This window comes from Conger conger, chromosome 4 (assembly GCF_963514075.1).
Source record: "Conger conger chromosome 4, fConCon1.1, whole genome shotgun sequence".
NCBI lineage: Eukaryota > Metazoa > Chordata > Actinopteri > Anguilliformes > Congridae > Conger > Conger conger.
In genome coordinates this window covers 29,395,007-29,467,095 of record NC_083763.1, presented here as the reverse complement: position 1 = coordinate 29,467,095, position 72,089 = coordinate 29,395,007, and the positions used below count along the sequence as shown (strand labels likewise).

General features: G+C 40.9%; 3 protein-coding genes across 3 annotated transcripts in view; 1 reads left to right on the top strand and 2 right to left on the bottom strand.

The window, feature by feature from the left end:
* Window positions 1–6,002, top strand: part of nell3 (NELL (neural EGFL like) family member 3) — a 10,130-nt gene extending 4,128 nt beyond the window's left edge. The window contains exons 3-5 of the mRNA XM_061237501.1: window positions 608–1,137; window positions 1,835–1,901; window positions 2,890–6,002. Coding sequence (XP_061093485.1) covers window positions 608–1,137; window positions 1,835–1,901; window positions 2,890–4,412 — 2,120 coding nt within the window. The 3' untranslated portion in view covers window positions 4,413–6,002. The remainder of the gene's footprint in view (window positions 1–607; window positions 1,138–1,834; window positions 1,902–2,889) is intronic.
* Window positions 6,003–34,870: 28,868 nt separating this feature from the next.
* On the bottom strand, window positions 34,871–62,757 carry gad2 (glutamate decarboxylase 2). The gene is made up of 16 exons (XM_061237727.1): window positions 61,883–62,757; window positions 61,397–61,459; window positions 61,067–61,210; window positions 60,342–60,575; window positions 58,942–59,032; window positions 57,405–57,517; window positions 56,873–56,988; window positions 51,959–52,038; window positions 51,799–51,853; window positions 49,904–50,020; window positions 47,903–47,967; window positions 47,113–47,191; window positions 46,400–46,549; window positions 43,710–43,817; window positions 41,552–41,641; window positions 34,871–38,267 (listed from the first exon to the last, which is right to left on the bottom strand). Exons 1-16 carry the CDS (start codon window positions 61,953–61,955, stop codon window positions 38,094–38,096), a joined length of 1,752 nt encoding a protein of 583 aa, XP_061093711.1. The 5' UTR covers window positions 61,956–62,757; the 3' UTR covers window positions 34,871–38,093.
* Window positions 62,758–67,082: 4,325 nt separating this feature from the next.
* Window positions 67,083–72,089, bottom strand: part of myo3a (myosin IIIA) — a 98,342-nt gene continuing 93,335 nt past the window's right edge. The window contains exons 33-34 of the mRNA XM_061237726.1: window positions 67,689–67,871; window positions 67,083–67,477 (exon numbers count right to left, since the gene is read on the bottom strand). Coding sequence (XP_061093710.1) covers window positions 67,369–67,477; window positions 67,689–67,871 — 292 coding nt within the window. The 3' untranslated portion in view covers window positions 67,083–67,368. The remainder of the gene's footprint in view (window positions 67,478–67,688; window positions 67,872–72,089) is intronic.

The window sequence follows — 72,089 nt, the reverse complement described above, 5'->3', positions numbered from 1 at the left end:
AAATTTATGACTCAGTCAAGAACCGGGGCTGCTTCTCAGAAAAAAATAACATTTGTGAAGAATTGAGAGAGTGAGTTTGCGAGTGCAAAAACATTTGTGAACAAATTATCTTGTTTGGATGATACAAAATATTTGTGAATCAAATGTTTTGTGTAAGGTACAAGACACATTGCTGACTTAATGATTTGTGAGACAATAATAAATCCGTAGTTAAGCCAGAATGACAGTTAAAATACACAACTTTTGAATAAATGCACAGCATGGTTTAATACAGCACACCATACTGTATTATATATGTCTGAAAAAAAAACGATATTGCTACCATGCTCTCAAAGGGGAGACTTTCTTGACAGTCATCCCAAAAACTATTTTAGACAAGCACATCTGTTGGGTTACACGTAGACAGCTGCAGAGCAGCTGAACAAAATAAAAAGAAGAAAAAATTATAGTCTGGCAGCAAACTGTCTGCAAATCATAGAAAGATTTTGATACCTATCTCTATGCATAGGGAACATCCACCCTCCCCCAAGCATAAGTCAGTTTGAGATGGGGTGGGTGACATAACCGGATGCATGGGTATTACGTGATCCTCTGGGTCCTCTCACAGGTGAGAATGAGGTTCCTTCCGAGGATGCCCTCATCCTGCAGCTGCAGCTGGCCAAGGGGCAGGAGAAATTTGTGGAGACGCTGAGGGCCCAGCAAGTGGTGATCCGGGACCTCCAGCAGAGCCTGACGGAGCAGCAGGACACCCTGATCAGCCAGCAGCGCCAGATCCTGGACCAGCAGCGGAAGATGTACGAGCAGATGGACCTGATCAAGGTGCAGTACGGCATGCTCTCCGAGACCATCAAGCAGATGTCCTTCCAGAGCTTGCAGGGAGACATTCAGAGCTACTTCGAGAGCCACCTGCAAGGGTTGCAGGACCAGGTGAGGAGCCACCTGCAGAAGTCCTACAAGGTGGACGTGGATGCCAAGGTGATGGACGTGGGACACCCCCTGCTGGACTGCGGCTCCTGCGGGCCGGAGGAGTACTGCGACTTCCAGAGGGACACACCCAGGTGTGAGAGGTGCACCATGTGCCCCTCTGGGTTCTTCCTGGTCTCCCAGTGCTCACCCACTTCGGATCGTATATGTCAGGTAAATTGCCATATGTGTTGCAATCAAGCAAGATCCAGAGATCCCACATTTCAATCCCAGATTTATAGTAACCAGATGGTCAGACCCAAGCATTCTTTCCATTCTCTACTTCTAGGTTCCTGTTGGTGGCAGATAATATGCAGTGTTAGGCTTTTATAATATATGTAGTTCAATACTAAAAGGGCAAATTCAATACCATTGGCAATGGTATTGTCCCAGGTCTCGCTAAACAGATATTCAGTGAAATATTCAGCTTTAAATATTAGGAAAACAGAACTGGTTGTCAGAACTGGTTGTCTTTAAACTAAGTTAAGCTTTGAAATCAAGCTGTCTGAGACTGCTTTGGGCATTTTTGGGAAGCAACTGAGTTTTCCCATAAATGAAACATCATGTAGGTTGGGGTCCAAAAAAACAAAAGGCACTTTATGAGTAAAAGGTAGCATGCCAAAAACACAAATAAGAAAATACTTATTTAAGGAATGTAGAAGGACAGCAAATGAAAACAAGAGTACATTCACTATTGTCTGACTGTAGGTTTCATATGCAGTGTCTTTCTGTACTGTTCTAAAATAAAAATATACATACTGTATGATATTCATGACAAGAAAGCAAGAAATAATTCATTTAACTTTCTAAAAATGCAAATGTTAGTTCCCCACAGCTAATTAGGGTGATTAATTTAGTTGTTTTTCTACAGGACAGAGATGAATGTCTTGAAATACCAAACCTCTGTGGGGAGAGGGTCAAATGCCTCAACACTCCAGGTAAGGTCGGAAGAACATACGCAATGCAGTGCAAATCTACCTTAAAAAGGTTCATTTCAGTATTGATATCTTTGAGAAATAATGTTTTTAGAGGAATTGTTTGAAAAGTTTTTTTTCTCTAATCAAACATCACTACTTTTAAAACTTTTCCTTATTGTTTCCAAAAAAATAACCAGGAAAAGTATATATAATCAGACAGAAGAATGTCACCCTGACTTTGTTATTATTCTTTGCATCTTCTTCTCATGACTTTAAGAAGACATTGGAATTCTGAAATGTGCTGTGTGTTGTTGGTGATGTTTCAGCCATAGCTAGCCGTGTTTTGTTGTCATTAGGAAGAGTTTGTTGTAAACTAAATTATGACTAAATTATAAGCTAATTATCTGTAACCTTCCCTCATGTACTGTATATAAGTGTATTTGTTAGCATATATGGATACTCTCCTTCTTTAACCAATTAGTCAGAACCATGTTATCCTAGAGGGGGGAATTTGGTGCACAGACAAGATTACACCCATGTGATATCTTGAGCATTCAAAGATACACGGACACAATCCATTTTGGTCAACACAGAACTTCAGTGGAAGTCTCTTTTTCAGTAATACCTGGGAGTCTGGGAGCACAACCCACAACAAGAGCTAACCCATTATGAAAATGTATTGCTATGTATACTATGTTTTTATGTGTACTATGTTGTATATTATGTTGCTATGAGGGCCCCCAGTGACCTTTCTACTTCATGGAAGAATAACCATCCATACATTACAACCCAGCAACATGCACAAGAGATACAAATGCAGAGTGACAGTAATTTTCGGACCTCCTTACCATGCCTCAGAAAAAACATCATTCATAAAACATTATCAGTTGTTATCTGGTAAGAGTCAATAAATAAGGCTGTGTACAGAACATGTATAAAAGAAGGATTTGAACGGTGTTTTGTGCATGACATGAAAACGATGCGGTGCTGATAGGTTGTTGTTGTGCAGGTGGGTTCAGGTGCTTGGGTGTTTCTGAGAGGGAAGCAGCCGCCAGCGTATGTGGACATGACTACTTCTACAACCAAGCGCTGCAGGAGTGCCAGGCCTGCTCTGATTGTGATGGAGAGCCTGTGGCCTTTGCCTGTTCAGCTACCAGTGACACGGTATGCGGCTCCCCCTCCGACGTCAAGATGTCCCAGTGCTGGGCCGCCATGGTTTCTCTGCCCCCTGCCAAGGACCCCTCTAGCCAAATATATCCTGGGATGCAGCTGAATATCCATGGAAAAGAGCCCAGCACCCTCCTCTCTAACCAGGAGGGGGCACTGGCTTTCCAGGTGCACGGCTTAATATGGGCCGACCACAACTTCGCCCTGAAGCACAACTGCAGAAACTTCCTCCAGCTGTCAATCAGGATGAATAGTAGTGAGGACGACGGGCACGACTTGAGCGGGGTTCGGGTGGAGCAGCCGGACAGCAAGTTCTACCAGAGCGTCAGTGTGAGCGGTGCTGCCGAGGTGGAACCTAACCACTCCCTGTCCCTCTTCCTGAAGAGCCCAAACCACCACTGCAACCAGAGCAAAGACTTGCACGTCTACGACCTCCAAATGCCCTTCAGCCTGCTCTGGCTCTCCCATGACACGGGCGCGGTAGCCATGACAGCCCACACCTCAGTGTCCGTGCACTACCAGACCACCTACCGCCCTACTTTCAAAGTCATCTCTGTCTCAGACCCCTACATGCTGAGCCTCTCGCACGACAGCCGGGCGGTGCGCTTCACGGAGAGTGGGGTGGTGAAGTTTGTGATCCAGCAGGCTATCTACTCCATGGGTCACACGTGTATCCGGGAGGGCTACTCCCTCGTCTCCTACCTCAACAGGAACGCCACCAATACAGAGCTCATGGAGGTCTTCAAGTCTGGTGTGAACTACAGGGACACGTCCATCTCCCTCTCCGGTGTGGCAAACGTGGAAGCGGGAGACATGCTCAGTTTTGAGATCCACACGCCTGTGCACTGCAACGTACGCTACTTCGGCGATGGCACCGGCATCAGCACACTCAGCCTGATCTGGATCCCCTCGGCCGCCAGCTCTGCCCTTTCTGCCACCATCTCCAAGATGGGCCTTCCATCCGGCGCCGTTCGTCACAAGGCCCTCAGCTTCCAACAGGTGAGTGGCAGCGTGCCTCAGGTCCAGCTGGTAGCCACCGGGCAGTATGCCCGCAAGAACTTTGTCTTCCGTGAGAGCGGGGTGGCCAACGTGGCCTTCAACCTGAAGCTGATCCACTCCTGCAATTTGGTGAAGTTGGTCCTCCACCGGCAAGAGGGAGACCAGGCCCAGTCAGCACTGGTGGCTCAGCAGGTGGGCGGGCACATGCCAGAGGGTGCCGAGTGGACCAGCGTGGGACTGCGAGCCACCTTTGAGGTCCACAATGGCACCATGGTCTTCATCACCCTGGACTGTGTGCGCGGTCGCATCAACCAGATCACCCACGAAGGAGGCACCAACATCTCAATCCTGTGGGTGACATCGTGATTCTGTAAGGATGCTTCTTTTCTTTTTTTTTGTTTCTTGGTTGCACGAAAGAATGGCAATTGTTTTGCACAAAACAAGTGTGATGAAAGGAGAGTAACACTTCTGTAACCACAGAGTTGGTGGAGCTATCAAGTATTTACGGTGACTTTCTGATTTTGAACGTATCATTGTAATTATTGTGGAGAGCTATAGAAGTATTGGCACGAAGGAGTTAAGAAGCCTCACTCTCCCATCACTAAACAGAGAGAAAAAATAGCATCAGCACAATCACCACAACAACAAACAGTGATTACAGTAACAACAGGAACAAATACTCATTACAGTAAAAACAGGAACAAACATTGATTTCAGTTACAACAGGAACAAATACTAATTACAGTAACAACAGCAACAAACAGTGATTACAGTAACAACAGGAAAAAACAGTGCTTACAGTAACAACAGGAAAAAACAGTGCTTATAGTAAGAACAGCAACAAACATTGATTGCAGTAACAACAACAAACAGTGATTGCAGTAACCACAGGAACAAACAGTTAATACAGCAACAGCAAGAATTATAGCTATAACAAAACAAAAAATAATGACAACAAGAAACACAGGTGACTGTTGACTTATTAAGCACATGCTGCTGAACTGCACAGTTACTAAAATAGCATTTATGAAATAATCATATGTGTATTCTATAAATATATATATTTTTGGCATAATACACATTATTTTTTATTTTCCATTAACTCTATTGTGTTCATATTAATTAGCTCTTGGGTGTAATGTATTTACAAGGAATTATACTGTAGTAAAACATTTTTTGCAGAAGTAATGGAGTTTTAAATTAAACCCCTAATCGTAAGTACTGCTTTCCATGTAAGTACTTAGGCTGGTTGAACAGTGACCAATCTTGACTATTTTGTGCTTTGCTTTATATCAGAATTTCAGTTAACTTTGTCTTGTATGTAGTCAAGCTGTTTTTTGTTCCATGTATTTCTGTATATGTTTTCATTTTAATTTGAAATGTAATTCATTTTACCGGTGTGCCTTTTTCTTAAATGATAAAAAACATATGTACAAAAACATTTTAGTGGACATGCATAAAAAAAAAAAAACATTTTTCTGAGTATAGCCTAATAAGCCTACGTATTTAAAACATATCTCACTATAAATGAAGATCTTTTTAAATATACAATCTTCATATTCTCTACGACATATATCTATTTCATTTAGTCAAATTACAGTTTGGTCTCAAATGACAAATGTGAAGATTTGTAAATGAATCATCTTGACATTTTGTATCAATCAAAAACATTATAATCACAGATATGTAGTATGTTATTTTATGAATTTGCATCAATAATGATTGCACCTGCATGAAGTTTGAGATAAATATAGTGAAGGCACGAAGCATTATATTGCATTTGTATATGTTATACATTTTTTGTATTCTGGATTTAATATGGCTTTACTGTCTGTTCTTGTTGTGGCATGCAGTTTATGTTTATGAGTATATAGTACCTCCTGTTTCAGTGTTCATTTTCATACCATATTTAATTGCTTCTGTAAATATTCTGTAAAAACACAGATTATGAAAACAGGTCATGTTAGTCACAGAAATAATTTGTGCTTTATTCTCACTTTGACAAGTCATGGTTTATCCCACACAGATGAACAGCAAGTAGAATTTGCATATATTATGCCAGAGATTATGCAAACTGCTTTTAAATGCTTCGCATGATGACAATACAATCTCTACCATATATGCCTTAAGATGCAGAAGTATTTGGAGAGTGGTATAATTTTTGTTATTTTGCCTCTATAGTCTAGCACATTTCAGTTTAAATGAAACAATGAAGATGCGGTTAAAATGCAGATTAAAATGCATCCCTTTTTATACATAGTACAAAAAAGCTAAGGGAACCAAAAGTCATTGGACCGTTGGCTTCTCAGCTGTTTCTTATTAAACATTATGTCCTTAGTGCAGGCATAAGAAAGCTTTCAATATTGAGTCTTGATTCTAGGATATTAATTGCTTTTGGAGTGGTTTTTGTTATTGCCGTTTGTCAACATGTTGTTTGTCAACTTTGTCCCAATGACAGTCAGGGATGCCATTTTTAGGCTGATAAATAAGAAAAAAACAGTACCAAAATACACTATTTGGAACATCATTAAGATGAAAGAGAGCACTGACCGAAGAATTATGACTGAAGAATTATCCCCAAAGGCCTGTCTCACAGATCAGAAACACTCTTCAGCAAGCCGGTGTGGATGTGTCAGTAACTACTGTTTACAGAAGACAGAGGTTACATTGCAAGATGCAAATCACTAGCTGCAAAAACAGGATTGCCCGGTTACAATTTGCAAAGACTTAGCAAAAACAGCCAGCATTGTTCTGAAAAAAGGTGTTCTGGACAGATATTGTGCATTAGAGTAATTTCAAGAGGAAAACGTGTTGGCCAAAGGGAATTATCCAATAATCAAAAGCACCCCCTTCATTAGTGAAACGTGGTGGGGGTGTTATAATTTGGGAATATATGGCTGCCACAGGTGCTGATTCACTGGCCTTCATGTACTGTAACTGCTGACAGCAGCAGCAGCCGAATGAATGCTACAGAAGCATCGTATCTACTCATGTTCAATCAAATGCCTCCCAATTCATTGGGTGGTGCTTCATCTCACAGCAAGGCAATGAACCCAAACATGCACTAGTGCTCTCTTTCTGCATAATGATGTTCCAAACCGTTTGTTTTGGTAAGCCTATTGTTTGACCTATGTCTCTGACAGTTTTTTTTCTTCAAATTTCTCAGCGTCATAATGGTTTCCATGTCTTTCATTGGCACAACTGGTCCTCATGTTGACAAATTCCAGTAACAGACTCCAATGCTAATGAAAAGCCTGGAAGCAGGAATAGATACTGAAAGCTTGCTTATGAATGTACTAAGGAAGCGATTGAATACACCTGTCTAATCAGAAACAGCTGAGAAGCCAACGGTCCAATTACTTTTGTTCCTCTAATAAGAACGTCTAAAAAGAGATTTAATTCCGACACAGATAACCCAATATGGATGTTCATACCAAATTAACAAATAAGCTACAAATTAAAAGTGACAAAGTAAATATGACAGTCTGCACTTTAGCCTCATTCATTGTTTAATTACAAATCCAATGTGCTGGAGTACAGAGCCAAAATAACAGTAATTGTACCATTATCTAAATACTTACGGACCTCACTGTTGGCTTTAACCCTTTCCTCTTTACCCCCCTAGAGGGCAATTTCCACTTATTTTGTACTAGCCTATAAAATTGTCAATATCTCAAAAGCTATTTACTGCACACACATGGTCGAAGACTTAAATTAAACAGGAGACTTGTACCATTCTGGAATTTGAGACAGAACACATTTATGTCAGTGCATGCACATACATTGTACACAAAAGATACACTAAAACACAAAACATCACGAAATGTAATACGTTAAAGGTTTATCGTTTCAAACTGAATATCTCAATTTCTAAGTCAAGGACCAACCAAGAACTACTTTATATTTGTGCACAAACTTGATGTCAACTTGTGTACAAAATTTGGTAAAGATATCAACAGACATTCAAATTCCACATGAGTGTTCTCAAAACTGCACCCATATCTTCTTAAGTGTCCCCAAATCTCTCCAAATACAAAATATCTGCATATCTTTTTGTCCAGTCACATGAATGATCAGAAAAGCTTATTTCTCTATTAAAACAGATTTTTTTAAAAATACCAAATATAAAGAAAATTAACCTTTGCGTGTCTTTTATTCACATATATGAGAGCTTGCCCAAAGGGTCCAAAATGTTATCCAAAAAGGATTTCTCATCCGAAATGCATTCTAGCCAAGCTGCATCACATTCACAATGGAACCGTTTTTCAGAATTTGGCTAACCATAGTCCCGGTAGCTCCGTTAGCCAGTACAATTAACATTACAGGTTTATCTATAGCAAGTTGCATGTTTACACAAGTCTGCTTATTCATTCTGCTATGCAAATGCAGTCATATTCCTAAACTGTCCATCACCTGAATATGACACGTTATACCTTATTGGTCAGTCATAGTCATACCTTCATAAGCAGGTAGGATGTTTGGTTCCATAAATATGTCTGTATCAAATAATTCGCAAAACAAACTTATAGTTCTACCAAACTGGACGTGTAATAAAAGTGAAAAAAAAAACCTATGTGTTTATTCATGAAACTTCTGGATTGTATATATTTTTTCTTATATTGATACATGATTTTTTTACATAGAGCAATGGAATAAAGGATTGTTAGAATATGACTTTTATCATCTCAGTCTATGGCAAGTTCAGGGTTGTAAACCATGATAGTGACGAGGGGGAGGATTGGGTTTTATTTCCCTGCTTTTAAAATAAGAGGCTGATAAGCATCTAAGCTGCTGTTCTCACTAGCGGAGAGTCTTTTTCACAATCTGGCATCACCATTTTGCAGTTTTATTTAGTCACAGTTTTTTGTATGATATAAATATGAACGCAACAATAATTTCAGACATCGACAGATTGGTTGTTGCCATTGACCAACTTTGGTGTAATAGTCTGCATTGTTGTAATACAGTTGACCCAATCACCCTGGGGCAGGGTGGGCTTAAGCCAGTCCACTAATGTTACATAAGACAGTCCTAGTCATCAGAAGGCCATAATGCTAAAAAACATTGGAAACCCAAATGAAGTACAAAATAAATCACTTTATTTGTGCTCTGCTAAGCAGTGAGAGGAACCTTTACAGTCATTGCTGATACTGAAATATTGGATTTGGTTGTAACACCCCTTCCCACACAAAAACCTCTGCCATCGTTCTATTTTGCCCTCAAGCACTATTTAGAGCCTGACACCATGTTGGAGATAAAAATGTGTTGTAAAGAAATACCAAGGGGTCTGAGGTCAAACAATGGGCATAACTCCCGAGGGGAGATCAAAACCCTCTATAGAATTGCTTGCAGTGGGGTTAAGAATGATCAGTATCAGCAGTCAGGATGAGTAATTGGAGCCAGTTTAAAGACATCATACGTATTTGAGATTGAGGCCACATTTAACAGCATACCATAATAATGCAGAATGATGTGACTGATGGGTGCATGGAATTGTTAAGTTTACACATGAGAATACTGAAATAGTTTGCACACAGTAGACAATGCAAAACTACATTTTGAGATGTTACATCAATAGAGTTATTATTGAACCTGTGCTGTGTGAATAGTGGAGATACCAATTGCCAACTGCTTGTGTATAACTGACGATTTTTCATATTTATCTTGATTATGGAAACATTAATGTCATATTTTGTGCATTGGTTGAATATCAAACGTCATCATAATATGACTAATAGTACTTGAATTAAGCTTAGAAAAAACACTGATTGTGAGAAATAGCGACTGTCTGTCTGCTCTCTAGATTAAAAACAGGTGTCATGGCCCAGTTGTTTATGCTGTGTAGATCAAATAAGATCCTATCATTAGTCATTTTTGCAAGGGAAAATATCAGAGAGAGAGAAGAGAGAGTGAGAGAGAAATATGGAGCGTGTATAAGAGATATCATTTCGATTAAGCAGGAGATTGTATTTTTCCTTCCCTGAAAATAATCTTTAAAAATATATTTCAGCAAAATTAATATTTCCATTTTATGAAGGGGTTGCCCTACTATAAATTGTATGGAACCTGGAGATAAGGATGAATAAATAGATGAATAATTAAATAAGCTGCAATTCACTTTGCCTGGCTTGCACACCATTAAAAAGAAAAGAAAAGAAAAAAAGTAAATACTGGCACTGATACATGGCAACCTAGTGTCTGCTACTGTAACTAATGTGATAATATTTCTGCATCCAGCTGGTCAACGCAGTAATTAGTAAGCACATAGCAAGTCTGCAACACTACTCAATCATGGATAAACACTTATATCAATAATATTAAAGTAAATAAAGAAATAGCTGCCAGATGACTGTAAAACACTTGAGACTTGTGTTCACTGCCTTTATAGTTTTATGTAAATAGCAGAGCCATTTCAAGGAGAATAAGCAAAAAGGTAAATAATAATAAATAAAGCAAAGAAAGCAGATGATTTGCCAAAGGTAGATTAGTCTTTCTGAGACAATGGGGACAGAGCTGTTGTTTTAGCAAACATTTTGTTCAAGGTAATGTGTCCTACATTCCCCTCCAAAAGTATTGGAATAGGAAGGCAATACACTGAATACATTTGGGGTTGAGATAAAAAGATGAACATGAGACAGAATTTCAGATTTTATTTCCTGGTATTTACACCTAGATGTGTTAAACTACTTAGAACATAGCACCTTTGGTAACAGACCACCCCGTTTTTAGGTGACCAAAATAATTGGAACAGAGAGTATAAGTAAAGGAAAGTAAATAAAACATAATATTTGGTAGCATACCCTTGCTTGCAATAACTGCATCAAGCCTGCGGCCCACTGAAATTACCAAACAGTTGCTTTCTTCTTTTGTGATGCGTTTCCAGGCTGCTGATTGGTGAATGACTTGGCCAGTCTAAAACTTTCCACTTTTTCTCCGTAAAGAAGTCCTTTGTTGTGTTGGCAGTGTGTTTTGGGTAATTTTATTGCCGCATGATGAGGTTAGACAAAATGCTTTTGTCGACTTAGGAATTCATCCTGCTGCTACCATCATGAGTTATATCATCAGTAAAGACTCCAAAAGCAGCCATGCAACCCCAAACCATGACACTTCCTCCACCATGCTTCGCAGATCATAAGCAGATCCCTTCTTTCTCCACACTTTGACCTTTCCATCACTTTGGTAGAGGTTAATCTTGGTCTCATCAGTCCATAAAACTTGGTTCCATAACTTTTGTAGCTTTTCTTCACAGCTCTTACAATGTTTTTCTCATCAACTGCTGTTATTTTCCTTGTTTGACCTGTTCAATGTTTGTTGCTCAGTATGCTTTTCTTTCTTTTTTAGGACATTCCAAGTTGTGGTACAAGCTATCCCCAATGCTTGCGCAATGGCTCTGTTCGATTTCCCCTCTTTTCTCAACTTCAAAATGGCTTGCTTTTCTCCTAAAGACAGCTCTCTGGTCTTCATGTTGGTTTATTTCTTCTAACACAAATGCAGTGTTCACTGGCAAAACAGAAGGCTAAAACCAAGAGTAGACATTCAGAACTATTTATTTTTCAACCAATCAATCTAACAATCTAACTGCAAATCATGCTAACATGACTTACACATGTTTTGTGCATATTTATCAAGGGTGCTAATAATTCTGCAGCCCTCTATTTAATGAAAAAAGGACAGTTATTTCAGAAGCAAACAAAGAAATATGTCAGTAGTTGGTGTTATTTTCAACAAACATTGGTTTAGATCCCGCATGCCAGTTGACTGAAAACTTTGGGTGAGCGAAATGGTGGGTGTAAATAGAGACTAAAACAAAATGGCAACATCTGACTTCATGCTGTTACAGGAAAACAACAGCGTAGCGTAGTTATGATAAATAAATCTGCAGTTAATTACAACATGTTGAAAAATCGCCGAACATGGGAAACGACAGAGAAATTAGATTTCAGAGAAAACACATTATAATGAGTAAAGGCATTTGGTTCAAGAACACTACAGATGACCGGTCATTGTCTTCCACTTTGACTGAATTTGTGGAAGTGTTATTGGGGGTGACATCCATCACTGCCCCAGAGCACACATGCACATATGGATAGTTTATTTGTCCTTCATGTCTTCAGTTTACCATGTTTGCTTTCACTTTTAAAATCTTGAACTGGGGTCACCACGGATAAACATCCCCTTTGTCCCATCCCAGTTACCGCATCCATCAGTGTCCCAGATGCTCCTCTTAAACTTTAAGTTGAATAATTCATAATCGTAAATCATTGAAACTGTATTTAAACTCCAGTGAAGCATAAATGGAGCTCCACATGGTGGAATCTAGAATATAAGTCATATACAATAAGTCATAACTGGCGACCTGCCATTTTGTTGCCACTGCGAATTTAGTCAACATTTCTCATTACCTTTTATATGTAAATCTCAGTGTTACATTATTTCCTCAGAAAAACAATTTTGTAAGTTCAGCATTCTCCAAACACGTGTTTATTTGTAATCTTCAGTCACAAACCAATTTTGATTGAGCTCAGGCCAGTGTCCACGCACATTATTTTGTTTGGGTTGCACTTTTTTTCTCCTTAATGAAACATTATTTTTCATTGACTGGATAGTATGTCAGAAACTTGATGGTATGGGAATACATACATGGAAATTATTATATTTTGGACTGAGCCAAATACAGGGATAACAGAATTTTTTTTTTTTAGTTAATAGTCAGAAAGCCCAACATTCTGAGAAGGACATGCAGTACTATGTGCCAAATGTTTTAAGACAGTTCTTAAAGCAAAGGTTTATTTAATGGCTTCTAGGTTTTGAATTAATTGTAACCATATAGTCCATATCAGCCTGACCCAACCTCCCCCCAACATTTGATTTTAGAGGACATTTCCAGAATTCCAGACGACAGCCTCATTTAATCAAACACAGATGTACAGATTGCCTCAGAAAATGTCTGACCTATATACTGTACACACAAGCTGCATGATAGCATAAGCAGCCAGTAGAAGCGCAAGCAGTAGAAGTTTTAATCTCAGGATATGTACTGCTAATGGGACTCCAAAAATACTTCTAACATTTCAGTAATTATTATTCAAGAGGAACTGTGGTTGATGCGCATATATTGCGGTCTGGTCTGTGTGTTCTGGTTTTTCACTAACAAATAGACTGATTGAATGATTTTGATCATTCCACTGAAGTTGACCATTGATCTGGTTCATGACCATTCCTGATGTGTAACAACTGGCAGTAGTCACAAAATAAATATATCTGCATGAAAAAAAAAAAAAACATACTCAAGCGGCTTTCTGTTCAACAGTATCTCTCCCAAGCGTCTGAACGTTTTGCATCAGACTGTCCCGTCCAGTCACATGTTGTCTGGCTTCAGCTTCTTACAGTTTAAAGATAAGCTATTACTCAACAAAACAGGAAGAGTCGATGTACTGCTGAATTTAACATCCCGTTACCTCCCCACCCACCCCCCTCCCATATCTAATGACTGCTGCGCAGATTGACCAGGACCAGGGACGACTAGCCAGGGGAGGGGTTACGAGAGGTGACCCAGGAGAGCAGCAGGGGTCGAGGCTTTGTTTGATGCATGCACTCAGCACTCTGTGAGGGGTTGGCCTGTGCCTCTCGCCTCATTAACGAGTGAAGTGAGGCATGTCCATATACAACAGTGGGTCACTCCCTTCAAAATCTTTGCCATTACAGAGCTACCAAATACCTCCCCGTCCAGGGAACTGCCATAATCCCTCCGACCCCACCTCCCCCTCCTCCTCTTCCTCCTGCATTCTGGGACAGAGCAGGTCACAGAGCTGGCCTCTAAGAGCTGTGGGGAATAATGAAATAATGAAACATGGGGGCAGCTGGAAAACAAGACAATTAAAAAAGATATTTTAAATGGCTTTCCGGATGCATCGTTTGTGCCAAGCACTACATAGAATAAAAATATATAAATAAAAAGTCAAACTGTAGCTTATTTTACAAAAGTGTGCTTGTGCTTGATGTTACAAGTCCGATTTTGGGTACTGGCCACAGTTCTGGATTTCCTAACTTTTTTTTTACATCCGACAAAAGCTCAAGCTAGGTTTTTAAACAGCTGGTTGACCACTTCAGACCAGCTCCTAGGTCGACAAGGTTTAGTTGGTTGACCAGTTCAGATCAGCTAGCGGCTTGATATGGTTTGACCAGCTGAAGCTATTTTTGGAAAAGCTGGTAGCACTAGCTGGTTGACTAGCTCAATTTTCAAGATGGTCAAGCAGGCATAGCTGGATGTTTGCAGCAGGACGTTTCCCTCTACGCTGAGAGCAGGCCTCCCCTACCCCCACCCCCCTTTTTTTCTTGGCCTTTGTCATGTTTGTCAAAAGAAATAGGTACAGCTTGCTCTGATTCTGTCTGGGTGAAGGAAATAAGGAGTACTGCTGAAGGAATCATGTCAGTAGGAGTGTGTTTATCTTGAGATCAGATCACAGGAACTGCCGACAGTGAGAAATGTTCACTTTCCAGTGTCGAGAGGGAGCAGGTCCCTGGTGTATTTTTATCTGTGGAGGAGGGGTGCCTCACTTCCAGGAGCCCCCGTATGCACCCCGAGGTTAATTACTTCCTCTGCCGGGAGCACGGAGATTAAACATTTAAAAATACATCCACACAAACACTTTGGATGCACAGCAGCTGGGTGAATATGCCCCATCACCAGTTGTACAAACACATATAGGCAATTACTGGACTCTCAGATATTGGAATTGGATGTTTTCAAATGTGCATGAGTTTTAGCACAAAGCTCGAGTTATTAATAATGCTGTATTGAGTGGTATTGACTGTGATTTATTTTTACTTTCCACATACAGTACAGAATTATATAACAGAGATTTGTGCGCATGGATGACTCACTCATAAGCTAGCAGGGATGGATGCAGAACAATTGAATGCCAGAAATGCTCATGCTGTTGTTCAGAAAGGCTGCAACCAGTACATATGGAAAGAAACAAAAGTTTCAAATACCAGGTGTTTCAAGCTAGGGCTGGTGGCTGATTTAAAGGGGAATTCCACTGCTGAGCTATTCGTGTTTTTGAGGTTGGTTTGATGTGGATTAACGGTTTTCAATTAAAAAATTAAATTAAATATTCAATATTTATTATATATATATATGTACACACTCAGTGAACACTTTATTAGGTATTTATTAGACATATTTTTTAGATTTATTAATCCTTCTGCTGATGTTGCCTATCCACTTAGAGTTATGATGCGATGTGTTCAGAGATGCTCTTCTGCATACCACTGTTGTAATGTGTGGTTATTTGCATTACTGTCACCTTCCTGTTAGCTGTGACCAGTCTGGTCATTCTCCTCTGATGTCATCAACAAGGTGTTTTTGTCTGCAGAACTGCTGCTCACTGGATTTTTTTTGTTTTTGAACCATTCTTTGCAAACTCTAGAGAGTAGTGTGCGTGAAAATCCCAGGAGATCAACAGTTTCTCTGATACTCAATCCACCCTGTCTGCCACCATCATTTCATGGTCAAAGTCACTCCCCATTCTGATGGTTGATGTGAACATTAACTGAAGCTCCTGACTGACACAATTGGCTGATTAGATAATCACATCCTCTCCAAGGAATCGCCACCTTAACGTGGTGGAGGGGTTTGTGTGTCCCGCTGATCCTGGGAGCAATGTTGTTGGGGGCACTAGCCTTAGCCCCCAGTAGGGTCTCCCAAGGCAAATTGGTCCCATTCAAAGACTCCATGACACGGCCTCACAAGCACCAAGATACCTCGCCCGGAAAAGGGAAACCGGGGCCCCCTTCTGGAGCCAGACCCGGGAGGGGAGCTCGTCAGCGCGCGTCTGGTGGCCGGGCCTTATCCCATGGGGCCTGGCCGGGCAGAGCCCGAATTGGTCACGTGGGGTCGCTGCCCTGTGGGCTCACCACCTGCAGGGGTCGGCATCGGAGTCGGGTGCTTTGCCCAACGGGCAGTAGGCAAAGGAGGGGATCCGGGCGTGCTGATCCTCGCCGTCGCAGACTAGTTCTGGGGACATGGAACGTCACCTCTCTGGTGGGGAAGGAACCGGAGCTAGTGCGGGAGGCAGAGCAGTACCAACTAGATATAGTTGTGCTCACCTCCACGCACAGCACTGGTTATGAAACCAAACTCCTGGAGAGGGGCTGGACTCCCGGGGAACAAGAGGGTCGCCTCTCTGCGACTACGTGTTGCTGGGGGGAAAGCTCTGACTGTTGTTTGTGCTTATGCACCAAACAGCAGTTCAGAGTATATTGGACTTGGTATATTGTTATTTGTCTTCTGTGCTGGTCATGGATTGTCGATAACAAACACCATGTTCGAGCATAGGGTTGCTCATAAGTGCACTTGGTACCAGAGCACCTTAGGCCAAAGATCATTGATCGACTTTGTGGTCGTATCATCACACCTGCGGCCGTATGTCTTGGACACTCGGGTGAAGAGAGGAGCAGACCTGTCAACTGATCACCACCTGGTGGTGAGTTGAATCAAGTGGCCGGGGAGGCTGCCGGACAGACCCGGTAAACCCAAACGTGTAGTGAGGGTGAACTGGGAATGTCTAGCAGAGGCCCCCGTCTGCGAGGTCTTCAACTCCCACCTCCGGAGGAACTTCTCACGCATCCCGGGGGAGGCTGGGCACATGGAGTCCGAGTGGGCCATGTTCAATGCCTCCATTGCAGAGGCGGCAAGCAGGAGCGGCGGCCAGAAGGTCATCGGTGCCTGTCGGGGGGGCCCGCTGGTGGACACCAGCGGTGAGGGAGGCCGTTAAACTGAAGAAGGAGGCCTTTTGGGTTCGGCTGGCCCGGGGGTCCCCTGAAGCAGCAGATGGGTGGCCAGAAGGGCTGCGGCTTCGGCAGTCGCTGAAGCTAAAACCTGGGTATGGGAGGAGTTTGGGGAGGCTATGGAGAAGGACTTTCGGTTGGCCTTGAGGAAGTTCTGCCAAACCATCCGACGACTCAGAAAGGGAAAGCAGGGCTTGTCTCAGGCTGTTTTCAGCAGGGGAGGAGAACTGCTCACCCGGACTGGGGATGTTGTCGGGCAGTGGAAAGAGCACTTTGAGGAGCTCCTGAACCCAAACAACACGTCCTCTGTGGAAGAGGCAGAGCCCGGAGACTCGGGGGAATCTGCACCTGTATCCCTGGCAGAAGTTGCTGAGGTAGTCAAAAAGCTCCTCAGCGGCAAGTCGCCGGGTGTGGATGAGATTTGCCCTGAGATGCTGAAGGCTCTGGACATTGTTGGGCTGTCTTGGCTGACACACCTCTTCAGTGTTGCGTGGAGGTCGGGGACAGTACCTGCAGAGTGGCAGACCGGGGTGGTGGTCCCCACTTTCAAGAAGGGGGACCAGAGGGTGTGTTCCAATTATCGGGGTATCACACTCCTCAGCCTCCCCGGGAAAGCTTACTCTAGGGTGCTGGAAAGGAGGCTCTGATCGAAGGTTGAACCTCGGATTCAGGAGGAGCAATGTGGCTTCCGTCCTGGTCATGGAACAGTGGACCAGCTCTTTACATTAGCGGGGTTCCTGGCGGGATCATGGGAGTTTGCCTGTCCAGTCCACATGTGCTTTGTGGACTTGGAGAAGGCTTTCGACCGTGTCCTCCGTAGGGTGGCTGGGCTCAGCCTTAGAGATAGAGTGGGGAGCTTGGACATCCGGAGAGAGCTCGGAGTAGAGAGTACAGCTTTGCGTCGAAAGGAGCCAATTGATGTGGTTTGAGCATCTGATCAGGATGCCTCCCGGGCGCCTCCCTTTGGAGGTTTTTCAACTGGGCGGAGACCCCGAGGTGGACCCAGAACCAGCTGGAGAGATTATATATCTCTCCTGGCCTGGGAACGCCTCAGGATCCCCCAGGAGGAGCTGGAATGCATTGCTGTGGAGAGGGACGCCTGGAATACCCAGCTTAGCCTACTACCACCGCGACCTGACTCCGGATAAGCGGGTGAAAATGGATGGATGGATGGATAATCACATGAATAAGTAGGTGTAATCAAGTAAAAATGTTCTTGATAAAGTGCTTGGTGAGTGTGTATATGAGCACTTTATTAGGTATTTATTACACTTATTTTATTTATTAGACTTATTTTTTGACTCATTAAGTCTTCTGCTGCTGTAGCCTCTCCACTGAGGGGTTTGACATGGTGTGTGTTCAGAGATGCTCTTCTGCATACCACTTAGGGTTGACACTCGTTCTGGTTTTTCCGGGATTGTTCTCTTTTTTGAGCGACTGCCCCGGAAAATTACTATTCTTTCCCAGGACAGGAATTGTCCCAGTTTTTTGTACTTCTAAATGTCCAAATTATGTTCCAAATAATGTTCCAAATAAAACCGGATTATTCTCCTGCTATTCTATTCTTTCCTTTTTACGTTTAGACATCCAATGTCTGTAAACAGGTAAAAATGAGTAAAACACAGCAACAATTGGCTATATGCCTATACTTCTTTTTAATTAGTAGCAGAAATACAAATGTTTACCTTATCACCTAGCAACTGCTGCATGGGCTGTCAGTCGGGCGAGTGCATTCACTTCAACGACCCGTGGGAAGGTTCAGCTAACTACTAGCCTAGAGGTAATTGCCTCATACTTCTGATATATTTTTGATTTTGTTTTTATGAAATGGAGGGAGTGATGGACGAGGACGACGGGAGAACAAAGTCAGACAAGAAACCAGCAGCAAAAAAAAAAACAAAAAAAAAAACAATACACAACGTACAACTCAGACTGGGCAAAAAGAGAGCACTTTTCTGAATGGTTTATGCCAACCCAAAGAGACCTTTCTCCGCCACATGTATTTTGTGTCCAGCCAAGGATCTCAGTTAAATATGATTATATGCACATCTCCCTGACTCCCCATCTGGTTGCCCCAGAGTGCATCTACGTCAGGACAAATAGAGGTAAGAGAGGCAATAAGGAGTCCTACAACTGTTAACATAGTATATTTGCAAATATGGTTTAACCCCCCGCATTGCCGTTCCGCAGGGTACTCCGGTTTCCACCCACAGTCCAAAGACATGCAGGTTAGGCTGATTGGAGAGTCCAAATTGCCCGTGCATGAGTGTGTGAGTGAATGGTGTGTGTGCCCTGTGCTTGCGCTTGTTCAGGATAAGTGGGTTAAGATAATGGATGGATGTATTTTCTAAGGTTCTAATTTTTGTGACTGCATATTTCAGCAAATCACAATGAATTTGTTCATCAAAATATATATGAATTTTAGGTGTGTATATTTCATTTTTTTATTTGTTTATTTTATCATTTATCTGCCCTATAATATAGGCTACTATTGGCTATTGAAGTAAAAAGTTTTTCTCTTTGGCAGTCATCCAGCCAGCCAGCCATCACTATCGAATGCTACCAACCTACTGTTTTCAGTGTTCCTGAAGACATGTTAGCAAGTTAACTAGCAACGTTGACAAAATCATTCGACCATTTTCTTGCCTAAAAACGAAAATTTTTTCAGTCAGTAAGCAACCAAGGAGAAGACGGTAACGTTAATGTAGGCCTAGATGTGAACAATAACGATTGCGATGATGATGAGCATCCGTTCACCATGGGAGGAAAGAATGAGATCACCAGTGGACGCAGCGACACCAACACCACCGGAGCAGCAGAGGCCAGTCAGGTCCAACCAGGCACACAAGATGGAGGAGAAGACGGCGGTAGCGCCGAGCCCGAAGGCGATGCTCACATAGCTTGCCCACACTCAGGTTCACGGCATAGACTGCGCTTAAGAAGCAATGCAAAGAGGAGCATGATTATTGGCAAAAGGTTTTAAAATGTGTCGTCAGTGTTATACAGTTTATTTCATAGTGCGGCCTTGCACTGCGAGGACGAAAATTCCTGGCTCCCCTCACAACAAGAATTATCTCAGTATCTTGGAATTGCTTAGCCAATTTGGTCCCTTTCTTGCAGAGCATATTAAAACATATGGAAATAAGAGCAGTGGAACGACCTCTTATTTATCCTCGACTATTTGCAAGGAATTTGTTGCTATGATGGGGTAAAGAGTGCAGGCTGAAATAATACTTCAGGTGCAGAAGGCAAAATACTACTCCTGACCTAACTCGCATTGACCAGCTGTCATTTGTTGTTCGCTATGTTTCACAGCAGGGACAAATTTCTGAACGTTTTTGAAAATTCCTTCCTAAATACAGCCATACTGTCTCTCAGTGTAACAGTGGTGCTACATAACTTGAATATTGACATGAATGACTGCAGGGGCCAGTGTTTCGATAATGTCTGTAATATGGCCGGAGCATATAAGGGCTTGCGAGCTTGTGTACAGGGACTGAATCCTCTTGCTGATTGGATACCTTGCGCTGCTCATTCACTAAATCTCATCGGTGTGTGTAGCGTGGACTGCTATGCAGAGGCCAATAATTTTTTTAGATTGATCCAGTCGCTATTTAACTTTTGCTCCGCTTCACCTCGCCCCTCGAAAGTGGTCATGAATGGACATGAAATAAATGAGAACAAACGTATATAGAGACAGTGAAAGGCCTATCAGACACATGGTGGTCCACTCATGCAGTGGCAGTTAAAGTTCTTCAGCAGAATTACGCAAATATCCAGGATGCTCAAGATAAGATAACAGTGGACGAATCTCAGAATGCCACCACATGTGATGAAGCACGCTCCCTGATCAATAAAATGAATGAACTGGAATCAGCATTCCTATGTATATTTTGGAACACAATACACTTAAACGTTTTCAGTCAACCAGCATAGCCCTGAAGAAAGTGATTTTGGACTTGGTGACAGCAGTGGGATTGATTCGCTCACTGCCAGATTTTGTTGGGGGTTTACGCAGTCAATTTCATGAATTTGAAAATAAAGCAAAATAAACAGGAATACAGGTCTTCCACAACCTGTCAGGGTAAACGAAAACCAAGATCCGATGACTCAAATGTACCAGACCACATTCTTACCGGAAGAGAGAAGATTCATGTGGAGGAATTTTTGGTAATGATAGATAAATTGACAAACACTTTGCAGCAGCGACACAAAGCCTACAAGGAGACCTGTGGATACTTTGGTTTTCTAACCCAGCTCCGATCGTTGTCGAATGATCAAATATGAGGAATGAGGAATGCCAGAAATTGCACACTAAGTACAACAATTGTCTTGCAGAAGATTTTTCAGATGAATTTATTCAATTTCTGCATTTCTCTGCAAGCACTGGCAACGATCTTTCATCACCAAGAGACCTACTTCTCCGGTTAAAAGGAAAAGCGCTCCAGATGCTCTTCCCTAATGTGGACATTGCACTCAGAACATATCTCACTTTGCCAATCACTAATGCTTGTGGTGAGAGATCTTTCTCTAAGTTGGGACTGATTAAACACAGACCGAGGACTTCAATGGGTGAACAGCGACTGAACAATTTGTCTCTGATGTCGATTGAACATGATGTTCTGCGTCAGTTAGACTTCACGGATCTAATTGATGAATTTGCTTCAAAGAAAAGCAGACGAAAGCCATTATAACACATCATTGGTGAGTCAAATATTTTTGTTCATGCTTTGCACAGCAGGCAATAACATTATAAAGCAATCCACTTCTCCCTTGTATATACTTCCACTGCCTTAGGTTTAGACAGTGTAGACCTTTCATGGCCATTGGGCTTTCTCTTCCTATCCCAAAACTTTCTCAACTAACTAATTGTAGGGTCATTGACTTGAAAGGTACCCAGTTCATCTTTTGAGTTACCAGAGAGAGTAGTTATGTTTCCTTAAAGTTTGCCCGCTGTACTAGCTACTCCAGTTTCCATGGCCCAAATCTGTCTCACTTTACAGCGACTGACACCAGCTGTGATTAATTCTGGGCCCAGAGCAGTCCCCTTGTTCACGACATTGCAAATGGCCACACAGTTGTCAGATTCTATATCCTCAGGGTTGTTAGCAGGCTCCCCTGTTAAGGCTGTCTAGAGAGGGCGTCAGCCACTGCGTTCCATTACCCTGGGCGATACTTTACCTCAAAGTCAAAGACAGCTAACTGGGCAGTCCATCTTTGTTGAACTGCACTGAGTTTAACTGTTTTCTGGTGGCACAACGGATTATTGTCTGTGAAGGCAATGAGCTTTGACCCCAAGAGGTAACCTAGAAATTTACCAGCAACAGCCCATTTGAGCGCGAGTAGTTCTAACGTCATGCTGTTGTAATTCCTATAATTTATTTCAGCATTACACAACCTCCTGCTGGCATTTGCAATTACCCTCTTATTTTCACCTTGCTGTTGATAAAGGACAGCTCCTAGTCGTAAGATACTCGCATCTATCTCCGAGATGAAAAGAAAATTGAAATCTGCATAGCCTAAAATCGGGGCAGAGGTAAGTTTATCTTAAAGTGACTCTACAGACACTTGACATTCAGCTGACCACCATAACTCAAATTCCTGGTTTTTCCTACCTCATGAAGGCAATGATTTACAAGGTCATGCAGGAGACCGGTAATCTTTGAGAACCCCTCAATTAATCGTCTGTAGTAACTACAGAAACCCAAGAAAGACATAAATTCTTTCACTGTGCTTGGAACTTCCTATTTCTCTACCGCTTCAATCTTACCTGGATCAGTACCAACTCCCTGCGCTGATATCTGATTACCAATGAAACATACTTCATCCTGCAGGAAATTACCCTTTTCCAGCTTCACGTTGAGACCTGTCTCTTTTAACCTTTGCAGGACAATATCAAGTCTCTTGGATATTCGGTGAGTACACCATAATGTCATCCAGATATACTCGCATGATCTGAAACACCAAGTTAGTACTTTCTTGAAGCACACACTGTCACCCCCTATGTCCAATTTGTCAAGGATCTGCTGTGTTCTGAGTTGACGGAACATCTTTCGTGTCAAACATGATTTGCTCAACACTAGCGGAAATCCGCTGAAACTTGACCTCACAAGACCCCTTGGTAAGCACACACTCAAACAGGGTACCTAACCTGGTTCCAGACTGTAACCAGATATCTTCTGATGGGAAAATTGCAACTTGGACTGGGAATGCCTGGCTTTGAGATGACACAAGAATAGGGACTATCACTCCACTAGGTAAAGGTGAGTTCATGGGCTCTAGCAGCATACTACTGGCACCATTTTCTGACTTAAGTGTTAACCCTTTTGCGATTACAGTAACTACAGAAAAGGCGGGTATGTGTACAACATACTTTCCAGCCACTCTTGCAATGGTAATTTTGTCAATTGCATTGGAATTGTGCATTTGTTGAAAAGGATCTCTCCAGTCTAACTGTTACTCTCCACCTAATGTGGTCTTAAACTCTGCTGGTACTAATTGCCTACATCTGCTGATAATATTTATACAAATGAGACCTGGCATGGTAGGGGAGTCCTTTCACCACAAGGAAACCATATTCAGGAAGAGTCATGCCCATAGTTTCAACGTCCAACTCAAGGTAACCTAGGTACGGTATGTCTAAGCCATTGGCTGCAGTGATTTTAAGCCAACTTGACATAGAGAGCATATCCTCTTCTTCTCTACATAGATATTCTCTAAATAAACTATCTGTTAGAGTGCTAACTTGGCTTCCTGTACCCAGTAGGCATGATGCAGGTATACCTCAAATCTTTAGGTCTGCAACATTTACCGACTGCACGTTTGAGTAGTCTAGTACGGTAGTCTCAGCGGTTGAGCCTCTGGTCTAAATGATGTGTACAGCACTGGATGTTTCATGACAAAGTCAGTTTAGATAATATTCATGTTTGGTATTATTCTAATTGTTTCAGTGCGACTGGTGCAATGGTTTTATTTCTGCAACAGCAAACCCTGGACATCATAACCAACCAGGAATCAGAGAGAAACTGTGCGGAGCTCTGCCCCAGTGAAAGCCATGTGCCTCAACCCCCCTGCGTTTCCTGGGGAGGCGTGGCTCCAAATTACAGATGGGTGACCCATTTTTAGGGTTAACATCAAAGGCCCGATTTTGGATTTAAGGACAGTAAACTAAGCAATCTGGGAGAATGCAATCAGCCTCCCGTGCACACAGTGCACGTAATTTCTACTTACAGGGTGTCTGTAGCCAGACTCCCGTATGTAGCTTTTATTACCAGGTATGACTTTTAAGACTCCATAATTTGGTTTCCGTTGTAATGTTTTTTGATTTGGAACTAGTATGTAATTACGTGTATGTAACCTGCCTGGTAAAATAAATTGTTAAAACTTGATCTGTGTGGTTTCGCTTACTGACACTCAAAGTTATACAGGGAATGCTCGGTTTACCCCCTCGAACTGGTCTAGGGAGGATGAATATTTACGCTTAATGTATCACGGCGTATAGTACCCGTAGACCTATGATGGTAAATCCCTCGCCTCCGTGTGGTAGTTCATTCATGTCAAGCACAGCCGTAGCTAGGTTGGTCTGCTTGGGTCCCTAGGCTGAAAACAGATATACCCAAGAGTAGCTATTCCTGCGACCTCTGTGATGACTATAGATATCTAGTCAGTTTGTGAGACATGCACATAACGCGTGATGTGACATGCGGTGGTACCAACAGAGGACTGTTCAGAGAGTAAATCTCAGTACAGGATTCCTATAGCGATCAAGTCAAAATTATCAATAAGAAATCTACCTAATGTGGATAACTAATCTAAATTATTATTCTAAAATGGAGTCAGATAAACGAAGGTGAATATATTGGCCCTATTGTGGAGATTCTTGGTCAGCCCGGACCAGTAAAGAGCGGAAGGCAGAGTGGTACTCCCGTCTTTGTATCATGGTTTATTTATTGGCTGATCTAGACTCTCCGCATAGGGGCCACTAATTTTTAACCCTATTAGTATTCTTTCAGCAACACCACAAGGACGAGCACGCTGATACCTTCAGCCCTCGCTAAATTCCGTCGTTAGGTTAGCGTGGAGTTTTACACTGGTTTGGTAGTGATGGGAGAGGAAGATGTGAGAGAAGACATGAAGGCAATCTTCTTTGCTGTGAAAAGAACACTGATCTTATTTTGTGTAGAATTTTGTGTCCTACATAACCGTACTGGCTGCCTGTTATGTCTCGCATTAAAGCTTTGGTGCTTGCATACCAGGCAGTTAAGGGATCAGTCCAAGCATACAACCAAAAGCTCATCAGACCCTACACACCTGCCAAACCTCTCCATTCCGCTACCTCTGGACGCCTGGCGCCTACCACTTATCACACTTGCACTTCCCAGTCACGACTGCTGTCTGTTCTTAACCACTTAACCCAGGTTAGAATCCCGGTTGGCAGGGGCCTCTCTGTGTGGAGTTTGCATGTTCTCCCTGTGTTCGCGTGGGTTTCCTCCAGGTACTCCGGTTTCCTCCCACAGTCTAAAGACATGCAGGTTAGGCTGATTGGAAAGTCTAAATTGCCCATAGGTATGAGTGTGTGAGTGAATGGTGTGTGTGCCCTGCGATGGACTGACGACTTGTCCAGGGTGTATTCCTGCCTTTCGCCCAATGTATGCTGGGATAGGCTCCAGCCCCCCTGCGACCCTGTTTAGGATAAGCGGGTTAAGATAATGGATGGATGGATGGATGATTGTTTATATATGCTATATGTAACAATTGCATTTGTATTGAATTAGCTTACTATTCGGGGTGTTCTAGCTGCCAACTGTGGTATCGCCACTTGGACAGTTATGATTATTCTACAAGAGTTCAAGTTTTTAATGTGATCACTCTAGGACCGTATGTCCCTCTAGGGTTTCAGCACACTTGTCAATGGTTATGATCTGCACTTTATTGCATGTCGCTCTGGATAAGAGCATCTGCAAAATGCCTATAATGTAATTTCATGTAATGTAATATGTGTATTTTCAAAATGCAGAGAAGGCGAGGTCCCCCATACTTGTTTTGCCACCCACAAAATAAGGTACTGTTGTCGTTAAAGTAATGTCATCTTAAAAATAGGTTATATGGACAGGACCGTGAGTTTTAATACTTTCAAATGGTATATCCTGGAACCATAGTGATTGAAAATTGCACCGTGAAAATAGTAATGAATGCAAAAAAAACCCCACACCGGTTCAGCCCTGGTGAGACTTAGGGGTTAAACACCGAAAAAAACACCAACATTTTGGTTAATCACTCAACACTAATTTACATTTACTTCTGGAAGAGTAGTAGTCCTCCTGATTTCTTCTTGATGAGCTTTTAGCCAGCTTTCTAGCTGTAGAGCAGAGGTGGCCAACCCTGGTTCTGGGGAGCCGCAGGGTCTGCTGGTTTTTGTTTTCACCTGAACAACAAAAAACACTTTAGCCCCAAGAAACCAGGTGAGCCGAGTTAACTGTGCAATGGACTGCTTTAATGGATCGATTAGTGCTGGGAAACAACAAAAACCAGTAGTCCCTGTGGCTCACCAGGACCAGGTTGGCCACCCCTGCTGTAAAGAGTGCCTACCTGTAGCCCCAAACTACTGCACATGCTCCAGGTGCCTGCTTTCCCAAAGACTACAATGGCCGGATTGGCTTCCACGTGCTTCCATAAACTGGATCACATAAACTCATTGTCTGACCATGACCAGTGTGGTTGTTCCAATCTTTTCTGAAGTAGATAAACTTCAAGGTGGAGTGAGAAGCTACTGTACCTACAAATCAAATTACCCAGCCCACTGTACTTCTTCAAAAATTAGCTTTTGCTCCCGATATCTCTGTACAGAGATTGCTTTGGCCAGTCACACTGAGAGAATTAATCAGTTAGTTCATCAATTGCAGGATTTAATCATTTATCTGTTAAATGAGCTAAATGCTGCAGTGGAATTCCCTGTTAATGAGGATGCAGTACAATTGATGCATTTTTGGTTGTCTCATTTGATTGGGTTATTTATCCCACATTGGGGCTTATGTGTTAATGGGGTGATATGGTGATAGACTCACAATAATCACACCTCAATTCATAATAATAAAAATTTGCCTGCTCTGTTAAAACACCTCAGCTGGTGACAGTGGGACTTCAGAAGCGGTCACAGAATAAGGAATTTGTCTTATCATCCAAGCATGGTACGCACAGATAATCAACACAGCTGGTGGTGCTGGACCTGTGCAAAATGTAAAAACAAAGATGAACCCTCACCCAACCCGGTGACAAGAAGCTATCAACAAATTCACAGTGGTAGAGCTCTATGAGTCAAACCTGTATTAGCTGGGTGCTGACAGATTTTAATTTAAAATTTTACCTTTAACTTTAACTGAAGTGTAGGCTCTTGTATATGTCTGTACCAACTATAGTACAATCATAGTGATATACAGTATATAACTACACAAGTAGTAAATATAATTATGTAAATACAAGTCGCTAATTAGACATGCAAGCATGGTATTGTGTTATAAATCTATTTGACTGTGCATGATAAAGTCATGGTCCAGGTGCAAAGTGTATCTTGCATTGTTTTAAAATGAAAATTTGACTGTTGACCATTGGACTAAATATTGAACAGGGCCACAACATTGTGGGGGTGTGATGAATTTTAAAAAGGCTTGCTATAATGGCAGCATAAATAGTAAAGGTGCCTACTCACAAAAAAAAAAAAAAAAACTAGTCAAAGACTTGCATTTAAATCAGATGATAAGGGCTTGGAGCCCTTTACTTCAGAGGCTGACCCACTGTAACACTACTGTTGCTCATTACTCCAGATAAGTGGCCTATAGTTATATAACTGTAGCTAGAGTGCCTTAAGGCTCTGTGACTACAGCTAATGGGCCCTAAAACACATAACTCCATAACTCCCGCAAGAGTGCCCTGCAGTTGCATCTACAACATATACGGAATCTACTCTTTCCTCACCACCTGCTCAACCTGGCTATTGGTCCAGGCACCCTCCTTGCTGGTCTCCCTGCTTCCCCATCAGACCTCTGCAGCCCAGAATTATGCTGCTTAACTGATTTATCATCTGCTGAGATGTAGCCATGCCAGTCTTTTTCTCATCTTTTTCCACTGGGTACTGATATTTGGGTAGCTAATGGGACAATTCCATTATTACATATACGTACATTACATTATAGTGAATGTACGTATATGTAATAGAGTGACGTACAACAAAGTGCATAACCATAACCCTCTAGGAAGTACAGTTCCAAATGCTAGTGACTACATAGATTAAAAAAAAAAAAATGCAACCGTGTAGATGAATCTGATGTGAACAAAAATACAAACGCAAATACGATTATATCTTCAAAAGATCATCAGGTCCTACTTTCCAGCCATACCTCTCTGTTTTGCCATGTCTGAGCATTTGCCCATTCCTCTCTAGCATACCTGCAGTTCCTGGTCACACCTCCTGTCTGTTCTGAGCCCTGGTGCTGGAATTAGGTTCCTACTGTGGTCCTTCTTGGACAGTAATGCCATGGCTGTGTAGTTCTTAATATCATAACATGATTTTAACATTAGTACTGGGCAACCTAAAATAACTGATGTAAATTGTATGTGATATTAACAAGCTGTATTCATGTACATTCTTATCCTACCAATAGTATAAGAATGAATAGTTACTGTACTGTATCAATTACAGTTTGCAATTAATGAACTATTTCTTTTTTCCTGTTTCTAAATATAATTGAATATGAATAATTTATTCTGCATTATTCATGTTATATTCTCTTTATTAATGTGTTCTGGTGAATATATATTTTATTGAATACCTATTTCAGTACATTTGGTTTCTTTTTTCAAAACAAACCAAAACTAATCTATTAGCTCACATTTATATGTCATCTAAACTTCTCACATGATAAATGTTAAATATTGATGGTGCCCTGTAAAAGTTAATCAGTCCTGATGTGTTTCCTTTAAGGGTATGGGACAGGCAGTGTATGTAAGACAATTAACGTAACAAAAATGTAATAACAGGAAGGTTAACAATTGACAAAGATTGTTAGCATATGGAGAGCTTAAACTTTGATTAGTCCTTAAATAGGTATTTACCATGGCCTTATGGAAGTTTTTGTTACCCTAAAAAGGTCTCCTAAAGCCTGTAAGAGCAAGTTCATAGCATATTGTTGAATGAAATGAGAAAAATATATTCTAATTCTCTACTTAATGAGTGATGATAAAAGCTCTACTGCAAGCAGACTCATTGAAAGCTCCTTAAAGTCAGTCATAGTTAAAGACATGCAGTTGTGTTGTTTCGAAAACATAGTCGGTGGCTGACCAGCACTCGGACCCTTTAAGACTCAATTCATTACTACTTCATTTGATTTTGTTCATTCACACCAACACAAAAGGGCAGCCGCAAGTCAAATTAAGTGTAACGTGAAGTTTAGGTTCATTGTGGAGTACAAAAATAACTGCTCCGTGCTGAAAAAAAAGGCGGCTTTGTGCTGTCTTCCCAAAGGCAGGACGCCTGAACCATGTAGCGATAGTGTCCTGCATGAGGGTGAACAAGGGTCAAAAGGGAAACTAAAGGGTAGCAGATGGCCCTAGAGGATTTTGGGAGAGAGTCGGCAGTGATATGAATGCAGATATACTGCTCTGTCAAGTTATTTCTAGAGGGCCCTGCCGGAGACAAAAGCAAGCAGAAAACACATGACCATCTGGTTTCCTGGTTTGTTTCCCTTAAGGGTGTGAGTCAGGCAGTGTATGTCAGAAAATTAACTTAACAAAAAGGTAATAAAAGGAAGGTTAACACGGACAAAGAATGTTAGCATATGGACAGCTTAAACTTTGATTAGTCCTTAAATAGGTTTTTGCCATGGCCTTATGGATGTTTTTGTTACCCTAAAAGGTCTCCTCAAGCCTGTAACAGCAAGTTGATTGCATATTGTTGAATGAAATGCGAAAAATATATTCTAATTAGCTTTATAAAGCTCTGTTTAGTCTACTCTTTTCTCTAATCATGTATAATCACAGAGAAAATTACATGGAAACTATGTCCAAAGGCAGATTTATACATGCCATATGCAAATTAGTATTTTGAATATGAAACAGATGAAGATAGCGTTACTTAGATTCTTTTGTATTTATTGTATTTATTTTTTTATTTTGGCTTCAGCCTACAGTGTATTGCATGCTGGTACTAAGTCATCAGAAAGGCAAATTGAACGTTTGTTATTCAGTTTATGACTCCCCATTGGCTCAATTTATACTATATGAAATTATATTTATTTTTTGGACACAAATTACATTTACAACTTACAAGTTATGAAAGTTACTTGAGGCAAACAAATGGTATAAAAACCCCACATATTATTGTAAGCAGGTACTATTGTCTCTGTGGGAAAAAATATGTCTGCCACCTAATGTGACCTCCAAATGTGACTCCTTACTGGAACTGCTTTGGAACTGTGGTGACATATTGTTGGGCTGGCAAACTTGCATGGCATACCTGCCCTCCTGGAATATTGTAGGCATTTTATTGTTTTTGTTGAGCGTTATTCAACACAAAGCTGAACTTTGTTTTAATTAGTTACAATGAAACATAGCATCCAAATACTTGTCTGAAAATATTCCAGGTGCAGCTTTTCAACTCGATATAATCAGTAGGACAGGGAGGCACTGACAGGACTTGAATATGTAGCTAGAATTGTCTTTTCAGATAATGGCAGGAATGGATATTTTATGTATAGGCCTGCAGGGTTTCTTATACTGGAAACACTGATCCAGTGTTAAATGTACAACACTGACTCTAATTACTGCATTACTAAATTGAGAAAAAGTGGGTGAGAGAACTGAGGGGGAAGTATAGGAGGTAGAGATAGAGGAAGAGAGGTAGAGATTGAGAGAGAGAGATGGGGGTATAAAAGAGAGAAGAGAACATTTAGATAAAACAGAATATATCCTTCCTTCCCTGGAAATAACCTCTAATCTAAAAATATATTTCACCAAAAGGATGTGGCTAGAAGCATTTGCATTTTATAAATGGGTTAGCTCAGATTGAACAGAAAAGAGAATGGATAACGCAGTGGAAAGCAGGGGCACTGAGGCAGATCTCAACAGCGAAATGACAGTGGGGAGACAATGGAGAGCCGAGGAATGAAACCGCAGAAGATTTAGATAGGGGCTGAGCAGCAGAATCATGCATGTTTTTCACAGAGGCTGGAGAATTAAGAAGACAGAGCATAGACCTTTATAGCCCTTTTTTAAGCTTTATTGGTTCCTCTCCTTATAATTAACAACAGGGCCATTTATTGTTTACCAGCCTATGTTTTCAGGCCCCAGCGCTTTGGTAGTAAAACACAGCCACAGTCTGGGGCAGGTGACGTGGGTTTTTGCGGTCTACTTCCTGGGTGTCTGGGGCCGTGGAGCCGGGGCCCCGTCTAAATTAGCAAAGAGGGATTAGAGGTCTCTACTCAGAGAGGGCGCTGCCAAACCCAAGGCGAGAAAGAAACGAGAGGTTGTGAAAGATGTGGTTACCTTCGCCGGGGGAAGTCTTCCGTCTCATTTTTTCCCATTACAGAAAAACGGCCGACCAGGAACTATAGGGCTGCAAATCAAAACCATGAATTCTACCTCTTGTGCGGGACCATGACCTGCCAACACCAGAAAGCATGAACCTATTAATCGTTTGATTGATGAAGGGACAGGCCTCTTTTCTTGTAATCGCTAGGATTGTTATAGCATGCTCACTGTTTTATATAGATGTTATCTGTATGAATCTATGATTGCTGCTGTGGTTCTTCTGTTGCCATGATCTTGGAGTATCATTTCGTGCTTTAATGATATTGCTGTTCTGGAAATGTTGCTAGCCAGGTATGGTGCTGTTGTTCACATAACTCAGGCGGATGTGTTCATTTTTCTCTTACATTGTAAGTGGCTGTGGTGAAGAGCATCAGCTAAATTAATGAATACAATGTAATGATGTAATAAACAATGGGGCTGGTCAGCTTGGGTATTGCATCGACCCAGAAGAACACCAGGATGCTCAACTGGCTGTATATTATCAGTGACTCCTCTACAGTATGTTATATAGAGGTCACTAGGGAAATGGACAATGCATATTTCCAACCCAAAGCGGACAGTGATATCTCCTGAGCTTGGATTCCTGGCATGGAACAAGTTTATCATCAGCACAGTCATATGGTATGTGAAAGCGCAATCTTCACAGTGGAATGCCCAGAGACAGATATTCTGATAATCTGTTGATAATGTGGTCTCCAAATGGCTCAGATAATTGGATTCAGAGCTTAAAGGCATACAATGCAGGATTTCTAGCCTTGCTGTGGTTTGCGTCCTGTGTTTACAATCAAACAAGCTTCCTCCTCTGTCCTCAACAACACCCACTCACCTCTGTTTTTATGGTTTATACCCAATTTTATAAAATTTTCATTTTGTTATCTCCATTTTTCAATAGATCTCGGCATAATGAAAAGGAAATTTCCTTCACATGTGATGAACACGTCTTAAAAGAAGAAATACAGGCAGAGGAGCACGGATTTGGCAAACGTGCACAAAGACAAAGATAGCCAGTACATGATAGATATGACTGGGAATGGTCATTTCATAATGTTTTCAAGGTAAAAAATACAGCATACTATGCCTTTAAGAACAGACACTGACTCTGCTGAGGCTGTAAACAGTGATGGCCAAATGTATCAGGTCCAATGCCAGCAGCATCAGGCAGACAGGCGTAGGAGCTCAAAGGGACAGGTCTCTGTGATGGGAAGTGTTTTCTCTGGTCCTGCCGGGGGTTAGGGGTGGGCTCCAGGGCGGAGGTGGGGGGGAGAGTGGGTTGTTGCTAGAAGCAGAAAAGGAGGCACACCATCTGGAAATGGTTCATACTAGACCACCTAGATTTTATTAATCTAGCTGCAAGTTGAGGAAGTAGTGGCAGAAGTTTGGCACTCAGTTTTGCTTCATGAAAATGTTAGGAAACAGCACCATCTAGAGATTCAATATAAATTGCTGAGTTACTCACTGTTTGTGAGAAAAACATATTTGCTTTGTGGTGCAATAACCTTAGCATGGACCACTTCTCCATGTTAACAACTATGAAACAATGTAAACACATAGTTTTCTGCAAGGCCAAGCTCAGATCATTCTTAACCGCCTATCCTTAGATTATTAAATTAGAAATGATTTAATTGTGAACAATAATGTTCCTAGAATCAATGCTGAACCTATTCAGAACCTATTAATATACTGTAATCAGTTTATAGGCAAACATAGCTTAATGTGACTGGATATGACTGTATCATACCACGGGACTGGCTCTGTTCAGGTCACACTACCATACTTCCTTTTGTAGTCTTATGTCTCTGGCTCTATTCCAAGGGTCTCAAACTACTGTCCTGGTGGGCTGCAGTGTCTTCAGGTTCTTGAGGTTCCTTTCAGTCAGAAGCCATTTCATCCATTTGAAACAAGGTGTGGACGTTCTAGCCAAACATTGACTTTAAGTAAGCCCTCAAGTGCAGGAACACATTGAAAACGAATGTGGCCCTTCAGAATTTGAGCTTCGGGTTTCCTTTCATACCTTCTTGCACGTTCTTGGCATAGAGTAACTTAATTTGTGTTTTTTAACTATGTCGTTTTACATACATTAAATGAATACAAACACGCATCATCTCACCAAGATGGCCTTCATCACTTTTCATGGCGGCAGAGTAGGAGGAGGAGAATGAGGAGAATAATGTTATATAAATGTGAATAAAAAAATAATAATTGGAACACATGTTCTTGGATCTGTAAGCTTGGGGGAAAGTATTTGGAAAATATTGTATATGTTGAAAAATTGTTTATACAGTATAAATACAATAAAATAGATGAATAGTGCTTCTTGTATTACTACTACTGTTACTACTACTGCTACTGCTACTACTACTACTGTATAATAATAATCATAATAATCATAATCATCATAACACTATTACTGCATGATATGATGTACAGTAGAACACACTCTTTTTCAGGTGTAAGTGAAGTAGTGAAGTGTACTGGGCTCAGCATACCACCCAGCTCAAGCCATTCTTATGATGTATTACTGAAAAGTTTCAGGTCTGCTGACAGTATACTCTCCATCAAAAGGGTTGCCTGAGTGGGTTCTAAATGGTGCCGGGGACGTGAGCATTCATCTGGGCCCTCCCCGGGAACTGGAGATGTCCCCACTGCGCACTCAGGAGCACCGTTCGATGGGCGCCACTTCAAAGCAAAGTGGCTTTTACGCAGAACAATTATGTAACCATGGAGATAGTGTGCTTTTATGTAACATTTAACTTTTAAATATTTTGCGGCCTGTTATCTTAGCCGTGTCACGACTGATCTGTGACCGCGCGTGCGTGTCGCATGCGTCTCCTTTTGATGTGGCCGTACAATAACCACACCCTAGATTTACACTTGTCCATTGTGAACATTTATTACATTATTTTATTATTATTTATTATTTTATTTATTACAGCCATTCTTATAATTGTAAAAAGACATCAGAGATGTTTTTTAAATTAATGTGTTAGGTTTCACAAAGCAGCATGAAGGTGCTAATAATCAAACTTGGTTCAAATCCTGAACACCCTGCCTCCCCCCTTTCCCCACCTAAAGCTGTGTCGTCTCTGCCCAGACAAGGAGCACTACAGTTGCTAGTATCTTCATTCCTCAGATGCACACACTCACAAGCCATATTACAGGCACCATAGTGCCACAGGAGAGCTAGCACAAATAGCGATAGCCATATCACTCGCTAGTGACAACTGGTACCCAGTAAGCACCTGCCATATTCCTGGGAGTAATTATTGCAGTGGCACGAACCAACTCAATTTTCTTCTAGAATGTAGGGGTGGTACAGAGGGCAGTCTATAGTGTGCACGTCGACTGCAAGAATTGAAATCGGTTCTTAATTCAGTCACCTTTCAGGACCTTATTTTCAGCAATCCCAAAATGAAAATGAGAAATGTTCATCACAAGGGCACAAGACAAGAATGTTTGGCAAGAATATTTATTCAATTTTTTCCCCCAATACAATACACACGTTTCAAGAATATCAAAGTACCACTGCATGTAGGGGCCTGCATGTCACACTTGTCATTGATGTCACCTCACAAATACCAGGTCATGGTCTGATTCAAGTTTAACACAGTGACTCAGAAAACAAGAACTTTCATCGACATTTACTGACATGACTTTATTTTGGTCCTAATGAGCTCCCGTACATGTTACACCAAGATAACCAACACACATTGAATTGTCACAATTGATATTGCCTCTGTGCAACAAGGTTTGTAAATTCGCCTCCCCAAAAAAACCCAGATGTCTGGGAAATGGCTGGCGTCCTGAAAACGTGCTTGAAGGCAGCAATGAAATGTCTGCTTTGAAAGGGTTTTTATGGCTACTAGAGCAAGGCTCAAGAGGTTCAATAAAAATATTTAAAGTTGCTGAAAGAAAGAGCATATCTAAGAACCACATAAAGTCTACCTTCATAGCTGAAGCTGATAAGCGAGAGACACAGAGAGCTAAAGAGTAAGAGGGAAAATCAGCTAGCGCAGAGCAGGCCAACTGGCAGCAAAGCCGCACCAATACATGCTAACTGGGTGAAACGTCACGGGAAGAAGTCACAGAGAAGCTATGTGGCGGACTGCCACCCTATGCTATCATGCTATTGGCTACTCCATTTGCTAGAACTAAGAAAAGCTACTACTATTGCACCTAAAGGGATTATATCCTAAACTGGAAAGGCAAGGCAGTCATGCAAGGCAGTGCAAAATAAGCAAATCTAGTAGCAGCAGCAGAAAAACAAAGATGGCTAATGTTATGTTTATGTCAATTACTTTTCCCCCCTCTCTCTCTTTTGTGAATTAAGTGCCAAAGTTATCAGGCTCACAGTGTGCTTCCTAATTTAAGACAGAACCAAATGCGATCTACGTTTGGAGAACGAAAGCAGGAGGGAGGCTTGTTTCGCCACAGCGACTACACGCACAGGTAACAAAGCAGATTCATTGCATCTACCGATTACACCAGCAGAGTACAAAAAGCAACTGAACGACAAACACGAAAGGCTTCAACTTAAACCCAGGCTTAGACCTTCAATGGACACTGAAGTGGCGACACATTCAGACTTCTTTTTTATACCAATCACAGTTTATACAACAAACTATGAAACAACCATGGGACATTGCACATACTCAGGCATCGTACGCAAAAAACCTCACTCTAAAGTGCACAGCCTCAAGTTTGAGGAGAACTAGACTACACTGGCAATTGAAACTAAGGCAACACAGTTACAAATGCACAAAAAAACACATTTGGCCCATGAAAGTTTGGCGCATACAGTACCATCAAGTACGTCACTTGTACACAAAAAATACAGGGCTCAGTTTAGACATGACTTTGCATATTCATTTGAAACCTGTCACACAGTCGTACATATCCCCACATACTGTTTTCGAAGCAAAAATTGTCAGTTAACTGAAAATGCTGGAAGCATTTCCAATCCCCAAGAGAAAAACCAATCCCTGAACTTGCACTGTACGATTGAAAATATGCCTCTTTTTTACCATTTCAAGTATTTAACACACACTAAAGCATTACTAACATTGGAAATAAAACTTAGGTATTTATATATAATAGAGAAAAATAATTATCAGTACTTCGCAAATAGTCTCTGGTATTCTGTTGTATATACACTGGATGTATATGACTTGGATATGTAATTAGTCAGGAACATTTTTGAAAATCCTATTTACAATATGTAGTCAGAAGCTAGTACAAGCCCAGTGAGAATACCATTACCATATTAGATCAGTTGTGCTTTTAAAACATAATTATCAAGCAATGTGGATTCCGATGGTGACGCTCACACTACTTGACCTAGTGTGCTATACTGCTTGACATCAAATATAAATGCGATAATGGCAACAGAGGCTGTTCATCTCCCCCCTTTGTTTTAGTGCCAGTAAAGTTGGCTTTCTGCTGCGTGTCAGGCAAAGAGCCAGACCTCTTCCAAAGCGTGATAAATCTTCCGTAGTTCAATTTCCAAGAACTCCCTCGCAGAGTTCAGGGAATCAACGAAGGGGGCGACCGCCAGAACCTCTTTTTCAACTGGCAGTTTTCCCCCCTCCTTTCTTTAGGAGGCCTGATGTGCATCAGTAAGCGATTCGACAGCAGGACATTATATCTATGTGATAAGGCTTCCTGTACCCTTGAGCAGATACGCAGCGGCCAAATATCGATCCCCGGGGGCCGGATTGGCTGGATGTGCCTCGTTTCAACAAGATTTAGCTGCTGCTTTCAAAGAACCGAGACTCACGATGGCAAGTTTTACACACACACACGGAAAAAAAGAGCCACTTGCAAAGGTATATTTAGCAGATAGAAAAACAAACGAGGACTGAAGGTGTATTTGTCTAAGTGACAACCAACATTATGCTTCGCAAGGAGTTTAATGAACCCTTCGCAAACATTTGTGAAATTTGGTGGCAATATGATGCAATATTGTAATATTACCTTCAACCTGCAAAGGGCTCCTAGTGTGCTGTTCTTTCGAGAGGTTTCCTGCCATAAGTGACAGTTTCTTAAATGGTGGGCAGAAAGGGTCAGAACCTGTGTAAAGAGGAAAATCTGGGGCAGCAGTCAATTGCTTTTAAAGTGTTACATTTGACAGCGTCCTTCCTGTGCCCTGACAATGTCTTTACAATACAACCTGGCCAGCTCTGCGGGGGATTTCTTCACGAATTGAACCTAGACCTCTACAGAGAGATTGCTTACGTAAAGGCAGTGAATTGAGTTGAGGTAAGTTGAGACGCCCTCTTAAACCTACTATGTGCCTTGCGTGATGTTTTGAGCTTTACGACTTAGATCATAATTAGAACGAATATAAAGTCTAGTTTGTTTTTCTCATCTATTGCACCAACATGGAGCAAATCATGTCCTATACAGAATATAATATTTAAATACTGTACGGATGAAGACACACCTAGTGCTCTAATCTAGACACGAAAGGCAGACAGAAGCATTTTAACAGGGCTTTGGACAATGTTGTTCACACCAACACTACTATACGGAAATATACATTATTCTAATATAACTTATATATTTATATATATATTTATATGTAGTATTTTGAGGGAAAGAAAATGAAATACTGGTACATTCACAACAAACATTTCATTTGTCTAAAGGAAAGGTCTGATATGTTTTGGCCGAGTAGCCTTAAAGGTCTTGTCCGAGTCGCTCAATCTCCTCGATGAGGAAGTCAATGTCCTCCGAAGTGGCTGCTGGGTTGGAGATCACCATGCGGAAGAAGTTGACCTTGTCTCCTTGTGGCTGGTAGCTCACCATAGTGGTTCCATACTGCATCATCCTGGCCTTGATGACGGGGGCAACCTGCGGACAGGAAAACAAAGAAATTCAGTGTTCGTTCTGGCTTCCTTTATAGGAAAGGGGATCTTTCTGGGAATCTCCAGTATATCACTACCTCTGTCAACCTCAAACATGTCACTCCTTTTAAAAATGGAGAGGTAGCCAATCCTCCATTTGATGGTACAATCAGTCCACTTTTTGAAGTAACATCAAGACCCTTAACTGGTACAGCGACTCAAAGTGACAAGTGAGTGATGACATAAATCAGAGGATTGTGTTTTAGTTTAGTGAAATGATCACACAGCCAAGTACTGGAATGCTTTCTTCTGCTATGACAACATTTCAATTTCTGCTGTGCCGTGCTTCCCCCAGGAGTAAGTCGAATTACATTTTCTCATAGGACCAACATGACAACTGAAGTTGGCTCACCAGTGTTAAACTGCCGGAAAAAAGGTGCTATTGTGGAGGAGTCAGAGCAAAGTAATTTATTTTGTGCTGAATTTAGGTTTCCTTTCATGTTCAGAGGCTTTTTCAATTATTCCATGAAAAGTTATCATGACTAGCGCTGCTACTATTTTCCATGTGTATCTTTAACTCATGTTGCAACTGTTAACTTCACCATTGTCCAAGCAGAGGACTTTACCACTGGCTGTAAATAAATGGAAGCTTTTACTTATTAGGCTTTTTTGCTGACAAACACTCTCTGAACCGTTCTAAAATACTTTTTTTGCTCTCTACAAACTCTACAAGACTCTGCAATATACTTTGAAGTCTGGGCTCGCTGAAATAGTTTTATTTTTCATTAAAAATAAGAGATTTTCTCAAATAGGGGAGGGTTCACATCTTTTCAGTTGAACTCCATTCTTCTACAAAGGAGTAGACATGGGGCAGATAAATACAATTATTAATCATACCATAACTGTGCGTTTCTGACTGCAATGGCATGGCTTTTTTGTTTCTTCTCCAGTTTGGAATTCATTACATTTGTCAAGTTATTGTTGCACTGTTTACATCGCTTGCAACAAGCACTGTAGCTGAAGCCAATGACAGCTTTAGAATTTTCCACACCTCATGCCACGCAGTACTACAGGGAAGATATTTTATTAACGTACCCCTGGAAGTACCCCTGGAAGGTGAGGCTTACAGCTGTGATGTCATGGCTGCAGGACCCAGCCGACTGTTAAGGGAATTGCTTTGTATTGGCATTAGGGAGTCCATATATATATATGGATATACCGGGATTCGAACCCAGGACCTCCTTCCTCACAGCAAGGAGGTCCTGGGTTCGAATCCCAGTCGGCCGGGGCCTCTCTGTGTGGAGTTTGCATGTTCTCCCCGTGTTTGCGTGGGTTTCCTCCAGGTACTCCGGTTTCCTCCCACAGTCCAAAGACATGCAGGTTAGGCTGATTGGAGAGTCTAAATTGCCCATAGGTATGAGTGTGTGAGTGAATGGTGTGTGTGCCCTGCGATGGACTGGCGACCTGTCCAGGGTGTATTCCTGCCTTTCGCCCAATGTATGCAGGGATAGGCTCCAGCCCCCCTGTGACCCTGTTCAGGATAAGCGGGTTAAGATAATAGATGGATGGATGGATGGATGGATATATATATATATATATATATGCGTGTGTGTGTGTGTAAAAAATAATCTAGGTTGGACGTTTCAGAAAATAAATGGAACTGAATGTTCAGTCTCATAATCACCATATAAGAACCTTGAAATATTTGCAATTTTTATGTAAATAACTTCTTCTTTTTTTAATCATATTTTCACATTAGATGACATGAGCCCAGGAGGTAAAAGCAGTCGTCTGGCAGAGTCTGTGCAAGACACTTAACTCCCAATTGCTCCCGACGAGCTGGTCGATGCCTTGCATGGCAGCCAATTGCCGCTGGTGCGTGAGTGTGTGTGTGAATGGGAGACATTAATTGCTAAGTGCTTTGGATAAAAGCGCTATGAAAATGCTGCCTATTTATCATTTACATTTCAAATAATATCCCTACATGCTTTTGAAATATGTTGCATGTTGGAAAACACGAGGGTTGAAATTAATAGATAGAAATAAAGGAACTTTGCATTTGTATGTTTTTTCATTGTGTTTTGTACAATAAAAATACAGGTGTTTTATATGTTAAAATATGTACATCAGCAAATGGTCTCATCCAGAATGACATTAGTGATATAATCAGAATCTGCCATGGAACTTTCCATGAAAAGGTTGCTTTATTCTGTGTGAGTCACTATAATGTTCAGCCTAAAGGCGCAATAATCATGTGTGCTAGATAATTATTCTCTAATTATACCACAGGAAACAAAAGTCACGCAGAATACAATCCAAGAAGAAAAAAACAGCAATAGTGATGCAAAACAAAAATATATATTTGGTGTAAAATAAGCTGATTGTTTTCTGTATGTGATGTTTTCTGTGCTGAAAACAAAGCAACATTTTAACCCCCACTGAGCAAACATGACATATCCAGGAAGGCTGTCTCCAACTTTCATCGTAATTTAATTAGAGTACATTTCTGTACATTTTCCAGGCAGATAAAAAATGACCAAGTGAAAAATGCAAAACGAAAAAAAAAAGATGCCAGTATTATTTTTTTTGGTATCCTATCTCCGTCGGCCCATTAAGCGCTTCCATTTTGAGATTCCAATTTTCTCTGCTTGTGGTTGAAAACACTAACATGTGAAAAGCCTTGATTAAGCCCTTTGTTTGGCCCTGTTTAACCATGCCGATCCCAGCCGTGATTAGCGGGTCTGCTGCGGTGTCTGAAATTGGGTGCCGGGCGCTCCAGAGACCTGCGTACGAGGTGTCTCTGAAACAGGTAAAGCATAACCGCCTATTTTTAGGTTCCTTGTCTGGTGTGGAGGGGTGGGGGTGAGCAGAGAGGCTAGCGAGAGAGAGCAGAGAGAGAAAGAGAGAGAGAGAAAGCCTCTTTGTATGGCTGGCACGCATACGCACGTCTGTTCTCCTAATTGCTGATTAGAGCTTGCCTGCCTCTTTGGGCACCGCCGCATCTGAGTGGCTGCCATCAGAACAGCCAATATCGAATGATTGAATTCATGAACTGCAGCAACCCCCCCGCCCCCCGCGATAATGTGCCTTTTCATCACCCGTGCCTTCTGCAAAAATCCTAATGGTTGCATTTCGGCAAATTGTCTCGGTTTTGCTCCATTTTATGCCACGTTATGGCCAGGTGGGCGCTTTTTTGCATGCCGGCACAGTGTGAGTGTGTGCATGGCTATTCCAGCTAAAAAATTGCTAAAGATAAGCGTGAAAATGAAATGCACAAAATGGCGCCCTCACCTTATGCAGCCGCTTCTGCCGCTCATCTTTGTCCTCCAGATAGCGGACCCCGGGCGGAAGGTACCAGAAGCACACGTTGGTGTGTTGCGGCTGGAGGGAGGTGAAAGAAAGAAGGGGGTTTATCAATTATAATTCACAATTCCTGCTCATTATTCACTGTCACATTTTTTTTTTGCCATTACATCAAACATGAAAGCACACGGGTGAAAGGGCACTCTCCGATATACAATGACACACACACACATGCACACACAGGCATACACACATTTACACAACACACACATGCACACACAGGCATACACACATTTACACAACACACACATGCACACACAGGCATACACACATGTACACAACACACACATGCACACACAGGCATACACACATTTACACAACACACACATGCACACACAGGCATACACACATTTACACAACACACACATGCACACACAGGCATACACACATTTACACAACACACACATGCACACACAGGCATACACACATTTACACCACACACACATGCACACACAGGCATACACACATTTACACCACACACACATGCACACACAGGCATACACACATTTACACCACACACACATGCACACACAGGCATACACACATTTACACCACACACACATGCACACACAGGCATACACACATTTACACCACACACACATGCACGCACACGCAAACATGTGCAGACACACACACACACGCGGATGCACAGACAGGCATACACACATACATGCAGACCACCCACACATGCGTTCACAAACATACACACATGTACAAGAAACACATGTGCACTCACACGCACACAAAGACATGTGCCCCCACTCACACACACACACACGCATGACACACATGCACGCAAAACATGCGCACTCACGCGCAAACACACGCACACAGACACGTGTCCACACCCACACATGCTCTCACACTCAATGATATAAAGGCACACACGCATAATTACACAAGCGCATTATCGAGGGCACCAACCGCTTAAACGCCATACAGTAATTGTTTACGCTGGGCATTTCAGCAAGGAAATGTGTTTGATCTACAATATGACAGGCAGCTGTTTGCAGGGCTAAAGAGTGGCTCGTGCCAACACCTTGCGTGCTAAAACAAAGACCTCCTCCGCTTTTAGAGCCCCGGGGTGCCGAGCGGGCCTTGTTCAAACATCAATGGTTTCTTAAGCGCGAGGGCTCTGCTCGCTAGTGCCAGGGGCCATTATAACGTTAGGCCCGCTCAGTAGCAGCAAAAAGTATTAATTATAGATTGTTGGCTGGCGATGCTTATAAGCCTCTGTTTTTCTGCGTGGCTCTGGACAGCTTCCTGTTTTCGTTTTACCCCCTGACTCGCACAGTTGTTTAAGCACCTAGGGTGGGGGTTCGTTCGTTGCTTTTATTGCGGTGTATTCGTTGCGTTCTACTCTCTCTGCAAAACTGCTCTTTATGTGGAATTGGGGAACTTCCGGCTCCCTGAAATAACAAGTTAAAAGCTACACATCCTTATCCTCGCTGACGTCTACAGCAGCATCGTAAATTATAAAATGTGGGAAAGGGGGCAGGGGGAGAAAATGTATACATGTTCAGCATCAGAAAATGTCCTTTTAGGCAAGGACAAAGGTCAATTTGCAAAATAAATTGGTTCATTTATTACGTGATCAAATCCTTAATTGGCCTGTCGCGCAGAACATATATGCAAGCCACCCCCTGAAGGAACCATTAAGTACATTGTCATAATGTGGTACAGGAATGAAATCTACAGGCACAAGGAAGCACAAGCACTTATTACACTGTTTTTGAATGCATTTTGTCTTTGTAATAGTTGCAAAAGATGGCTGCTGATTATTACTAGTACTAGAATTACTCGTTCCCAGTAATTACCACCAATTTCGTTATACGTACATTATACTCTATCTATGAAATATTTGGAACTCACTCTATCAACAGCACAACCACAGGAACAAAAGTGGACATCTTGTCACCTTAACTCTAAGCAGTGGGATACATGTCGGCATTCAAAAGTGACCTCTGGACTGAAATTAAGTAGGTGGTGATTACGTGCTATTAATGCAAAAATGCACGGCAATTATTGGGAATGAACAAGAAAAGCACAAGAATGACTCTAGATAAAAGGTGCCCAGATCACTTACGTTTCCATTGAACACCATCTCGTACCCTTCTCTGTCCTTGATCTTATTGTACAGGTACTCTGAAAGCTCCAAGCACTTGTCAATTTGAGCCTCGAACCCAATAGTACCCTGGTAATGGAAGACAACAAAAGGTCAGCATTGGAGAGAGCAAAAAAAACTGGAGGTTACAGAGGACTACACCCTTAGGAACAAGGGTTCCCTAGCTTGTATCCATAGAGGAATCACTTTTTGTTATTTTTGAGACCCTCTATCATAGGTGAGAAGCGTGAAAGCTCCATTTTGCCCCAAAAAAATCTTAAACTAGACACGGTTCTTATATGGAATCAAATTATTCCAGAAGGAATCATTTCTGAGAGTGTATGCTATTATTTTGCTCTGGTCATTACAAATATGTCATATCCCTATAATGAGAAGGAAAGAGAACGGTATGCTTGTATTTCCATATGCATTTTTTCCCCCTTAAAATTCTGAGCTTACATTTTAAGACAGGCACTAGTTTGCAAAAACAATGTCAATTTAATGTCTGCTTCACATATCCACCGAATAAAGTTATTGAATGTTTAAAGTAATATTTTTTAATTACTTTGAGGTGGGAAATTCTGCTGGTCCTGATGTAGTAGGAATAAAGCCTCAATTTCCTGTGCCTTTTTAATATCAGTTAAAAGCATACATCTGAAGGCTATAGATTGTGATTGAAGGACTATCATGGCCCAGGGGGCCATTGGAAAGAGAAATCCAACTCCAAACATTACCAGATTTAATCAAGCCTGCCTGATAGTGGAAATTCAAAACTAAGAAATTGATAGCCCATTTATCCTCCATTGTTTGTGTTCAAATCCATCCCGCTGTCAAACATAAGACATAAGATGTGGCTCATGAGACTATGATTTATGAATAAAAATTACTGAAAAGCTTCTACTGTACGCTTTAACGAAATCATTTATGCCAAAGGTCTAAGAAAAAGGGTTAAGGCTTGTCGTAGCTACCTAATCACAAGCAAGACATTTTAGTCTAAATTAGCAACTTTACACATTAACAGTCACTTTACTTTAGCTTTTTTTTTGTTTAATAAGACTTCCCAAAATTCTTGGCTTTTAATGTGTTGGTTGGACCAAATGCACTTTATGCTCTACCAAGCAATGAAAGGCTTCCACATATACCATTGCTAAATACAAATAATAATTTCAGCCCGTTTATGTTAGTTCTGTTATATTATTTCCTGTCTGGAGTGCAGCCAGTTTAGTGTCATTATTCGCTTTCATCACTCCAAGGGTCTCTGATTCCATGCATTATTATTATTTGCACTAATAATTCTCAGTCGGTCAAAAACACTTCTTTGTGACTGTATGAAAGGTGCCGTCAAATGTAAGCAAAATCACGGGGCAGACAAAAAGATCAGTCTTTGCTTACATCTGCAAGTTGAAGGCTATATAAGCAAAGGAAGGAAAAAATCATGTCCTTGCACTGTGGGTTGCTGCCAGTTCACATTGCAATATAAGCAATTACCCCGGTTCTCCACTGTCAGGCAGCATGAATCAAACCTGATAGCGGCTGATCTAGACTGACTACATTAAACCATGCTGTCAGGTGAGGTGAGGAGAAGCTTTGTTTTCTCTAGGGAGGAGCACCAACCATGGATCACCTTTGGGTATTTTAAAGAAGGGCAAAAGCCAGGAGTTTGAGTCTATCCCTGCACCATGCAATGGGAGAATTGCAAAAGCCTTGTGTCCACAATGGGACTAGAAGTGTCTGTTCAGATAAGGATAGACTCTCATTGAAATGCTGATAGTATAAATATGAACTATGAATGTTGATGATGAGAACAGATTCTTCAAGGAACCATCATTTGTATTTATGGTGAGCATACAAATGCATTTATAGGCACACATTGCAGGAGTGATAAATCATTTCTCACTTATATGGTCTTAACTGGAGGCTAATCAAAATATATTGCTTTTGTGTGTTTTTACGAGAATACCTGAGAATCGCTTTTTAAAATGTGGCTGGCTCATTGCCACATCGTCTATCTATCATTTCGGGAGAACTCAAGCTAGTACACATTTCCTTCGAAGCGCATTCTGCGGACGTCTTCTTGTTTCGTGGTCCGCCGGCGGAGCTGAACATTCGTTGCATTATCGGACTGAAAACACAACCCGCGCAGGCGTACTGCAAGAACCCCGATCAACCACGGGATCATGACAAATTAAATATTCCCTCCCTGGGGAACGATGTGGCCAGGCATTCATTGGCGGATAGGACCCCTGGCAAGGGACAATATTGGAGATGGAATTTGGTTCTAGGCCACGGTGTGCATTATTCAACATGCTTTAGCTAATACTTTACTGGAAATGCCCCCCTAAATCAAGGGTGCCAAATTCAAGTCTCAGAGAGGCAACATGTCGGCAGGTTTTTGTGCTTTCCTTTAAATCAGCAGCTAGGTAAGGCCTTGGCAACAAGGTGTGTGGATTCTCTGAGCCAATAAATGATTTCAATGATACCTAACTGGTACCGAACCACACCAAAAACCAGACACACCATGGCTTTCCAGGACTGATAGACACCTCTATCCGAAGTCAAATACCCTTTCTGACATTTCATTTCATTTCTGCTGTCCTCTTCAATTTGTGCAGTTCAACCTGGAGAAGTCGAAGTTCTCATGGGGAGACTTTGTATCATTGCGGAGTGCCCACCTTAGCCCTCCACATCAGCCAGAGTTTAAAGATGTCCACGTGGCGGCCGCACTGCAGGGCCTTGTCCCCGGTGTCATAAGAGAGGTCATACTGCTTATCCTGCTGGAAGAGGTAGCAGGCGTGCATCTGGTTGCAGCTTTGCATCAGGCCCTGTGGGAAGCAGGGAGAACAACAGATGCAGGAGCTGACATGTTGTCCCGATTAGAACAAGATTAAGATCTCTTCTTCTGGACAAAGATCTCCGCAAAGCTTAAAATCCCTGCTACGAAATGCCAGCTATGCCAGCTTGACCAGCTTGAAAATCGAGCTGCTCAAGCTGGTCAACCAGCTGCCAGGTGTTTAAAAACATGACTTGAGCTGGTCAAATCATGTCAAGCTGGGAGCTGGTCTTGAACTGGTCAACCAGCTAAACCATGTTGAGCTGGGTGCTGGACTGAACTGGTCAACCAGCTACCAGCTGTTTCAAAACATAGCTTGAGCTGGCCAAATCATGTCAGGCTGGGAGCTGGTCTGAACTGGTCAAGCAGCTACCAGCTGTTTCAAAACCAAGCTTGGGCTGTTTCTTTTCAGCAGGATGGTTATAGCTAACTGCTATGAAACTTTCTTTATATTTTTTGATACAAGAAAGATACAAGCTTGGCCATTCCTTTAGCCTATCCTCACTCACTCAAAAGCCTCAGAATGTCTTGCAATGTCAGAAGCTCCTCACTCACCTCCTCTCTGACCAGCAGGGCTGAACACTGCAAGGGCACAGACATCATTTTGTGGGGGTTCCATGTTACTGAGTTGGCTCTGAAACAGACAATAAACATGCAATAAAATTATTATTTTAAAAGCTAGGGTGAGCATGAATATCTTTTTATCTTTCATGCTTTCTTTTGGACACATGCTTCCTGTGACCATGTCTATGAGCTGAGCAGTGAATTTTGGAGTTTGGGTAGTTTTGAGCAGTTTTCATATTTTGATTGTTCTTTTGTATGCAAAAGGAGGCATGACTTTATGTTTCTGTCATCCATCTGCCTCAGTACTGCACAGTACCGCTTTGTACACCTTTCGTGCTTGCTGGACCGTTATTTAATACAAAACTGCGTATGGGAGTCATAAATTCTGGATGCAACCTTTTCATCAGACACTATTAGAGAGGTTTTGCAGCTTTACTTTCCCCCTTCTTGGCTTTCTCATTGGTGAATGGGGAAGAGACTCAGGGCTAGGAATTTGGCCTGAAGGACTGTCCTGGGCAAGAGAGCACAGCTGGATTGAGTACACCTTATTTCCTATCATTTGGATTGAGGAAGTTACCTTTTTTATGTTGGTCCCCATTACTACACGTACTAAAATATTCCACATAATCACACACACACCGTGTCACGTTGAGATATGCTCTAACAGATGTGACTAATACTACAAAGATCTTGGGGTCGACGGAAGAGAATCACCACAAAAACAAACACAGCAATACAATAACACACACTCATCAAAAAGTGCCACATTTTATAAACTGACCTCTCAACTCCATTGAGTTTCCACCTGTGCTTGCGGGACATGAGCAGGCTTCCTCCCCAGGCTCCCTGCAGAGACATTTGTGGGTAAGAGCATGGCTGAAAAAGACCTGTGCAGGTATGGCTTTGCTCTAGCACGGTACTAAAGTACCTACTCAACAAATCAAGGTCATGACTAGAAAACCATGCTGTGTTGATTTGTGGAATATGGTGTTCTAGTGTCGGGCATTAGGCTACACCTGCATTCGTCTGGCCTAGTTAAGAAGCCCCTGCCTTTTGGGGTGCCTATATGACAGTACATTTCCTACTCACTGACCCTTGTCAGGGCCTTCTGAGGCCATCCTTGAAAAGATAGACTTCTTTTTCTCATATGTTCTGCTGTTGTCAGTACTGAACAGACTGATTTTAGGCACAATGGTGCAATGGGTTACACCAGTGCATCGCAGCAAGAAGGTCCTGGGTTAGAGCCCCACCTGGACCTTACTGTGTGACATTTGCATGTTCTCCCTGTTTCTGTGTGGGTGTCCTCTGGGTACTAAGGTTTCCTCACACAGTCCAAAGACATGCAGGTTAGGTTAATTGGAGAGTCTAAATTTCCCCTTGGTTTATTCCTGCTGTTGCCCTTGACCAAGGCATTCACCTCAGAACTGGAGTTGGTCCCTGAATGGCGTACTATGGCTGTCCACTGCCTTAGAAGGCATTGATAAATAAATAATAATAACAAATTTAAATGAAAAAAGGATGCTGGCCCAACAAGTTTAAATAAATAAACTGTTGAAGGCAAAATGTAAAATAATGTTGCTTTATACCTCATTGCTCTCAGAAATGAATTAGAATTTGACTTCAATTATTTTAATGAATGTAGCATGAAAGAAAATAATTTTGGTCTTTTAGTACTGTGGATCTTTTTAAGCATCAAAGACAAAGATACCCTGACAATACATAGATATCATCGCAAATTCTTTGAAAAACTGATTCTTATTTGTGAATTCCAAACAGATGGAAAGATACATTGAGCCAAGTCAGAGAGTTGGCGCTTCTCAGTTTCTCTTATGAAAACCACAGCCCAGTTCTTATGTTCCGTTTGCATCATGAGAAACAGAATACTTTGAAACTACAATATTTTGACAGTTTGGCCACACAGACTCTTCTTCTAAAACGTCATACTTTATTTATATGGTTCTAAGCTGCGGATCCTGTTGGCTTTGTAAGAACATCTGAGAGGTGATGATGACCCACTTCCCTTCCCTGCCAGTGTTAGCCTTCCTAGCCACAGCGTGACAACTCCTTTAATAGACTCTCCCTTGGAGAAAGATTGCAGATGTGCTGATAGAGGAATGATGGCTAATTTGGAGAGAAGGGTTTATGAGCTCTGCTCCAGTTTTGTTAATCTGCGCTGAGGGAAATCACCAGCCCTTGTGCATTTAGGTCAGATGAAACCGTTGAAGGGGAACCAAACAAAATGAGCAGATTTGAGGAGAGCGTGCTGGAGTCTGCTGAGCTTGTGTGCCGTGGCCTGAAACCCAGGCATGCGCAATGTCACCAGCTAACTCTAGCGCCCTAATTGATCTCCCAGCCTGCTGTCTGGTCTGTGTGGAGAATAATAATTATAATTATAATATGAAGAAAAAGAAGAAAAAGAAGAATTTGTTATTTAGCTGACGCTTTTATCCAACGCGACTTACAGTTGATTAGACTAACTAGGGGACAATTCTCCCAATACAGGGTTAAGGGCGTTGCTCAAGGGCGCAACAGCTGTGTGGATCTTATTGTGGCTACACTGTGGCTTTCACTGCCAACCTTCCAGGTTGCAGTCATGTAGAGTACCTTAGCCGCTAAGCTATAGGCTGCCCCCCAGAAGGCTTTACTTCATAAGTCTGTTACTTGACGGCACTCACACCTCACAGATAATCCTGAGGCTTCGAAAAAGACACGCAGCAAGCGGCGGCAACAGCTACGCGCAACACGGCGCCTTGCACGCTGCTAACCCACGGCTGAAACTCACGTCCACATGCATCCAAACATTGTGCTTCTGGCAGATGTCGGCGATGGCGATGAGGGGATCAAAGGCTCCGTACACGGTGGTGCCGGCGGTGGCGCTGACGAAAAACGGCACCAGGCCCTGCGGGAGGGGGAAGAGAGACGCAGACGCTAATGCTAACGTGCGCTACGGCTTCTCAAAGGGCAGATGCACTGATGTTAATGGCCCACACGCACCAACCTTTTCTTCCTGGTTTTAGTATCTAAAATGATCACAAAATGTGTTTTTTTGAAAAGTCCCTAGGCCCTCCGCCTCCTGTGGTCAGCTCTCTGTGTTAACGTTTGGCAACGTCCACTGATAATTATGCAAAAACATACAGCATGTAATGCAGGAAATAGTTTTACCAACAGCTCGGAAAGTTAGACCCTAAAATATGCACACTTCTACCACAATTGCGATTGTTTTACTTGAATCAGTATGGACCACAAATTGAAAGCTCCAGGACGATATGAATAGTTCAAAATATAAAAAAAATATGCGAGTGGGCCTTTAATGGAAAAAAGCCCTGCCCAATCCAAGCCTGGAATTCAGGCCGAGGCTGAGGGGATGCTGGGAGAATAAGGCCCAGCTGTTTGAACGATGTTAAGAGCTTTGCAGTTACATAAAGAGTGCTTTTCAAGGTGAAAATAAAGTGGTTCAGCGAGAGACAGTTTACTCCACTTTATAAAAAAAATACACAGCTGCATCTGTTTAACCAACGTGCCGAGGGAAAAAATTGAACAGAAGAACAAAGGTTCAATTTTCAATGGTTTCCTTGTGTCAGTATTTATGGAATGCTATTTAAGCAACATTTTAACCAATAGAGTTAATGCTAGCATGGGGGAAACAACAACAAACATGGTGTGAAAACAATTCAGCATTTCCACAAATGCTTTTGTTTAAATACAGTCTGCTGTAATAAACAGGAAAATGATGCAAACCTGTTTGGTTAGCTAGCCACCAATTGATTTACTACAACGCAGCTGAGGATGGAGGTTATGCAAACTCAGTATTTAAGAAAGTTTCCTAATGTGTTGTACAAGCAAGATTTCATATATTTTTTGTTTTCAATATTGAACCTTGAGGGCAGGCAAGTCAGGCAAATTGGGCAGATGACGCCAGCAATTTGTACAAAACCAACTTGCTTTTCTTGGACATCCCTTGGCTTCATTGGGGAATCAATTAATCTTTTCAAAATTTGGAGCTTGGTAACAGCTTTAATTGACAAAGACACCTCGCACGCACTCTTCAACATGCAGTGGCATTAGATGTTCTGTGCAGAGTAAAACAAAAATAATTATCAAGATAATGATAATAAATATTGTATTTTTAACTCTGCAATATTCAATAACAATAGCATATTTCCTCTTTCAGAAAAAGTGCACCTGCCTTTTTCTGCCTTTGTAATGCAGCCATTTTGGCTCGTGAGGTCTATTAAATTTGTGGCACAGTAAGAATAACCTGAACAGTAATGTGAAATATCCATTGTTAATTCAACTCCGAATTGAATTAACTCTAACTCTAATTCTTTCTAAGCAAAATTATATTTCTACATTTCTTTTATTCTTATTTGTAGTGGTAAATTTCCTCACTGCTCAGGATTCTCCCCCCACGCTTAAGAGTGAATAGTCACTCTGAGTGGCTTCATTTATAGGGCCACAGATGTACTGTAATTGCCATTTTGAAAAGCAGCATTGTAGACACTCCACACCGATCCTTTAATGGCAAATGCCACAGAACTACTGATGTGCATAGCTGACATGTCACCAAGAATGGTGAAATGCTGTTACCATGACTGCAGACAGTAAAACCAGGCAGAGCAGGATATGATGCACACGGTGAGGCTGCCTCAGTTTTTTTCATGCGGTTGGCTGAATTACCTTTTGTTTGGCTTCAACTAGTCTTCTCTCAAGGTCAGATGGTATCATTTTACCTCTGGAGAAGGAAGATTGGTTTTATTTTTTGAAAAAAATCACCCTTCAACACATGTAATATTGCTTCAGTATCGAAGCCGGGCCTTTTGTATGTATCCAGGCCTACCTCTCGTCAACCTTGATGCAAATGACACTGTCGGTGCCAATCCCCAGAGCAGCAGCCCCTTTCTTGATTGAGAAGTGACTCTGAAAAACACGGTAAAGCACAGGTAAAACGAATCTGTCCTTCAATGCGAAGGGTAAATAACCATACGTGTGAATGGATGGCAAATGCAGGCAGGGTTTTTGTGGGTTTTGAGCAGTCCTCCTCTGTTGCAGGTCGCGTCAAGCAATGAAATTAGCACAGTGAGCTGAAGACCAAGTTCCCGAACCAAGGGGTGATAAAAACAGTCGTACCACTTTCTTACCACTATAAGACAAAACACACTGGGCCATTCAGTTCATCTAGAGGCCATGACAGCCAGTAGTAGACTAGTCTCAGTTTTCTCCACTCACCTGGGCCCAGTATTCCAAAATGTTTAATCTAGATCAGAATGAACTGGATTGTATTTTCTATACAAGATCAAATTGATTGTGTAGGTTTTGTCCCGGTTTTTCAAATAATTTTCAGATTCTGATCCAGAGACCACAAGATCAGGATTACGGAATCTAGATTAGCAGTCATTTGATATGTCTCGATCTGTTGCTCGAAATAACAATTAAGACAAACATGTAATTCAGTTTGCATATTAGTCCTATTCATCTGCGGTATTTGGTTACACAATACATAGGCCAAAGTCAGTTTAATTTCAAACTCCAATAATTCAGAACACTTAAACATTAAGAACAAATGAAACTAAATAACTTCCAAACACAACTGTTGTGAGAGCATAATGTTTTTACTGACCCTACAAATCGACCCTAGTTAAAATAATGGTTCACAACAGGGTGTCTTATTTACTGTCCAATTGGCCCATCTGGATTCTGGCGTAGCAGGAAGAACTGTGAAATTCTTATTTTTGCAGCTACCCATTAGCCCCCAATTATTTTAGAATAGATAACAGAATACATTTTCAAATAACACCCCAAAGCATTTCCAAATTGTTAAGGCCTGCCGTTTTCTTTTGACCACTTTTAGTTTTATGAGGTTCTTGAAAATATTGTATTTCCTTGTCCATTTAGAATGGATATTGTTTTGGAAGGTTTTGTGTTCATTAATGTGCAATCACTGGATGAAACAATTTATTAAAAGTGGCCCACATGTCCCTACATCAACATTGAATCCATCCTGAATCCACCCTTTCAGTGGGATCAAGATTATCCAGATTTTTGGTATCAAAACTATTCTAATCTTCACCATAGAATTTTAAAATATACAAAAAAAAAATTATCTAGATTTTAAAAATTTTAAATTGATTCTAGGTTCGCATCTTCTAGTTATACCCAATTTTTATACACAATCCTATCCAATTACTGAAATCCTATCCAACAATGTTTTGAAATACTGGGCCCAGATGTCTCAAGTCAGAATCTGTTCCTGATTAGGGGGGAGGAATGAAAGCCGGCTGTACTGCTGGTCTTGAGGGCCAGACTGAGTATCCCTGGTCTGGAGGACAGGTCTGCAACCCTGGTCCTGAAAAGACCTAAGACCGGCTGGTTTTTATGTTCAGCTGAACATCAGGACACAATTCAAACCAAAGAAACCTGGGAGTGAGTAACAACATGAACCTGTGACTCTTCAGAACCACGATGACAGGCCCCTTTTCTAGAGCATGGATTTTCTAGAGGAGATCCACTGTGCACTGCAGTTATTTTCTTGATCAGTTAAGACTTAAAAATGTATTGACACACTGCAGGGTTGGCCTGTTGCAATTCTCTATGTCTTTGCATTCTTTGTTTTCCAAAAATGGTTGTGACCAGGGATGTCCTTTCAGTAATCAGGACATGAAACTCAGTTTAATGAATACATTCTGAAATAACAGGTTTCACTGCCTTTAATTTATGAAGAAACTGGCTATAAAAAAACAACATACACAGGAGTCCCTTGGAATTACATTCAGTGTCAGAACTCCTGATCTAGAATTCATCCAACACTGTGCCAAGACTAGTATTGAACACTCCAAGGGTCAATTTCTAATTTGACTTAATGTAGTGGAACATTTTCAAATGCTTCCCATGCTAATTAGCTCGGCACTTTATAGCCTACACTATATTTAAATATTACTTCTACCCCAAGGAAACCATGTGACAGGACATTATGGATCTAAATATAGTATTTCTCACATGCTTCTCAAGACTGCCAATCATAAGAAAGGCATTAAAATCAGAGCTCATTTAAATAATCAGGTTTTAATCCACTCTTTAGTGCTATGGAAACAACTTATGAGACCACAACTAGTATAAGAGCACAATAAAGGATTCATATAACATATATAGTGCTGTTAAAAAGTATTTGCCCCCTTCCTGATTTCCTTTATTGTTACATATTTGTCACACACAATGGTTTCAGATCATTAGACACAAAGTAATTCTAGACAAAGGGAACCTGAGTATACACAAAACTCATTTTTTAAAAGATAATTTCATTGATTTAATGACAAAGGTTACCAAACACACATATCTCCTCTATAAGGAACTGGTTTCCCCCTTAAACTTAATAACTGGTCGCACCACATTTAGCAGCAATCATTGCAACCAAATGCTTCCTGTAATTTGATATCTGTCTCTTACTCTCTGTGGGGGAATTTTATTCCTATCTTCTTTGCAGAATTGCTTTATTTCAAACAAATTGGTAGGTTCCTGAGCAAGAACAGTTTGTTTCAGGTCCTGCCACAGCATCTCTATTGAGTGTTGACTAGGCCACTCCAAGACTTTAATTTGGATTATTTTCAGTCATTCAGATGTGGGCACGCTTTTGTGTTTTGAGTTATTGTCTTGCTACATAACCCAATTATGCTTCAGCTTCAGCTCACAGACATTCTGTTTATGACTTTTCTCATACAAAGCAGAATTCATGGTTCCTTCAAAAATGGCATGTTGTCCAGGTCCCAATCCATAGAACATTATCCCAATAGACTTGGTCATCATCCTGGTGTTTATTGCAAATGTGAAATAAGTAATGGTGTTTCTCTTGGTTAGCACTGGTTTCCACCATGAATCCCATTTTTGCCCAGTCACTTTCTTATTGTGGAGTTATGAACAGTGACATTAGCTGAGGCTAGAGAGGTCTGCAATTATTTGGATGTTCTTCTGGGATCTTTTGTAACTTTTGTGATTCAGCACTGTTCCAAGTAATGGCGGATAATGGAGATAATTGCTCTCACTGTTGATCAAAGAGTCTCAAAGCCTTACAAATGCCTTTGGGGTGGCCTAGTCAAAGTCTCTACTTGAACCAAATAGAGATGCTGTGTAATTACTTACAACCCAAAAAAAAGTGTTTTGTGTTTATTTAGGTTTGCTTTGTCTAATATTGCATTTTGTCTAAATATCTGAAACCATTCAGTGTGGCAAAAATGCAATAATAGCTAATATGGGCATGTACTACTCTGTGGTCAAGTAAAGGGATAGTGCATTATTTCAGTTTTAGTACATTTATTTATTGTCTTGGACAGTTTTTTGTGTGTGTACTGAAGATAATTGTAGATATTTATTGAGGTGTCTGATGATAGCTGGTGTTAGGACATTTGGTGGTTAAAACAAGAAATTATAGTTCAGCTAAGTCCTCGTTACAGTGTACAGGCTTGTACAGTGATGTCTTCAAGAAATTGTGTTTAATCTTATTTTTAGTTGGAACGATTTAAAATTCTACATACAACCTGAGAACACTTAAGGAAATTGTTGCAGGGCTTCCTGTATCAACACCATTACACTGCTCCCTGGGATTGAAGAATTAATTGTGAATAAGCCCTCTAAAATTATTCCGTCCCTATGTATGTACAGTAGAGCCTCTGAAAACATAATACGGCTGTCAAACTGCTTTTGAGTTATGTAAAATGTACTTTCATGGCTTAGCCCACAAAGCTCTGAATTCCCCTATACCTGTAATAGTAAAGTTGGCTGGTTGTCAGAACGTTAAATATTCTCCACTGCACATAAAAATGTCTGGGCCAATTGAGAGCATACAGTAAAACTTAAATAATATCAAAAAGCCTGCAAAAGTGAACTATCCCTCCAATACATACATAATTGTGTCCATGGCGTTATGAAATGGAAATGAAACTCCATAAACAGTAGGATGGTAATGAATGGCCATTAGAATTAAAAGTAATTTTTGACCATCTGACAACAAGATGGCCGCAGCAAGGACATCACTCATTTCCAGACTGCACATTTGATTGCTTTCCACACGGTGCCTTTTAAGTCCAACCAGTACGTGAGAGCCCAAAGGAAGGGAATGACAGCAATGCACCCACGCCAGACCCGAATATTAGCTTCACATCAGCCACAAAACATTGAAGTGACACAATGACATTTGATTCAGGAATAGCAACGGATGAAATGCCTGTGGAATTTTACAGGTCAATGTTAGCACACGCAACAGAACGCAGCGCCAAAACGACTCTTTGTTACGGCTTCAACAGCAGGACCGCGTGAAACAGGCTTTTGGCTTTAAGCTTCTCGTGCCCCCCACCACTCCAAAGAGACCACCATCTCTGAGGTTCTAATATAGGCTCTTATCTTTCTGATGCATTTGATGAAAATGGTTGTATTAGTGCTCCAATGAAGGTGGCATGGTACAAGAAGTGGTAATGAGACATAACCTATAACCTGAAAGTTGCAGGACCAAGTCCCACATGGGCCTACACTTCAGCGCCTTTGAGACAGGTACTTAACCTGAATTGCTCAGCTGTGCAATGCTGATGGTGACATTTTTTTTTTCCCCCTAAAAAATTTTTTCCCTGGACAATACTGTCTGTTTCATGAACCTGAATAAATACTGTAAGACTACCCTTTCCCCAAAAAGCAGCAGGATTATGGAGCCCTTGTTCACGTTCTTAGTATGATATTCACAGTTTAATCCGAAGTGAAAAAATGCTCCTACGTGTTCAGATGTGAATGCGGCCAGCCTCGGAATCGATGACATTCCTTTCTCCTTCACTTCGGGGAACATCTTGAACCGAGCCAGCAGCATCGCATACATATTAGAGATGGCGCCACCTAGAGGAACAAATCCGGCAGGCTCAATCACGCCCCTGTTAAAATCTTTTTTTTTTTTCACTCCTATCTATTTGCAGCTGATTTTCAAACTCACTCATAGGACACAGAATCCTATACTGTGTATATTTTCATTTTTTTCCATCTCCTTTTTTTGTCGTAGTACTGTACTTGCATTTTTAAAATTATGAATATGCTTCGCTAGTACATAAAGTATGTGTCTGAACTAATTAGGTTGATGCTTAATATCTGAAAGACAATAATGTAAATGTAATGTAAACATGGAAATATCGCAGACTGCCCACGGCAATCGCATTGGCAATGAGAAGCAACACATTGACAACCCTACGGTTATGGAAAATGGAAAAAGCAGCTCCGCCCCCTTGAAAATTGATGTGAGACCTTGATGGTTCACCTACCTGGTGAGAATATTCCATCCCCTCGACCTTCTGGCCAACCAATGATCTCCCTCATTTTTTTCAGCGTGACGTACTCCAGCAGCACGAAAACAGGTGCAACCTCGTAGGTGAACCTAAAACCAGATACAAACGCACACACACACACACACACACACACACACACACACACATGCAATTGGTTCCATGCAATTTCACTGAACGGCAGGAATTTCAAGAGTGTTCTCTTTTGTGATGGAAGATGACTGCAATTAACTTAAAAAACAAAAGCTGCAATTAACATCAAAAAACCAAATGCACCGGACAACTGCCACAAAACAGGCTGCTCGGTTGGCACAAAATACACAGCTCAGTGGAAGAGGTGCCTAAAGGTCACTTTGACCTTCGTAGAGACATCTTCTCATTAAGTGAATATTTTGTTCTAGGCCATCACCCACACATATCTCGAGGCTGTGGGTAGATCTGAGTTGAAATCTTGGCCCTGATATTCAGTATTCATGCGGTTACCAGAGCTAGAATAATTTTAACCTGCCAACATTAATGTCACAGACAGTCATGGAAGAATCCAACCCTCACCAATGCTTGCTTTAATGATGGATTCCACAACAAGCTCTAATGTCACTGGTAGTAAGGTGCTTGTATGCATAACCTTTCAATAAATGGTCACTTAATGGCCCGAAGCCAGTACTGTAATTCTAGTCGTTGTGACAGGCCTGAGGGCCAATCATTTTCCCACGTCTGTTGGCTGGCCTGTCTCTTTTTTGGTTGACAAATGTATGTGCAGTTCTGTTGGAGGTGGCTACACGTTCCATCCAGTGAATTACTCGAATGCTGTAGATCACAGATATCGAAGCTGCCATTGAACTCATAAATTGTTTGTACACCTTATTCAGTCCGTGAAATACAACTTTATTAAGGACTTTTTGAAGTGTCCCCAACAAAAGCAACCAAATATACCAAATGTACAAGATCAATCTTATATTACACTCCCCTTAATCAAATGCAGGCCACTTACAAAATAAATAAAATGGACAAAAGAAATCAATTAATAATATTGATAGATAATTAATATTTTGCACATGATGGAAAATATTGTTCTATATTTATATTAATATTTGACTTTTTATTGTAAACTTGACTAAATTCTGTATTTTTATTTTATCTTCCTATTCATTAATTACAAATGCCATATTCATTCCTTAAAAAACGATTTAACTGAACACATATAATAATATATCCCACTCTAAATATACAAAAATAAAAATAATAGAAATTAAAGATCCAGTATTGACCATTCCTAGTTCAAAATTACTTTAGACATAAGTCTATATTTTGAAAAAACTTGAATTTATGGCCCCTTTTCATCTTCTAATCTTGAAAGCCAGTCAGGAAATTAAAGTATTTTATTCGGAGCTGTCTTGCAGTGATTATTTCATTTCGATTGTGTCCAATGCATAGCTCCTGCTATCAGTGGGTGCAGACACGGAAACAATGGCTATGGAAATAAGCTTTTGTAACGATACAGACAGACCATACTCACATATTTGTGTTGGCAGTTGACGTTAGCCAGTCAGCTGCTAAACCGACCATATCTAATCCGGTGGAAAGCTGATTGAAGTACCTCGGGTGGGCTATAAGTAGTAATCAAAATAGGAACAGAGTGTAATAATAAATAGTTAGTATCGTGTTTCAATAACCATACAATTAAATATTTTTTCGTTATGTAGCATTTCGCTTTAGTGAGATCTTTTTGACTCTTCGGCTATTATTTCGACTCCAATACATTCAAACTATACTGTTTCAAATGCTTAAATAAGTAACAAGAGGCCTAATTGTAGCGCACATAAAAATAAAATGTCATGAGGAGATTGATTTTCAACACATTGGTCTATAGAATTCACACGCAGAGAGACTGGCACCGAAATGCCATTGTTCGACATTAGGGAGCAGGGTGGGTTTGGTGGGTATGGAGGGAAAATGACTTAATAAAAAACAATAAATACAAAAATTCTAATGATAATAAAGCTACATTAATTACCACAGCAGCATGGCAGTTATAAGGTCATATTCATTGTGTTTGTGAAAATTGTATTCACAGTTACAAACGTTTTGCAATGTGATGCATTTTTATAAAAAAAAATATATTTCGCCTATTTTTAATTTTCTTTGTGTGAAATATTATTTAATAACCATTATTTAACCATAGTAATCCTAATAATAATAATAATAATAATAATAATAATAATAATAATAATAATAAGAATAATAATAATCATAAATAAAATAGGCTAATAATAATATTTGGCGGTACAAGGTAACCTATTCAAGGGGCAATACAATAATAAATGCACTATTTTGAGAAGTCTTACGGGGGTTGGGCTTGGGGTGCTAACAGAGGATAAATTGGCTCCTTGCCATTTCCCATTTTCTCTTCAATATGGACTAATTATGATAGCGAAACACCAGGCAGCCTTGCAGCAGGAGACCAGCCTCCACTCCCGTTGAGCCAGCTGATCATTTCACGCCTCACTAGCACAAGTAACAGGTTTAACTGAGCACTTATAGGTGTAACGAAGGGGGTGAGCTCGGTAGTAACACTTCACCCGTTGTTTCACGTATTAGAATTTTTCTAGAAAAGGAACGAATTGACTTTTCCTTAGCTCAATTAAAACTAGAAGTGGCACAGCTCAGGGGGTAATGTGTAAAATGTCAACATAATTTTACGGAGATGATACAATAAATCAGATGCTTCGAAATTCATACTAATATATATAGGCTATACAAAATATTTCGATTTGGCCTCCGTGTTTTTTTCACTTCGATCAAGTCGTCTAAGTCGTCTAAGCTGCAATTAAATGAAATTGGACCCAAAAAAGCGGCCTGAAGACAACAGAAAAATAACTGAAAATGTGGTTATCTGAAATAACAGGCATTGCTTACCTGTTCTGATTGCGTATTTCAGAGTTGCACGACAAGTTATTAAAATGTCGTCCAGTGTTTCTGGTTCGTCCGACAGTTCCCAGTTGTTCGATTGAAGCAATTCATTTGGATAATGAAAATCAATCACTTTCGTTGACCTGTCAAACGACTCCACAATATATGCCAGCAAAATGTCCACAACCTCCTGCAGAAAAGTCATTGTCTTAATGTCCCCGTTCGTTGCGGGAAGTAGATCTGTAAAATGCAAAAATATTTAAAATTATTCTTGACTTTTGTCTAAACGTGACATTGAAAACTAAATGTTTTAACTCAATCATGAAAACAATAGGCTATTAACATTTAGCCTAACTGCTGTTTTTGTAGGGGGCGAAATATATTGAGCTGAATGTTAAAACTACGGGTGCAGCCATTTGGGGGAAAAATTCTCTAAGGCCTTCAGAAATTATTTTTTTATATTATTGGACGGATGTAAATCAAACTGTGGTTAAGATATTTCAATGAATAATACGAATCAAATAATAACAAACAATTTATTAGCCTTCTATTTATTTTGTGCTCATATCATGGAACAAAACAGAATGCTTGCAAATATACCATTAGCCTATATTTTAAGTGTGTAGCCCAATAGATGGAAATTTTTATTAGTCTACAACACAATTCGCATCTCAATTATAGCATATAGGATAAATGGCATTCAAAGCAGCAACAACAGAACGTGTTTATACCTGTTGCATAGAGATCTGAGAAACTAACATTTTTCGTTTTGGAACAATTGCAAGGTTTGTTGCAGCCGCAGGTCTCTGGCTCAACCTCGGTTTGCTTGGCGGCGGGGTCCGCTGGTTTCTCGGCCTCTCCAACATTAAGCAGAGCTAAATAATATAGCAAGTTAAAATAAACAAAGAAAATGAGCGAAAAAGTCTGTTTCTTGTACGAACAGACGCACAGTTGTAAGAAATATAGAATAATTCAATGAAAGTTGTATATCGCCGACTGTAAGATCATCAAACAGTAGGCTACATAAAATCCACAACTGCAATTATTTCAGTCAAACATACCACATATTTTTGATCCGATGCCTCCTGAAAATTTTTGTGCCGCCGCCTGACACCAAGCTCTCGCTAAATACGTTGAAATAAAAAGAGGAAAGACATTCGCTTCAATTACCTAGGCCTATAGGCTAACATAAATGAAAACAACGACAATAGTTGCGAATGACTATAAGTTGCATTTATTTCTGTTCAAAATCGTTTTATTAGGCTAATCGTTGGATTGAAAACTATGCCAGGAATCTCAAACATGGATAAGCCTAAATACGTTGTACAAAGCTATCAGAATTCTTTAAAATCGACAAAATATCAGTTTTAACTTGTGGGTTATGTTTGAGGACATACACATTAAATGAGTTATCAAGAAAATATGCATATGCAAACAGATGTGCCGGATATAATTAGCTATCCACATAAAAGGTTAACGTGACGGGTTACGCTTTTTTTTAAAATCATCATTGCTGCACTCCTTTTTATATTTTCTCTGTTACTTACGTGTGGTGGGGCTTTGATTACTGTTTTCAGCCGCATTTTCAGCTCCAAGAGACCAAAAACCGTGTGATGCCATTGGAAATAGTCGCCAGTAGTTATCAGCACTCACAGACGGAGACAAATAGCGCCCATCCAGACGGGAAATAACACACCGAGGGGTAAAGGGAGCTGTTCAGAAACGCGGTGCTGATCTTGTCCCCTCGAGTTCTCCGCAGTTCTAAGAAATCCACCTGAGTGTTCACCGCTGCGACCACAAAACTGCACACACGAACCACGGCTCCGTCTTCAGTGGAGAGCGAGCTACCTCTGTCTGGACGGACTTCCACAGGTACCGACCAGTTGGAACACACAACGCTGAAAACGAAGCTGCGCAGCGTCTGGCAGTCAAACGCTGAGCTCTGCAAGCATTTAGGAGGGAAAGCAATTACTCACTCCAAACCACACGTGCGCATTTCAATAGGATCACAAATACTCGCATGAATGACAGCTATCTTCCGGTATTGCAGTTAATAGTCTATCTAGTGCATTTTAAACGGCGAGCGTCTAATGTTCATGAAAAATAACAACAAATGTTTCATGAGCAAGTTTTAATTTGTGGTTGAGATTGCCATGTTTCTTAATCCATGTAAAGCAGTGCCCTGTATTATAATGACACTCGCCAGTTCTAAAACACTCGTGTTTAGCGTAGTTAACCTATTTTCACGTCATAAATCTTCGGTGTGATTCATCTTCTGACAGACGGGGTTACGTCGTAAATCGTGACCACTAATCCACAACTGTTGTCCCCTTCTTTTGTCTCGGAAAATAACAAGAAGCTGGAGATATCCGATGGATTTTTTAAAAAGTTGCACACAGCCTATTCTGCACACCGACGTTGAATTTCCCACAACCGTCGTAATTGCTTCCCTCAAGTAAAAAATAACTTAACAGCGCAGACATCATTAGTAATAACTTATAGGTCTATGTGCCAATTCAAGCTGAGCGCTCCGTGAAGCGTGGCGTTCAAATCTGCAGTCCATTTGCTGTGATTGTACTCCGAAGGCCATTCGGATTTTTTTTTCTGTCAGTCCGCGTTTATACGCCACTCATTCTGGGCGCCAAACATCGGTCCAAATAAACAGATTCTATCTTAAATACAGGCTAAGCTAGTTGATAAATGTAATGGATAATACAGTCCTCAACTGAAGTAGTCATGTTAACTAATACGTTGGTTACGTGGTGTGCCCCTATTTATTTGTTTGAATTGGCAGCTTCAATGTCAGAATAAGTTTTGCTTCGGAACGGTGCATGGTTATATACTTAATATTATACATGCCGGTTTTTGTTTCCTGTCAGATAAACCACAGTCCAACAAACAAAAATATCGTCGTATCTCATATCATATACGAACTAAGATACTCAGCCACATTGTTGAAAGGCAGCTGGAAGCCTAAATTATGTTTTTGCTGTATGTTTTCTCCATATTCTGACCAGCTAATTCTCACAACAGGCCATTCGTAGGAATAATCATTTTTATTGACCATACTAGTAATGTACGTTGATAGATTTTCAGGCATTGTGTGTTTATTGGAAATATGTCGATATACTGGTCTTACAAACACAAGCTAGCACTCTCACTTACGCCCACCCGCCTATTAAAAAAAACAAAACAAAAAAAAATAAAAAACAAAAAACAAACACTGGACCCATCACCCATTTTGCCTTTCAATTTCTGCTACGCGGTGAAATTGCTTAATGGAGCATTCTTATACGGGAAAGAACAGTAGGCTACACAGCTGTTTAGACAAATGTAAGTAAATTCGTCTCAGAGACGAAAAAGAGGACAGTGCTATTAATAAGGTCATCTGAGGCAATGGGTTTCATCCATATAAGACTCGCACTCTTGCTGCAGTGGCATGCGTCATCTATCATCGTGGTACCACATACAATATGGAGGGACTGGCAGTAACTGAAATACCCCAAGGTTTTGGAATCATGGGAAAATAGCCCATAAGTAGGCCTATTGCAAAAAGGGATGACATTCGCTATGACTATTTTTGTAGGGTATTCTTTTTAGGGTATTCATTAGTTGAAAATGGAAAATGTATTTACACACATTTGAATGTAGTCACTGCAATTTACCTTGGTTGAACCTTTTATTGGAGCCTATAAATTGGCAGCCTTTTGCCGTTGTCAAGACCGCCAGACTACTTTTGGAACCAAACATAATGTAGGCATCTGGCAATTAAAAAATGACCTCATGTTTAAAATTACAGGTACCTTCAAGTCTTCTTCAGCCTGGATATTTACTACAGTGCTTACAAGACCTGAAGGATAAAAACAAAAGAAAGTGTCCTTTAGCATGGCAGGCTATTAGAGATTCAAGGGCTCTTGAATTACTGAACGATTTAGGATAGACGGACGGTCTTTGACAGATAGGTTGAGTTGCTCAGACAGTTAAGGATCAGGAAATATGGACAAAGGATACAAAAAAGTAACAGTTCACCAACCGTCACCCCCTGAACAACCATTAGAAAATAGCTAAAACCAAGGGCAAAAAGATCATATATTGTCACTCACTTGATATATAAAAAGACACAACTTGAGAAATGTAATAAATTATGTATTTAGAGGACATAATATGAACAGCAATTCAAGTCAAAAATGATAAAGCAGTCAGTGTATTTCCTTTGTTACATCAGAACATTAAGCTAAGGGTTCGTTGCAAAAGTTTTGTCAAAATCTGTAGGGTAATTACATTACAGCCATGAAATTTACCGTAAACAGTGAAATAACAACTCTCCAAATCCACTCCACCACTCTCATGTTTGGCTTTGACAGAGACACAAATAAAGTATGTACAAAACCCAAAAGGCCATCTTTTGCTTTGTAAGGCCTGATTTATATTTAACATATGTTTTTGTATGTTATGTATGCAAATATCAGCTTTCCAATAGATGTGCATGACACAGTCAATCCTCTTTACATACTACAAGCGTACAGATTTCGCCACCTCACCATTGGGTGGTGGGGTAAACCATGCAACTCCAATGGGGCAGGCATTTCAAATAACAAGAGGAAATTATGAAATGTATTATCCCTGTATTTACACTAGAAGGTATTCTTATACTAGTTTTAGTAGAAATGAATGTGTAGAATCCTGCATTTGTCTATTTGAAAGGCGTAGGGCAAAATTAATTTGCATCACAATACAAATTCTTGCATTCACACTGCTGAATCCACATGACCGACCATGCTTAACAAATGTGCACAGATTTGTGTTGAGTATTAATTGTTTTAAACAGCGTTCAGAATAAATCCAGATTTTATATATTGTGACCTTTTCCCTACATTGTGCATTTCAATTTTAAAAAGTACATTCTGTTGGAATGGGCTTCATTATACTTAGTAAGTAATTAAAAATATTCCAGTATTATACTTAAAGTTGTAAATGCAAACATTTTTGTTAAAGAGCAAACATATTTCAGCTGAACCTGAAACCAAACATATGAACATAATGAAGTGAATTTTTTTTTTATAGCTGTGTGTTTCTGCATTGTGCATACTAGGGATGTACCGATATGACAATTTTTGACCAATACTGATTTCCGATTATTTGGGGAAAGCATCCACCGATACCGATGCCAATAGCGATGCCTTAAACTGATTGTTCTGCAGTTCTGCTTTCATGTGTATTTTACATCCAACTTTTTAAAGTCTTGCCAATCTAAAAAACACAATTTCAATTACACACCTTAAAATAATGCAACAAAGTGAAAAAAATAAACATTCGTCCAACTTAAAATGCTTTGGTCCACTTGTAAGTGCATTCCTGAAATATCAGTGTTTCCCCTAGAAAGTTTTTCAGGTCTGGTGGCATAGTATACTGGAACAACCCCGAAACAGACAAGCAAACATGCAGGATGACATGTTTGCAGAGTCAGGTGGTGCAGCCGACAGTCTGCGATTTATATGCAACTCTGTTTGCTCTGTATATTCAAGACTTGCAACAAAATGATCACAAGAAGAGGGTAAAATAAACTGCATTTATAGAATAAAAATAAGCTGCATGAGCTATGCCACGTTAGAATCAACACAATTGCATAGAGCATCTTTAACAATGTTACAAACTTCAGTGACAAAGAACATTCAATAAAAAATATCTGAAATCGAATAAATTTACATTAGATTAAATTGCCAGTTCCAGCGAGTTGTTCGGGTTATATATTTCTGAAGCATTGCCAATGGAGGGGAAAATAGGGACACACTTGGTATTACTTTGCAGATTTACCAAGGCTTTATGTACAGTACCTAGTGCATTAATGTTAACAATCCTTTGACCTTTGCAAAATATTACCACATCGTGAACATAGGGAAAACGTTAATATTAGCTATCGGGGGCATCATTATAGGGCATACAAATTTGTTCATATTGATCAATCACAACATTAATAGTTAATGTTCACAGTTCAACAGTGCTAATTGTAGGAAGTGGCAGTTTCTTTGTAATACTAGCTGCTAGTTGATTATTGATAGAGTTGATGGATTATGTCAGGTTACCGAGGTAACATATCATTCAACCATCTCCATATAATGTGGTAATGTTAGGTTGACAGTGACAGTGTAATATACAGTGACATTGCGGTTCCACAAGAAAATATATCAGAAAGAGAACAATAAATGAAGATGAAGTAACTTAAGCCATTTTGTCCTCTCCACTCCACTGGGACTGACATCAATGACAGGCATTCAAGTTTCCTAGGCAACCATAGGCAACAACACATAGAGGTTGTATCATTTTCCGGAACAGCGCCCAGCAGTCTTCCAATTGTAAATGATTATTGATTTACAAATGAATAGCCTATATCAGGGATCATCAAATCACGGTCCCAGAGGGCTGTGAACTGAATGGTTTTCCACTCTTCCTTTACCTGGGAGTCAGGTGTGATAGTCGGGCCAATCAGTAGCACTAATTGTTCAGTTAATTACCCAGGAGAAAATTTGAGGAATTTTTGATTTGAGGATCCCTGGCCTTGATATTTTGATATATTCATATATAAATATATATAAAGGGGCTTTTTCATCCGGCAGCCCACCAGACCTGTACAATTATAGGGGAAACACTGAATATGGAAAACAAAGTACAATTATTTTGTATCTGACAGGCAAATGAAAACCAAGTCTTGGATTACAAATAAACAATATTTTATTTGACTGACAGGATATAATTTTAGCTGACCATCGGTTATTTTTGCTGTTGGCAAATCTTTCGTTTTATCAACCAATATTGATCATTGGCTGATTAATCAGTGCATCCCTAGGGCATACACTCATATGCTCCTCTCAGTCTCTAACACATGTCCGCAATCTCCATGTTCATCTAAACCTGCAACTGAGGGGATCTAACATTGAGACTTCACACACACACGCCAATGACTCACAACCCCCAGACCAGGCTAATATTGCTTTTGCATCTTTAACCCCTCCGGACAGATGAGTACTGTGTTCCTTTACGTTACGAGCCTCCGTCTCTGGGATGTCTTCCTGAGGAGTTTTCTGTAGTCATAAGGGTTGTCCTCAGCCTGGCTCTCAGTCGAGGGCATTCTGGGTAACGAGTTCCTGCAAACAAAGTGGTACATTTTATGTGAGATTGCAAAACAAAGTGGGAGGGAAAGAAAAAATGGCCGACGAAGACTGAAATGTCCTAATTATCTCCCATAGTTGCATACCACTGGGTGTCTTAGTATTTTCATTTGAAACAACCAGAGGAAATGTCCATCTTCCCTGTGGTCAGAAACCGTGTCTGTCTTGCAGCTCAGGGAACGTGCACCTTTTGTCTACGGGACGTTTGGGCAAGTCCGGCTCAGAGGCTGGCCTCTCAGTGGATGACTTCTTGGTGCTGGACTCCCTCCTGGTAGTGGAGGCTCTCCTGTCACTGTTGATGCTCCCAGAGGACTTGCTGGTGGTGAGGCCCTGGTAGTATGGGTCATCCATGTCCTCGAGTTTCCCTGGACTAATGGCAAAAAACATAAAGAAAAACTGACATACCTGTACAGCACAGTCCGTAAGTATTTGGACAGTGGTACAATTTCTGTTCTTTCGGCTCTGTACTCCAGCACACTGGATTTGGAATGAAACAATTAATATGAGGTTAAAGTGCAGACTGTCACCTTTAACTTGAGGGTATTTACAGCCATGTCAAATTACATCCCTTTTTATACATATTCCCTCTATTTTAGGGGACTAAAAGTAATTGGACAGTTCAGCTGTTCCTTCCTCTCAATTGTTTCTGATTAGTCTGCAATAATCTGCAATGGCTGTTTGAAAATAGGGATATACACTGTGCAAAAGTCTATTTTTTATTTCTTTATTTTTATTAAATCAAAGGGTGGTCAAAATCCTTGATGCATTTGAAACTGTTCACAGCTCTTTCTAGAGGATTTTTCAATAATGAACTAATAATAAACTGCCAATTTCATTATTTTTTAAAGTATCTTTGCTTTGCTTGTATTATTTTGCCTAAGACTCTTGCACAGTACTGTACCTACATGCATGTGTTTTGAAAATATAAGAAATGTTAAAGGTTACATATGAAAACTCGACACATCAATCTATGAGAACACAGTTCAAGAAGCTATACAAAGACAGGGGCTACATTTTTGTTCTGGTCTTCTTTTAGCACATAAACAAGGAATTGCTAAACTGCTGTCATGCGAGCAGAGCGGCAGGCCCACACTCGGGATCAGTGTGGTCAGGGGAAGTAATGTCTCCTCAACAAGAGCAGAACAGGGCGAGCCAACTTGGCTCAAAGCCTTCTCGCCTAGCATTCTGTCAGAATGCTTCTTTTTTATGAATCCTGCAGCAGTGTTAAATATATAGCTGAATTCCTTGATTCCACACAGTGTTCAACTCTAAGAGAGTCCAGTTGGAACCATATGTACAAAGTAAGAGCTGATTTAACACTGACTATTTTACTGTGCAGTTGGCATTGGGGGCAAAGACACTGGGATAGGGAGGATCTACAACAGTGGTCCTCACTCCTGGTCCTGGAGAGCCGCAGGGTGTGCTGGCCTTTGCTTTCGCCTTAATATCAGCAACCAATTCAGACAAAAGGAACCAGGAGAGGTGAGTTAACTGTGTAATTAACTGCTTTAATTTGTCAACTAAGTGGCAGGTAACAACAAAAACCAGCACACCCTGCGGCTATCCAGGAGCAGGTGTGAGGACAACTGAACTACAGCACAGAACGATGATGAGGTGCTCCCTTTCACTTGACCCCGCTCACCCAGGCTTGCTAGTAGACCTCTCCCATGCTTACAAGGGTTGAAAGAGCCAGTCATTCTTCTCTGATGGACTAGGATGGAAACTTTCCCATTTGTGTTTTTTCCAACTCTTCTTTAGGCCCATTGGCTGCGTTACATAATAAAAAAGTAATCTATGCTACTTGCAAGCCCCATTGCTTCCAATCTGTCTACCAGACTTCCAAAGGTATTATATCACTCAATTCAGATTATCTGAAATGTGGCAATATCACAAACCCCCTTCCCCCACTGGTCTGTTAGCGATTTCATGTTCTTTTTCTGTGGTTTAAATGCAACATCTTTGGTTAATGTCTCAACAAAGACAAAGCAGACTGTCCAATGGAGACCTAGGCACAAGTTAGAGTATGCAAGCTGCGAATTAGGAAACAAACCTAATACAGCTAAAATAATAAAACCATTTTAGGTCACAGATCACAGATCTTTGTTACTTCATAATAAAGGTACACATGCATCTATATAGAACAGATAGTGTTCCTCCTCAATTCTGTATGAGAGATGTGTACAATTAAGCCTATCCTACTTACTGTAGAATATAAAAGTGTTGCTTACTCGTAATGTTCGGATTTAAAAATGAAATTATAGAATTGGAATCGCTGATTAGCCGTCACTTGGAGATCTAACCAAACACTGCCATTTCCTGGAACATCATGTTTGCTGAAAGGCAACTCAATCACTTCTTTTTCTAAAAGCAGAACACTCTTGTTGACACAAGTATGTTAGTCAGCTAATTCTCCAACTGACCACAATGATCTGTCATGAGATACTGGCTCCTGTCAGAGGAACAGACAGTGATTCACATTTATGTGCTTTCAGGCTTTATGCTATAATGCTGTTGTTTAAATAGCATTTCAAAGTTGTTCAGGTTTTACCTCATTGCAGTGTGTTTTCGGCTAGACATTTAACATTCGGCTTGACTTCTTCTTGCCTGAGGCTCTGCTCTGTAGCCTGAGGCGGTGGGTGCACATGAGAATGGAAAACGTTTGGACAGACGCTGTCGCCGTGGTTCCCCGCACCCGCCCCGCTTTGCTGTCAACAACAGCCGGGGATCCTATCTCTCAGATGACCTTCTCCTCCTTAATGATGCATGTAAACTACCATCTTCTACCGCCAGATTTTATTTATCCGATAACAAATTATCGCCCTGGATGTTGGGAAATCTATGCCTGTGACTGACTGCACTAGTGCCCCGGTCCCTTTCTGAACCACTGTAATAACATATCCTTCTCTTCCCCCTCTGCCGACACCTCTGTCACTCGGCCGGGTCTTTGCGAGACCCTTCATCATCTTTTGTTGAGGTAGCTCACCTTGAGGCAGAGACAGACCGATGCAGACACATACGCAAACACGCACACAGACACACACACACACATACATGCATTCACATTTTTCAGGCTGGCTGGCGGAGCCTGAAGTCTTGCTCCTAGTGACTGGCATCTTGCACAGATCTTTTAACTCTTAGCTTGGCTTCAACTGTGGCATTTGGGTAAATTTAGTTAGCTTAGCTAAAACATAATACAACTCCATTTTTGAGTAAATGCAACTGTGGTTATCTAGGCACATTATGTATAGTTGAATATATTATGTATTTTCATTTTTTTCTGTTTATAAATGATAAAAAAAAGGAAAAGGCCCCGTGCAAAAGTTCGGGAATGTCTTTTCTTAGTAACTCTTTTTGTTTCTTAGATTAGAATGGTCCAGACACCTGGTGATTTACTCGTTATGGCTTCAATGAGTCAGGTGAGTATAATCCCAGGGCTGAACTTTTTATTCTGAAGTAACTCCATGCCTTCTAAAGTATCCAACTGCAGTGGCTGTTATGTCTGGTGTTAACAACCATGGGTTCCTCTAAACAATTGTCCAAGGATTTCAGAATGATGATGGTTAATTTCCACCTTGAAGGAGAGGGCTACAAATACTCTCTGAATGTTTCAAACTTCCTATTTCCACTGTCAGAAACATTATTAGAAAATGGAAGATAAATGGAACAGTTGAAGCCAAGGCAAGGTCTGGAAGACCAAAAAAGACTTCAGACAGAATGGCCCGAGACCTGGTGAGAAATGCTCAGAAGGACCCACACATCACTGCAAAAGAGCTGCAAAAAAGAGTAGCAAACACATGTATAACTGCGCACAGGACGACAATACAACATACTTAAAGCAACAAGGACCTACAGAGCCGCCAGAAAGAACGACCTCAACACAAAATTAAGCATCTGAAGTGTGCAAAAGAAAACATTGAGAAGCCTGAAGCCTTTTGGAACAATGTGCTTTGGACTGACAAAACCAAAATTGAACTTTTTGGCCACCACCAAAGAAGGTAAGTTTGGAGAAAAAAGGGTTTAGCCTTTGTAGAGAAGTACACCTTGCCAACTGGTGGCAGAGGAAATATTGTGCGAGCGGAAGGAAGAATGGATTCCACCAAATATCAAGAAATTCTAGAGGCTAATGATCAAAGGTCAGTCCAGACATTGAAGTTTAAGAGAGGTGGGTTATTCCAGCAAGACAATGATCCAAACCAAATCAAACACAAAGTACCTCCAGGAAAGACAGATGAAGGTTTTGGAAGGTTTTGTTATGACTGAGCTGCCAGGAAGAATGGGGAAAAATTCTAAAATCGAGAATTGAAAGACTTGTAAAATAAAAAGTAATCTTGCTTTAAGATTTGAATAAATGTGTCATACTTAATGTTGTACGAGTTAGAGGTCACTTGATATGAATAGTAAAAGGGTTTTTGCACACTCCTGTATAGGCTAGAGCCTACATAATGGCTTTTATAATGACAAAATGCATTTTGGTTATTTGGTCCCAAAAAGCGCAGCCACTTAATGTTATTAACCCAAATCCCCCTCCAGTACAAATGAATGATTTCCATAGGATCATGACTGCACTGTGAAGCTGTCATCTGGAGGA

Coding starts and splice junctions, on each gene's coding strand:
- gad2 (XM_061237727.1), bottom strand. CDS start 61,955: ATGGCATCACACGGTTTTTGGTCTCTTGGAGCTGAAAATGCGGCTGAA. Junction 47,192..47,902: donor AAACTCAATGGAGTTGAGAG/GTCAGTTTATAA, acceptor TGTCTGTTTCAG/AGCCAACTCAGTAACATGGA. Junction 46,550..47,112: donor CCCTGCTGGTCAGAGAGGAG/GTGAGTGAGGAG, acceptor TGCTTCCCACAG/GGCCTGATGCAAAGCTGCAA.